General features: G+C 41.9%; 1 protein-coding gene across 1 annotated transcript; it reads right to left on the bottom strand.

Moving 5' to 3' along the window:
- Positions 1-15,754: 15,754 nt before the first annotated feature.
- LOC102683218 (cytosolic phospholipase A2 gamma-like) lies at positions 15,755-48,340 on the bottom strand. Its single transcript, XM_069180566.1, has 17 exons — positions 48,217-48,340; positions 47,279-47,336; positions 38,568-38,593; positions 38,055-38,169; positions 36,271-36,413; positions 35,870-36,068; positions 33,036-33,144; positions 31,433-31,573; positions 29,811-29,864; positions 26,316-26,393; positions 24,620-24,739; positions 24,353-24,472; positions 21,296-21,334; positions 20,394-20,516; positions 19,381-19,535; positions 17,617-17,785; positions 15,755-16,107 (listed from the first exon to the last, which is right to left on the bottom strand). Exons 1-17 carry the CDS (start codon positions 48,270-48,272, stop codon positions 15,920-15,922), a joined length of 1,893 nt encoding a protein of 630 aa, XP_069036667.1. The 5' UTR covers positions 48,273-48,340; the 3' UTR covers positions 15,755-15,919.
- Positions 48,341-61,505: the final 13,165 nt, after the last annotated feature.

The following is a 61,505-nucleotide window of genomic DNA, read 5'->3' as shown; positions in this document are numbered from 1 at the left end:
TGTGGTTTTATATTGCCTTAGCTATGTAGTTTGTCACTTTATATTTTAATCATGGAGTGAATGACTACAGTATATTGATCCTATTGTTGAAACCTGATCAGTAACTACTTACTGATTTCTACCCTGGTCTTTCTTGCAGAAATTGTGAAAATGCCAGATGCATCTGAATAGTACTTTTATTTTGCACACTGTTTGAAACAGTACAGTTGGGGTTTAGACAGAAACTCTACTGATATCACCTCTTGATAGGATATCCAGAAAGCCTCTCTCTCTAGAAAAAAATATTGTGAATGTTACTAAGTGTTCTGGAAATGTACACCTTTTCAATGCACACATATCTGATTGTATGATTCGCTCCATCAAAACACACTGTTATTCTGAGATCTATTAGAGCTTCAATGTTGAGATACAGGATTTGTTTAAGTTGATAAAAAAGTTACTGCCTGACCAAGGAATCTCACAGATACAGGAGTGTCTATTGAAATCAAGTGAAGCAATATTAAAACACACACTTAATTGTATTGCAACAAAAGAGAATTTGAATATTTATTAAATCAGGAATTTTCCCCTTTTCTTTCCTATTATTACTTCTTTCTTCTTATTTTATGTTTTGAATGTATGGAGTAAGTAGTTTGTACCATATAACAGATATTTATTACTACTTCAAAGTGATATGACTGCAAGCTTTAAACTAACAAAATGTAAAAAATTGTGGGAGTGTAAGAATACTTTTTCAACTATTGCCTTGAGTTGCAATTAAACCCAGAGCACAGAGCTCCACTGCTTCAAGTCTTAAGAATGCATCTGTATAATAAAAGAATAGCCAGCAGCCTACAACTTACAACTGATAACCTACTGAAACTAAGTGGGTGCGAGCCTGTTCAGTACCTGAATCCTAATGCCCCAGTGTAGTGTCAGGGACACTTTACTGTAAAAATAGGCACTGTCCTTTGGAGGTGACATTAAACTGAGGTCCTGATTCTCTGTGGTCATTAAAAATCCCAGGGCATTTCTCAAAAAGAGTAGAGGTGTTACCCCAGCATCCTGGCTAATATTTCCCACTGGTCTTTACCAATCATTGCCTCTCCCAAAAAATCCCCATCTATGAACTGGCTTCATCACTCTGTGCTCCTCCCCACTGATAGCTGGTGTGTGGTGAGTGTACTGGTGCATTTTGACTGCCGTCACATCATTAAGGTGGGCTTGAACAATGGTGGTGGTGGGGAGTCCCCATTACCTGTAAAGCGCTTTGAGTGGAGTGGAGTACTCAGAAAAGTGCTATATAAGTGTAAGGAATTATTATTATTATTTGTGACAGGCCTCTATTACAAGCATGCTTGTGTTCCAACAGCTCCTGCTATTGTCTTAATCTGGGCCAGTCTTGTCAACTCTAGTGATGAAGTGCCTGATACTCAGTGCTTCCTTGCAACCCCACAGGTTGCTAGCGAGAAATCCCTCCTTGCCCTTCTGCATCCAGCATGAGGCTTAAGCTGCCTTCTTTATCTTTTTCCCAACACCAGCATTACGATTCTGGAGTCCAGCCAAAGAGAGAAAATGCAATGCCACCCTGATAAACCAAGCCAATCATTTCACTCTCGGCACAGGACTTTCAACTTCACACACTGGCCTCGCTAAGGGTAGCTTAGATGAGAATAAAATTTATGTTCACAACATAACCCTCGAGAGTTAGACTGCTTGTCCAATCTTGTTTTACAAAGGTTAGTTTGTGACAGTAAGTAACAGTATTGGGTTCTGAGAATATCGATTCTGACGTATTATGAGGCTTAATAATCAAATGAATTATATGAATTAATCACATTTAGTCACATTAATAAAATGAAATTTAGTTTACAAATTAAACCATATCAAATGTTATATTCAGGGGTATGCTAAACCCTCATGTTGTTAATCTCTTTTTCAATTCCTGAGTGAAGGATTAGCCATTAGACTCAAGGCAGGATGATTCATGTACAGTAAATACTGTATCATTACTAGTGTTAACTTCCTATGCATGTTTTGTTATTATAGTAATTAAATTGTATTTTATATACAATATATCCATGCACAGATATTGCTTGTTGTGTTGTCTGACTCTCCAATTGTAGCTACAAAAGTATACTTGTAATTTACTACCATGACCACTGGTTAAGATGGCTATATTCCTGAAACAATGTCATTTTTACTAATTATTTCTTTTTAAAGTATGGTGTGTGGTGGAAAACACTAATAGTACTATAGTGGATTATAATTCATTGATTTCTCATGATGCAACCCCTCTGTCTTGCAGTCAATCCATTACTGCTCCCAGTGGTCTGGTAAATACTGTAGGATGTATAGGAACTGAAATGTCTATGTTTTCTTGCCAGAGTTGAACCGCTTTATCTTTCCTCTCAAACTTTGTGCTTGGAGACTCTTCCCAGTGTCATGCCTCCTCATGAGCAAACAGAACCAGCAGCTCCACACAAGGCAAGAAGTCAGAACTCATCCCACATGTTTCATTACTGCAGCAGTGTGTTAGATAAACAGAGTTATAGTTATCACACGCCATGTAAAAATTGATCTTCTAGGCCTTTTCATTTTTCACATAGTTTCTCTTCATCTTGCCTTGCATATTTAACAACAACAACTTGCAAAGAATCATGAGAATTTTTATGAAATTGTAAAGAACAGTGTAAAGTCACCGTTTTTCTCTCATGCTTTGTGGTCCTTTAAACTTCTTCCAATCATCTTTTACTATGTTTTTTACTAAGTACTATATTTTTCTCAAGGTCTGCATTTAAAATTATTTTGGAACCTTGGGCTGGTTTAAGGAGTTTTTAATAAAATGGCAAAATGAAATTGCAGTTAGATGCCACTTCATTGTGTCGATTACAGGATGTACAGATGTACATTTCTCTTTTTCTTGCATGACTATTGAAATTATGGACATTTATGCAGTAGTTGTAGCTGAATTATAATATATGGAGAAGGTATTGTCCCCTGCTGGATTTTTCCACATTTTGTTGTGTTACAACCAGAAAACTTGACAGATGTACGTATCCTTTCCCCTTTTGATCCATACAACTTCCACTACGGTATCAATGTGTTTGGAGCTAAAAAATAGTTAGATAAAATAAAAACAATAAAACTCTTCATGGGAAAATAATTCACCCATTTGGCACTCCTTAATAATCTCTGCCTCAACCAATTGCCTTCAATATGTTGTTTGGAATCCATCTGTGTGAAATAAAACTGGTTAATCATTCAGATTGAGCACACTTCTCTATGTAAGGTTAAACTGGAACTTACAAAGAAAGCAATATAAAGACCAACCAGCATCTTCAACAACTAAGGAACTAAGGAATTGTGGACAAACAGAAGGTGAGCGATACCAAAGACTTCCTCCAGGTGCTCCATCTTCCAAAGTTCAAAGACAGATTGGAGTTGTTATCAGTGTGTGTGTATTTGTCTGTGTGTGCCCTGTGATGGACTGAAGTCTCGTTCTGGGTGTACCCTGTACTGGATAAAGCAGTTTAGAAGATGGATGATATGTTCACACACTGTTCACAGTGTAACTCTTAAAGCATGCAAATCAGACTACACAGTATTTACAGAAGTATGGTCTGATCCACAGTATCAAGTGCCTTAGAAAAAAAGTATAAAGACAGTGGCATGATGATATTTATGAATACTTATTACATTATCGAATTTCAAGGGTGTTGTGTCACATATATGCATGGAACATAAATCAGATTGTAATAAAATGCAGCTGTTGTCCTAATCTTACAAAGTCAAGATAAATAATATTTTTCAGTACCAGTCAGGGTCTGTCTCATCAGCAGCCTGTTTGCAAAGTGGAAGAAAAACATCAAGAAGTCCAGTCTACTTTTTAAAAGAGACTTCGAAGCAGTGGCTCAGTAGAGCAAATCTGTATATGATCAGCAGGAAGTTTAAGAATAACCAGCAGACACATTCCTGTCAATTAAAAATATCCTCCAATTGAACTGAATTCCAAAATGCTTAGGGATTAGTTTAGAGAATTGAGGGATGGTCAGATAGTATACTCTCCCGTGAAGTGTGTTAAATTGATAGTCTGAGTGTCATCTCTGATGAAAAGTTCATACTCTAAGGAGTGCATGAGGACAGATTGGCACTCTCCTTTGCAAAGTGTGGACACTCAGTTGGGAGGTGTGTAAAACTGCGGGTAGGACAGGCATTCTGTCTTGAAGAATATATTGTAGACTCATTGGCAGAGATGTGTAAAGTCAATGGTCAGACTCTTTGTCTAAATAATGTTCTCTGGTGGAGTGTGTCTGAGACTGAAAGTGAAACTATTGTACTCTGTAAAAAAGTATAGGGGGAGGGGGTGTACCTTGGTTGAGATGCTTAAAGGAAGGTTCATTCCTTTTACAGGAATTCTCAAGAATGTCAATGAACAGAAATGTTCATACACAGATTCTTCTCAAAACCTTTCAAGTCTGCTGGAGATGTACAGTATGCGGCAGACAGTCAGCTCTCATAGACGCTGAGACACACCTATGGCTTTTGTGAGGCCTGCACACATGGAAAATCACGATAGACCAAGAAAATATATATTTTTTAATTTATTTAATAACAAAGAATTACTCTGGAAAAAACACACTTTAAGCCAAAGAGTGGTTCGTATTGGTGCTCACATTTACCAACTCTCTTTAGTCCACTGTCGGTAACCATTTAATAATCTTTTTCCTGGTGTGCACATAGCGTAATTGATGTAGTAATTAAAGAATACTGAGATCTTAATAAAGCATATGTTGCATTATACAGTATATTACTATTTGAAGTAGAATAAATGTCTTCCTGGATATAGGGTGTAAGAGGACCCAGGGAAGGGTCATTTCTAACCAGTATTTCCAGAACGAAACACTGAAAATACTCTATATAGACCTGGGCAAGATGCCCGCCAAGGATAACCAGCTGACCCGCTGTTGGAAAAGGCCTATGCAGCGAAACAAGGAAACACAGCTAAACGACATCAGTAAACAGAATATAAATGTCCTAGAAGTGGTGAGCCGGCGCAAAAGCCAATAAGGTTAATGCGTTTTGGAGGAAGGAGAGGAATAGGATTGTGCTTGATAGGAATAAGGAATAAGGAATAAGGAAGAAGGAATAAGGAATAAGGAAGAAGGAAGAAGGAAGAAGGAAGAACGGACTACGGTTTACGACTAAGATTTACAGATTTGGTTACGATACGGATTGGTGTGGACTTACGGACTTTGGATTTTGGATTGTTTAAGGAAACTGGAATCGGATTACGGACCAGAATTGAGAAACGTACGGGCAAAGAACGGAGAAGATCAGTCTGGTGTGAGTAACATCCCTTTTACACCTGCTTTTCCCCCAGCGACACCACAAGGGATACAAAAAACCTTCTTTTAATTTCCTGCAACTTTTGTAGAAAACCCCCCAAAAGTCATTTGGAACAGTTATAACCAGCAAACTACTGCAGCAGAATTGCTGTAGAGTACTTGCTTTCTGGTTCTTATAAACATTTTTTGTTCAACCCAACTTCTGTCTATCTAAATAAATCTAGGGAATGAAAACAATACATTGGGTATACTGATTATATTACTATGGTTTTTATATGCTTCCAGTTTCTCTGACCTCTCTGGTTAGAGGTTTGATACTCAGGAATTTAAGTACTTGTGATATTTTCTTTAAATACTCTGGTAAACACTGTAAATATTCAGTTTTTTGAAAGATGAATATAGCTATAGAGATATAGTTAAAGATAACTATGAGATGTTTTCCCAAACTTGAATTCTACCATACTGTTTTTGAAATTTCCTTTACTGTTTACACATTCTGTGCTGATCATTGTATTTTGGTAAATTCACAAACGGGACTATTTTCAACTATAATTGAATTTAAATCAATGCTAAAAATTAGGAGACCAATGGTCCTAACCCAGATCCCTGTGGTACCCCACTATTTACACCTTAATTTAAGCATTTGAGCATCCTTATTTGTAATGGTCTTTTAATGCAAGAAGTTGTACATACTAACTTTAAAACACATAATGTAGCTCCAAAGAGGGATTGAAACTTTAAATGTCCTTTGATTTGACTATTTATTTTTTAAAAAAATACTGTTAGTGTGGATTTTAATGAATGCGATGAGATCCACATATAACAGCAAGCGAGTGTGTATTATGCCAGAAATAGGGCATACTTTCATACAATTGAGGCACAGAGGAAGAGCAAGATCTTATGCCATATAATTTTCTTCTCTAACTTCACTGGAAAACCAAATGATACAAAACAGACTCTACACTACAATGTAAAATAGTGTAACCAAATTCAACAGAACATGCAATTAACTTTACTAAATAAGTACCTGCTATAACTAACTACTACTAACTACCTGCTATAATACAATGAGAAACTCCTTAGATTACTTCTTCATTTAAAAAAAATATTGACACAGCTAAGTATTGTGACATGCTAGTTAAAGCTCTTTTTTAAGGAAATGCAATTGTATGCTAATGTTCCTTTTTTTAGGCTAAATTTTTAACTCTTGTGATGACATTAAAATATCTGAGACATATTTAATTTTACTCTTTGCACAAATGCATGAAAAACCCTGGTATTCAAATGCAAAATTTCCACCACCACCCCTTTGGGTGGGCTGAGAAAGCAAAGTTATTGAAAATACATGATTACTACAAATACTATAAATACTTGTAGATGCTACTTTCAACAGCAAAAACTGGCACATTAATGAATAAGGTTGGTTTCACTGATTGTGCTGTTTGGGGGGGACCAACTTAACAGAGCTATTTTCCTGACATGAATCCAACTCTCTTGAAAATAAAGTAAAAAAAAAACAGTTTTATTCCAGTAAGCAATGCCTGAATCGGGCCATTAGTTTGCTTTTTGTAAATTTATTTTTGTGAATTGTTGAGTCCCAACCATTTTTAATGTTTCAGGCACATTTTAATCATGTCATATTTTGAACACATCTGATTATTATTTGTAATCTATTTAGTCCTGTTTGGAAAATTCTTAGATAGAGATAATTCCTCAATTCCTTAAGATTGTAAGATGGCGCCGACAGGGAAGGCTGCCGTCCTGCGAGCTCCCATTTGTCCTTGTCTATTTCTTTATTTTTTTTTGTTTTTCGTACTGCTAACTGCACATACTGCTTGCTCGGTGATTAGTTATGACCGACAAACACTTATGAACATAAGATCGAATATTGGCACAGTTAAATCTACACCAGTAATTACTGCCGACTATATGGACTGTGGTGTCTCACCTGTACCTGTATTGGGAAGAAGACGGCGTCGTAGGAAGAGGGGCAGGCGTTCTGGTAAGATTGAGGCAACGCAGCAATCGCACCCCGCTCCCGAGTATACTTCTTACTAATGTTCAGTCACTGGACAATAAACTGGATGAACTGAGAGCAAGGCTTGCTTTCCAACGGGACATCAAGAACTGCAACGTACTGGCATTCACTGAAACCTGGCTTGACCCATCTGTTCCGGACTCTGCTATTCTCCCGGGAGGATTTTCTATTCACCGTCAGGACAGAACAACGGATTCGGGTAAGAGCAAAGGCGGCGGGGTATGCTTCATGGTAAACAATTCCTGGTGTACAGACGTGGAGATTATTTCAACATCTTCCTCTACACATCTTGAACATTTGACAATAAAATGTCGCCCTTTCTACCTCCCGAGGGAGTTCACATCGGTAGTTCTCACAGTGGTGTATATTCCGCCGCAGGCAAATTACTCAAAGGCACTGGATGAACTACACTCTCACCTTAACAGACACGAGAATACACATCCTGAGGGGGCATTAATCATAGCGGGTGATTTCAACGGTGCGAACTTGAAAAAAACAATGCCTAATCTACATCAACACATCGACTGCCCGACGTGCAGAACAAACACATTGGACAATGTTTACACTCCCTTCCGGGATGGTTACAAAGCCCTCCCCCGACCTCCTTTCGGCAAATCTGATCACGCCTCCGTTCTGCTACTTCCCGTTTACAACCAGAAGCTTAAACAGGAGAGGCCAGCGTTAAGAACCATTCAATGTTGGTCGGATGAATCAGATTTTATACTAAATCACTGTTTTGCTACCACTGACTGGCAGATCTTCCGCGAAGCTGCCGAAAATAATATCAATCTGTATACGGACTATGTTACTGGCTACATCAGTAAATGTATTAAAGACATGGTTCCCAGGATTACTGTTCGCACATATCCAAATCGGAAACCGTGGATAAATGCTGAGATACGCGCCAAACTGAAAGCTAGGACAGCTGCTTTCAATTCTGGCGATATGGGTAAATACAAAAAATCCAGATACAACCTCAGGAAAGCCATCAAAAGAGCTAAATACAACTACAGAGTAAAACTAGAGTCATATTATCACGGCTGCAACACACGGACCATGTGGAGTGGTATACGCACCATTACAGACTACAAAACACAACCCAGCTATATCGCACAACAGTCTGCCTCTCTTCCTGATGAGCTAAATTCATTCTATGCTCGGTTTGAGGTCAGCAACGCAGATCCAGTCAGGAAGATTCCAGAAATCCAAGACAAAAACCCACTGATCATATCCAGAGCGGATGTGTGTAAAGTTTTTAAAAAGACCAATCCACGCAAGGCTCCTGGCCCTGATGCCATCCCTGGCCGCGTTCTGAAGGCATGTGCAGACCAGCTGGCAGATGTCTTCTCGGACATATTCAATCTCTCCCTAACTCAGTCTATAGTTCCTTCCTGCTTTAAGAAAACCACCATAGTCCCTGTTCCTAAAAAATCCAGAGTCAGCTGCCTAAATGACTGCCCTGTTGCACTCACATCAGTTATCATGAAGTGCTTCGAGCGGTTGGTCAAAGCATACATCACCTCCTCACTGCCTGACACCCTAGACCCACTGCAATTTGCATACCGCCAGAACAGGTCAACAGAAGATGCTATTGCCACTGCCCTCCATACTGCCCTCTGACACCTAGATAAGAAAGGAACATATGTGAGAATGCTGTTTGTTGATTACAGCTCAGCATTCAATACCATAGTGCCCTCAAAGCTCGTCATCAAGCTCCAGGACCTGGGACTGATCACCTCCCTCTGTAATTGGATCCTGGACTTCTTGACTTAAGTTCCTGGGAGCTAACATCTCAGAGGATTTAACCTGGACCCACCACACCAACACCGTGGTCAAGACAGCACGGCAGCGCTTGTTCTTTCTCCGCAGGCTAAAGAAGTTCGGCATGCCATCACATATCCAGGCCAACTTCTACAGGTGCACTATTGAGAGCATCCTGACTGGTTGCATCACTGCCTGGTATGGGAGCTGCTCCGCACGGGATCGCAAAGTATTGCAGAGGGTGGTGAAGTCAGCGCAGCTTATCACCAGCTGTGAGCTACCAAGCATCCAGGAGATCTACTCAGCTAGATGTCTGAAGAAGGCCAGGTCTATTCTCAAGGACCCCAGTCATCCCAGTCACAAACTGTTTTCCCTCCTACCGTCTGGTAAACGGTACCAAAGCATTCGGTCCAAGTCCAACAGACTACGGAACAGCTTCTACCTCCAGGCAATAAGACTGCTAAATAGCCAACCTGTAGCTCCTTAGCAAATCACCTGTAATGGCTACATGGAGACACAATGCTCACTATATTCAGCATAACTGCACTACATGTATATATTGCATACACCATGGACACATAACACCTCTACTCACATTGAGTTTTATTCAATTTAAAAAATGTAACCTCAATTTTGTGATTTTTGTGAATTTTTGTGATTTTTGTGATTCTTGTAATTTTTGTGAGCTCGCAGAAAAAGACTTTTCATTGCCAGCAACTACTGCTGCACGCCATATTGTTGTGCATTTGATAAATAAACTTTGATTTGATTTGAATTCAATCCACCCATCCATCTTCAAACCCCTTTATTCAGTACAGGGTTGCTGGAGAGCAACGGGCACAAGACAGGGAACACCATGGATGTGACACCTGTCCATCGCAGAGCACACAGATTCACAACAGGGCCATTTTATTTCCAGAAACCAAATTACCTACCAGAATGTTTTTGGACTGTGGGAAGAAAATGCAGCACCTAAAGGAAACCCACGTGAACAGGAGGGGAATATTTTGAAACTCTGTAACTATTCCAGAATCCATTTGACAAAACCCATTACAATTTTAGATTCCATTCAACATTCAGAGTTGAATGCCAGTTTCTATATACTGTATGCTGTACATACAAACGTAAGGTCAATTAGCTTGTTCTGAAGAACAAAAAATAGAAGATACCTTCGCCCATGATTGTTATAGCCTATTAATGTACAGTATTAGGAAATATACACTCTGGACATTGCAGGACACACACAAACACACTCATACTCACAGTATAGCCAATTTACAGTAAAAACAAGAAAACAATGAAGATGCAGATAAAATGTATATCCAAATACCCCACACACATTATACATTTTACAGACTGGTGAGATATCTATCACAAAAGGGCATAATAAAAATGAGATAACAATACATTTACCACAGATATTCTAGTTGTTCTGTTTACTTAGTGTCACGACTGCCAACCTGCCCAGACCAGCCCCCAAGAGAGCTAACCAGTGCCAGCAGCTGGGCAATAATTACAAGTGCCGCCGCACATGTTAACTCGGCACCAGACGCCCAACTGTGTGGCAGGCTGCAGTATTTAAGCCATTCAAACCTGCTTCTTGTTGCTCGGTATTGAGTCTACTCTTTGAGAGCTCTACCTGGCGTTTATTCTGTATTTCGCATTCTCCTGGATACTGGACTCCCTTTTTGCCTCTTGACCTTGGACCTTGCCTTTCGATTTGGATTGTTTGCCTCTATTTGTACTTCATGGATTTCAAACCACCTTTCTCCTTCTGACCACGATCCCGCCTGACATTCCAGCTTGTTTGCCTGCCTTGACATTACCTACTCCTGTGTCTGCACAGGATCCACATATCTCTTCATTGGGATCTCCTTACAGAATACTAAGCCTCAAGATGGATCCCGCAGACGCTCAAGCTTTTCGCTCCCTCCTCCATCATCACTTCCAAGCCCTCTCCCAGCTTCAATTGTCAGTACAGCACCTCACTAACCACGTCCCCTGGCTTTTGTCTCCTCCTGTATCCCCGGCTCCCATACCGACTCCTGCAATGTCTGTCTCCCAAGCCTCTGCCCTGCCCTCCACGGCCCCGCCCACCTCTCCCCCAACCTTACTGTTGGTTCTCCCCGAGAAATATGATGGTAATCCTACGGGCTGCAGAGGTTTTATTGCTCAGTGCTACCTGGCATTTCAGTTGCATCCTGAGCGTTTTCCTGCTCCTCGGGAGCAGATCAGATTGCTCATGGGCAAGGCATTGGATTGAGCAGCAGTCCTGCTTGCCAGAGGAGACTCTCAATTCTCAGAATTTCGTCTTTTTGCAGACCGGCTCCAGGCGAGCTTTTCGCAAAATAACCTGGACTTGACTCACCTTCAGCTGTCTGTGCTTCACCAGGGCAACAGACCACTACAAGATTACATGGTCGAATTTCAAACCCTTGCCGCTGAGCCTGCCTGGAACTCGGAGGCTCTGGTCTGCCTCTTCTGTAAGGGTCTGTTGGGGGACTTGAATGACCATCTGGTACTCACCCCTGTTGACACCCAGTCCCTGGAAGTGGCGAACGCTCAAGGTAGTCGAATTGGACACCCACATTAAGATTTGAAGAGCAGAGAGATACTTTGGAAGCAGACCTGTACGTCCTGAGGGATCTCTCCCTTCACTGCCTGCTCTGCCACATGCCCCTCTTTCCTCACAAGAAAAGGAAGGAGCCGTTGGGAGGGACGATGCCTTTATTGCGCTGCATCAGATCATCTACTCACTGCCTGTCCTTCAAGACCACCATATCCACCTCGATCACTCCCGCAGCCCACAGCTAATGTCAGTAGCGCCGTTTTTAATCAGGCCTCTTCTGGGTCTTTTTTCCCGGCGGAGCTGTCATGGTCGGATATTCGCCTACCTCTGTCTGTTTTTGTCGACTCAGGTGCTAAAAGGATGCCTCTTTTGCTAAAAAATTGAATATTCCTCTGGCGTCCGTGTCACCCCCAGTCAAGATTCAAGCATTGTACGGTTCTCCTCTCACTCCTGGTCAGATTATCTGGCAAACCATCCCCCTTTCTCTCATGGTCGGGGCCATGCATGCGGAGAATATTTCATTTTTACTCCTACCCTCTAATACTGGGCCTTCCCTGGCTCATAAAACATGATCCTCACATCTCCTGGGCCAGGAATGAGATAATTGCTTGGAGCCACACCTGCCATAACAATTGTTGTCACCCCCCTGTTAAGGTTTCTGGTGCAGTACTTCCCATGGAAGGGTAATCTACCATTCCGCCCCATTATGTGCACCTGAAACAGGCCTTTGATAAACAGAAGGCTCTTTCTCTCCCCCTCCCCTGACCTGTGATTGCTCAACAGAATTGTTGACAGGAACCCTCCCACCCAAGGGTCACATTTACCCTCTAACTCAGACAGAGAATCAGGCCATGCAAGACTATATTAAGGAAGCCCTGGACTCAGGCTTTATTCTCTCCTCCTCATCCCCAGCCTGTGCCGGGTTTTTTTTCACTGGGAAGAAGGATGGCTCCTTGCGGCCTTGTATTGACTACAGGGGGTTGAACTCCATTACGGTTAAACATCACTACCCCCTGCCTCTAATTCCATCGGCTTTGGAGTTCTTGCGGGGAGCCTCCATCTTTTTGAAACAAGATCTGTGGGGGCTTACAATCTAATCAGGATACGCGAAGGGGATGAGTGGAAGACGGCCTTTATGACCACGCATGGCCATCATGAATACCAAGTCATGCCCTTTGGCCTCGTTAATGCCCCAGCGGTCTTCCAGTCCTTCATGAATGACATTTTTAGGGACATTATTGGTAACTTTGTTTTGGTTTATCTGGACGACATTCTGATTTTTTCCACCAACCCTCAGGATCATGTCCGCCACGTCCAGGAGGTGTTGTCCAGACTGATTGACAATAAACTCTACGCTAAGCTTGAGAAGTGTGTTTTCATGTCTCGAAGATATGCTTCCTGGGCTACATTATTTCTCCCCTGGCAGTGGAGATGGACTCAACTAAGGTTGCGGCCATGAATGACTGGCCTGTCCCTTGGGATCTGAAACAGATCCAACACTTTCTGGGTTTTGCCAATTTTTACAGGCGCTTCATTATGAACTTTAGCTCCGTCATAGCACCCATCACAGCCTTGACCCATAACAGACCTGGCCTGGGTAAATGGAACCCGGAGGCTAACAAGGCATTCCTACGCCTGAAGTATATCTTTGGTTCAGCTCCACTCCTCCATCACCTGGATCCCTCCAGGCCTTTCGTGGTGGAGGTTAATGGCTCTGCCTATGGGGTTGGTGCGGTCCTCTCCCAGCGCCATGGAAAAGGGCACATTCTACATCCATATGCCTTTTTCTCTAAGAAGCTCTCTCCTGCCTAAATTAATTACGACATGGGTAATCGTGAACTTCTCGCTATCAAGCTTGCCCTCGAGAAATGGAGACATTGGTTGGAAGGGGCTCAACACCCCTTTGTTATTATCACGGACCACAAGAACCTGGCCTACATCCAATCTGCCAAATGCCTCAACTCGTAACAGGCTCGTCGGTCTCTTTTCTTTTCCCGTTTCTTTTTTGTTATCACCTCTTTGCCCGGATCCAAGAATGGAAGGGCTGACGCACTTTCCCGGCTCCATGACCCCCAGACCTGGACTACACACCGGAACCTATCGTCTCGCCCAACCATGTTGTTGCAGCGATTCGCTGCTTTATTGAAGCCCAAGTCAGACGTGCCCTGGACAGAACTACGGTTCCTCTCTGTTGTCCCTTGGATAAACTCTTTGTTGTGGATAATTTGCTTTCGGCAGTGTTGCAGTGGGGTCATGACTCCTGGTTCGCGGGCCACCCTGGTATCAGACATACTCTGGACCTCCTGACCACGGACTTCTGGTGGCCTACCATGAGAGCTGATTATATTCGGGCATGTCCGATCTGTGCCAGAACCAAGACCCTCGGGCCAGGAAAACTGGTCTCCTTCACCACCTTCCGGTCCCCTGCTGCCCTTGGTCTCATATCGCGGTGGACTTCATCACGGATCTCCCCAACAGTCAAGGCAATATGGTAATCATGGTGGTCTCCGAACGCTTTTCCAAATCTGCCCATTTTGTCCCCCTCCCAGCATTACCCACACCCCATGAAATGGCAGCATTGTTGGTTCAGCAGGTCTTTCAGATACACGGTTTACCCAGGGATGTGGTCTCCGACAGGGGCCGCCAATTTGTCTCTGTCTTTTGGAAAGCCTTCTGTCAAGCTCTGGGGGCTCATGTGTCTCTAACTTCTGGATATCACCCTGAAGCCAATGGGCAGGTAGAAAGAACTAACCAATGCCTCCTTTCCTTTCTAAGAGCCTTCACCTCCTCTTCATAGGATGACTGGTCGTCGCTGCTTCCCTGGACAGAGTATGCCCACAACTCCCTTACATCCTCCTCCACAGGACTCTCTCCCTTCCTATGTTCTTTAGGATATCAACCCTCTCTCATTCCCGACACCCCTCCGGTTGAGAGGGTAGTCAACCCAGCGCCAAGACACTTTCGCCAACCGGAATCGCAGACCAGCCCCTCATTTTCAGAGAGGACAGTTTGTCTGGTTAGCCACTAAGAACCTACCTCCACGCCTGTTCTCCAAGAAGCTAGGTCCTAGATACATCGGTCCTTTCTGGATCCTATCCAGGGTCACCTATCGTCTCGCACTTCCCCCCACCCTCAAAATCCATGTGTCCTTCCACGTCTCCCTCTTGAAACCGTTCCACCACTCGCCCCTCGTGGCTCCCCAACCTTGTCCACCACCCCTGCGTACTATTCAGGGGCGTCTGGTGTATGCAGTCCACAAGATCTTCGACTTAAGATGGCACCGTGGTACCCTCCAGTATCTTGTGGACTGGGAGGGTTATGGCCCAGAAGAGAGATCTTGGGTTCCGGAGAGGGATATTTTGGACCCGGCACTCATCAACGCCTTTCACAGTGACTTTCCCCAGCGGCCGTCTCGTGCGTCAGAAGCTGCCCATTGGGGGGGGGGGGGGTACTGTCACGACCGCCAACCTGCCCAGACCAGCCCCAATAGAGTTAACCAGTGCCAGGAGTGGGGCGATAATTACAAGTGTTGTCGCATGTGTTAACTCAGCACCAGATGCCCCACAGTGCGGCAGGCTGCAGTATTTAAACCATTCAAACCCGCTTCTTGTTGCTCGGTATTGAGTCTACTCTTTGAGAGCTCTACCTGGCGTTTATTCTGTATTTCGCATTCTCCTGGATACTGGACTCCTCTTTTGCCTCTCGACCTTGGACCTTGCCTTTCGATTCAGATTGTTTGCCTCTATTTGTACTTCCTGGATTTTGAACCACCTTTCTCCTTTTGACCACAATCTCGCCTGACATTCTGGATTGTTTGCGTTGACATTACCTACTCCTGTGTCTGCACAGGATCCACATATCTTTTCATTGGGATCTCCTTACACTTAGTTATTCCATCTCTGTGTGGCACCAGCTTGAGTGTCTCTTTCTCTACGACACGGTCCAGAAACCATTTCTGTTTTTTTATAATTTTTTGTGTGCAAAAAGGTTATTTTCTGGTATCTGTGTTCCTTGTCTTTTAAAAATCTTTTGAATATTCTCAGTACAGTAGTTGATTCATTATATTTTCCTATCTGCTGTGTTTTGCAGTGATGTCTTTATTGCTCGAAAAAATATCACAGTTTTAAAAAATAATGATTGAGTGACTGACATGTTATGATACCATACAGCATGTTGAACATCCCCCAGCACCCCAGCCTCTTCTAGACTACTGGTTCAAGTGAATCACTGAATCACTGGTTGTTTCTTTTTCCTTTCGGTATCCACAGCGTTTTGCATCTTGGCAGTGATCTTATCTCTGTTGATCCTGACATTCTCCTTAGCTGCTTTCAGGAGGTCCTGGAGCTCCTGTTTGCTGTAGGATGTATTGCTGGTTGTGTAGGTCTTCCTCATCTCTTTGACCTTTTCCTCACCTGTGAGAAGAATGTTGATGGTTAGAAGACTGAGGATCTTCTATCTTGACCCATAAGTTACACACAGACACCATTGCTCTGTAGTCTAATTTGACAGTCTGCACTGATTGTAGAAGCTTAGCAGATCATTAGTTAAGACAGGTCTTTTTTCCTGTTTCTTCAGGGCTGTGGACAAGTTTGGAAGGTAGTCTCAATAGAATGATAGAATGGTGTTGTCCTGTTTGCTGTCATTCAATATTTACGTGAAGGTGAAAGTCATACCTTAAGTGTATCAAGTCTTTGACACTGCTTTTATATATTTTAACCCATGGCAATCAATGGTGAATGAATGTCTATATATAATGGATTAAGTGTTTGTAGCATATTAATTTCCAAAACAAAAGCATGACCATTTCTTGGGAATATGGGTATATGTGTGTATTACTTTGTTGCACAATTTGTTATTGCAGTTATTGCACTCTGTGATAAGTGGACAAGTTTGGAGGATAGTCTGAGACTAAGAGCGCTTTGCTTTTTAATAACACCTATCTACTGAAGGAATGGACAGGAGGGCTGGTGATTGTGAGGATTACTGAAACAGCTGGAGACGGGATTGAAAGTTTGGAAGTTTGTGGAGCTGCGGTTTGTATCTCTGCTGTTTATAGATGTTGTTGCCTCCTCTGCTGGTCACAGGTGAGGGAAGAGGAGATTGTGAGTGGCTCACAAGTTAAGTGGCTGCAATAATGCAGTGGCAAAAAGAAGCCAAGGTTTTGCAGAAACCTGTCAGTTTTTCAGTCAATCTGGCCATGTCTTCATCTGTGGATGATCTTTGGGAATACAGTATATTGGAAGTGACCAGAAGAATAACATCATGGTTACAAGCAGCAGAAATGAGGTTTCTCTGTAGGGCTGTTGGACTTACTCTCTGTTACAGGGTGAGTAGTATCTAGTGAGGATGTTGTCCCCAGAGTACCTCCTGCTGGAGACATACCAAGCATGGTTCATTGGGATGAGACTCCAGGGCAGACCTCAGATACACAGGTGAGATTATATCTCTCAGAGGTCCTGGGAGCACCAGGAGGACCTGGAGACTGTTGCCGGGGAAAGGGAAGTCTGGTCTGCCCTGCTCAGCCTGTCACCACCACAACCCTCAGTTAGAAAATGAAATGAGAAAATGAGATGAGGTGGAGACTGGCTGAGAGTCTGCTGAGATTGACTCCTGATCCAATGATCTTGCAAAGGCTCTGAGTGTCAGTATCTAAGAGTTCTTCAGTCATTTCACAGAAATTTGGACAGCATTGCCGGTTCCTTACATCATGTAATTCCCAAAACATCTAAGCGAGTGCAGTCGGACTCCAGACTCAAGCTACTTTTCTTTGGTAGCTCTCAGTGCCCATCTTGAGTAGTCTAAATGAACCATATGTAAACCCACAGTACCACCTTGTCAGCGCCTTGCATTCTTCACCAACCAAAGGTGACATGAATCCTGTAGCTAAAATCTAAAATGCCTGCTGGCTGTGGTTCACTTGCCTCCACAGTTGTTCTTGTTGAAGAGAGGGAAGTGCATAACAGTGGGGGTGTTTTCACCCTGGAAGATGTAGCAGCTTGAGGGACAATTCTTCTCCTCCTTACTCACTGGTGGGATGGGTGGGAAGGGAATATTGTTCTTCTCACAGTACTCAGCTGTCTCAGTGACAGTCTGAGATGGGAGTGGAAAGGTGAAGAGAACAGAAAAAAATTAAAGTCCACCCTCATTGTCCTCAACCTATCACTCTACAGTATCTGTTTTTATCATTACATGCTAATAAAAATGAAAAAAAAAACAATTTCTCACTCATTATCCTGGCAAATAGTGGAAATGCTCCTGAAATAATATGAATGCAAAGACCCAATGCTAAGTTACCATAAGGAATGTACTGTACAGTATGTACTGCATTAACAAATATACAAATATATATGATATATACTCATGTTTATCAGAGATTGATGTTTAAATGTGTATCTGGCAAAAACTTAAAAGATGGGTGTTATTTTCACAGGGCGTGTTTCACCTAGAAGTCATATTGCATCTGGTGGTCTGGTTATGTAAGTCCTGCTTAGTTTCTGCTCAGAAATTCGGGACTGTGTCACTTACAAACCACCATAGTTCTCAGCAGAGTTCTTCTTGCTTTCTTCCTGTTCCTTTTCTGCCTGAATCCCTCATGTAGCCTGTTTGATACTGCTCCCCTGCCTGTCTGGATTTCCCGCTTTGCTTGCCTGCTTCCTGACCTGCCTGGATTGTACTGTCTGATGTTGTGCTCCCCTGATCTGATCCTGCCTGCTGAATGTAGAAGTGTTGTCATGTCTCAAGATGGTGGCGGCTCCACATTTCTCTGTGGGTTTGGTTTGGCGGCTGCCCGCAATTTACACTTCTGTCCCCTGACACACACTTCAGTTCCCCTGGTGTTGCATCAGACCCACAGTCCTGGTGTGATGCTGTTGTTGTCTGTGGGCCCGATAGCTGAGATATTCAGCCCTGCAAGCAGGATTACAGAACATCCTATGGTCCTGGTGATTCTTCATTCCTTCAGCCCTGTTTTCTGCCTGCATTTTAGCCCTTTTACCCACCAACCCACCAACCCGCTTACCACATGGACACTACCTTTTGGTCTCTGCCTCAGCCTGCCAGCCCCTCCATCTGTCTTTGTCCTAACCTGCCTTTGGAACTTTGCACTGATTCTAATCTTCAGTGTGCACACAGATTAGCCCAGTCCCAGGCACACTTTCTTCAGTCCTCCTTGATAGCATGCTCTTAGCACAGTCCTGATATCGCTTGCCCAGTTCAGCCTATTCCTGGTGCACCCAACCCAGTCTTGTCCCTGAATCTCCTCCCTGCACTCCTTCCAGCAACTCAGAGTCCCTTCTGGAGAATGCTGGCTACTACCCCTACATGGAATTGTGACGCTCTTGCTCTAGGGCCCGTATCTCCTCCTTGCCCGCCCTCACCATTCATGTGGGCAGCACAGTTTAGCAATAGGTACTTCAGTATCCCAGTTTTTTTTTTTATTCCTGTTTAAAGCAATGTGACATACAGATCTGGCATTGGCCCACTTCACTGAGGGAATAACTCTGTAGACCACAGGAGCTCCTACTAAGCAGTCTGAGCCTGACCCATGGGTGTGTGATCCCCTTTGAAGGAAGTTACTATAACACCAACCAAATGCTTGCATATGCAGGTAATAGTGCACAATTTAAATACATGCTAATATCATGCAATGCACTGGCTAGACTTCACCGTAGTTTTATGTACTTTACCAAGAATGGGTCTCTAGCGCTGAAATCAAAGGACAAAATGAGCTGCACTCCCCTGTCTCTTCTCAGGACCAGTGGGTAGGCGCTGTTGATGGACAGACCAGCATCTAGGAGGTAGATTGTGTCCTCACTGAGCAATTCACTGGGGAGGCCGTTATCTGGGGAATGTGTAAAGAAGAAAGTTTTCAGGAGATGGCAAGAAGGAATCACATGCTCTGTTATAATGACACAAGACGTTATTCAATTCAAAACCACACAGACAAAAAAAACAGATACAGAGTGAAGGATCTCACACTTTGAAAAACAGAAAAGGTTGCTATAAAGGCAATTTATTAAAAAAAACAGTTTAACACTATTCGGTATAATGTTGCAAGTTGGTCTGTTATTTTATTTGTGTTGAGTTCTCTTACTTTACCACCCTATGATGAACAACATTTCCCTGCTAAATTTTATAGTAACTGAATGACAGTTCTGGATAAATGCACCGTCATACTACATTTTCATATTCCACAATAATAATCATAATACTGTATCATATTATGGGGTGTTAAATATATATATTATTCAGCTCAGGGTTTCAGCCATCAGCTCCTCTCCAATGGGTTGAAAAAAGATCAATGGATAAGTTCCTCTAACATGTCCATCCCTTGGGGCCATTCACTAATTTTACTAGTTTTCCACAGTGCCTTACAGGAGTTTGAGCTGATGGGAGGAGAAGAGTTTCTCTGTGAGGTGCCTTGTAGGTCTTGAATAGCTGTTGAGCCAAAGACAAACGGAAACCCAATGGAAACCTAAACCAACTAGTCTAGCCAACTTCATGGGCCCCTTGAATTGAATTGGCCAGTTGTGTCCTGCTGTCACCGCTTCTCTAATCCTGAATCACTGGATCAAAGGGGACTGAGTGAACACTATTAAAGGTACAGAGCCTTAGGAGGCCAACAAGTTAACATCTACTTTATATTGGACTCTTACAGGTATTGCATCGTCTGTGCAGCTGCACTGTACTGGACTCTCACCTGTGTTGGGGTGCTTGTACAGGAAGTTGTACCTGGATCCCCAGGTCCAGGAAAAAGAGGCCTGTAAAAGTTTAGCATGTGCATTGAAATTGAAGGATGGGAGCACCATAGATTCAGGATTAGCTGGAAGAAGAGAAAAAATATGTGAGTGCCTTAATCCAGTACTCAATATTGTTGTGGTTACCAATTACTATTCCCAAAGGAATTCTTAATCTCTTGGTCTTTTTATCTTCTTAATGTCTGGTTTTGGCATTAAAGCCCTGGTTTCCTGTTACATGTAGGTGCAACCAATAATGACCTCTAACCTGCAGCCATATCTCTGTGAGTAAAATGCAGACTTCACACAAATTTCCCATTTGCCCTTACCAATCATGGCCTCCTAATAATCCCCATCTTAAATTGGCTTCATTACTCTGGTCTCCTCCCCACTGATAGCTGGTGTGCGGTGAGCATTCTGGCACACTATGGCTGCCGTTGCATCATCCAGGTGGGGCTGCACATTGGTGGTGGAGGGGATCCCCATTACCTGTAAAGCACTTTGAGTGGAGCGTCCAGAAAAGTGCTATATAAGTGTAAGCAATAATAATAATAACCTATAAGGGCAATTGGCATTGCAGCTAATAAAGTATATGACTGCCTCGCTGAAAATTGACCTTGAAATTAACTCATACAACACCTTTCCTGTCTTAACTGTGTTTCCTCATTGCATGATAGACATGTTGAAACTGTTTCTGTATGAAAACTCTTTGAGACACACGGCCATTTTGTCAAATAAACATCATCAGAGCCTCTTTCTCAGCCAGAATGTCCTGCACCTCAAACTTTACCGATGCAAGCTAAACCGAAATACTCCAGTCCATTTGGGAGTGTATACATGATAAACTCTCTGTGGAATGACTTACATTGCAGAGTTATTCCCTCCAAATGTGTATCAGCAGTTTCTTGAAAAAAGCAGAAAAAATATGTTGATTTTGATTCTGAAAATGGACTTTCTGCAACAGACCTCTGGAAACACCAAAGGGAAATATCAGTGTAATTTCAAAATCTAACTTTTTGAAAACAAAAAATTAACTGCTGTGCTACTTTTCATACAAACATATGATTGCGAACTGAAAGTTGTTTTTAACAGCAAAATGTACAGCAAAAAGTATACACTGCTGAAATGAAAACCTGAAAAATATTACATTCAATAATTGATAACAAAAACACAAAAAATCCTAAATAATGGCATTTTAATTATTGAAATTTGGAACCAACTGTATATACATAGTATATGTACTGTATTTACCTGTATACTGTATATGCATAAACGTGGCATTTTAACAAAGTGACTAAACATGTTGCTGCATATGTGTCCATGTGAGACTGAATTATTGATTTCCTGGAGCAGGGAGAGTGGAACACATTATGTGATGGAAACAGTCCAGAGAAGAGTAACCAGATGCAGGTCCAGACCTTAAAGGAATGACCTGTACAGGCGGGCTGAAGAATGTGGACCTCTTTAGTCTTGAGCACATGAGAATTTAAAGGGAACTTGGATCAAGTGTTCAGAATTTTTAAAGGGCAAAGTCAACTCATTGGATTTCTTCAGAATCAACAGTGACCAGGGGACACAAGTGGAACCAAATTGCTGAATCTGTACTAGGACCACTATTCTTCCTAATTCCTTTCAATGATATAGATACCAGCATATTTATCAAAGTGGTTAAGTTATTAAAATAAGAGGGTTAGCAAATGCTTTAGAAGAAATAAATGAAATGTCAAAATACTGTATGTAAATTAAACTCATGGGCAAACATGTTTAATGTAAAGAAATGCAGTTGGGATTATTCATGACTTGTTTTCTGATTTCTGAATGTCAGCTGTGTGCAAAATATCTATCTGTATAGATAATTGTATTTTAGCTGTTGAGGTTCAATTCTTCATATGTTAAAGTGTCTTTTGGTAGCTCCATGGAGATTTTCAAAGGTCATAAGATTTGTTTCTCCTGGGTGATCCAACTGTCTGCAATAGGAAATATTAAAATAATGAAATAAGAACTTGTTTCTCTTAATGTCTCTTCTCTTAGTTTTATCTGAAATCATAAGAGGGGTAAAACTATATATATCTGATGTATAAGGAAATGGAAGAGAATGTTTTTTTAATCTCTTTTGCACATTTGTGTGTTTTTTGGGACTTATGTGCTCAATGTGGCAAAGTATTGTACATGACATATTCTATTTTATAATGAATAACAAAAACTCAACCTGATTTCTCTGTGGGAGACTAGTTTCATGTGATCTCCACTAACACCAACTCAGAATATAGATGTGAAATACAGGTGTGAAAGGGTTATACAATGATTTACAGTGCTGAGAAAACGTTTGTGAACCCCAAAGATGAATATGTAAAATTGCCATAATAGCCTTCTTGAATTGAAATCCCCCACAGTCTTAAAATATCCAATATGGATTATATTAACCAGTTCTGTGCCTTTTGAAACAGAATGATGTATGACTTGAGCAAACAATAAATACATAAAGTACAGGGGATGTGAAAAAGTAAGTGAACTCCTATTTTCAGTAGCTGAATTAAGAGAATTATAGAATCAGGTGCCTGTATACAGACCTACAGTATATAATTCGATCTTGGGGACTGAGTCTCGAAGATTCCAACTTAAGTAAAATTCAGAAAAGTTATGAGTTTGGTCTTCACCATACACCAATCTAAGCAAATCTCTGAGAACCTCACAAAAAGAGTTGTTGATGCTCATCGGCCTGGAAAAGAGTTATAAAACCATTTCAAAGGATTTGCGTCTCCACTCATCCAATGTCAAGCAGATACTCTATAAATGGAGAAAGACCAAAGGCGGTGCGGTGGCTCTTTGGCTAACAATCTGTGCCAGTGGCTGGAAGGTTTCTGGTTCATATCCCCTTGGCCTACTCCGTTGGAACCCTGAGCAAAGCCCTTAACCCCAACTGCTTCAGGGGCACCGTATAAATGACTGACCCTGCACTCTGACCCGAAGCTTCTCTCCCTGTCTGTGTGTCTCATGGAGAGCAAGCTGGGGTATGTGAAATGACAAATTTCTAATACAAGAAATTGTATATGGCCAATAAAGTGATCTTATCTTAAGACCATCATCACCCTACCCATCCTTTCAAATCTCTTCAAGAACAAACCAGAAAATCAACAAGGAAGTCACAAAGAACCCCAGAGTAACAACAAAGAAACTGCAGGCCATTTACAGCTGGAGAAAACCACCAGCTCTCCAAAAAGAACACTGTTGTCCAAGTTCATCAAAGATTATATAGACCCAAGGCATCTGAAACAATGTTCTCCAGACAAACGAGTCAAAGATAGAACATTTTGGCCTTAAAGAGAAATATTAGTTTCTGCAGAAGAAGAAATTCCACTTTGTGTCAGAATCTGAAATTATCTGTCTATGCAAGGCAACCCTCAAATGTAACAGAATTAAAGGAGTTCGGTAAGGAGGAATGGGACAAATTCTGATGTGAGAGACTGAACTACATTTACAGGAAAAAAATAGACACAGTCATTGCTGCTCAAGAGGGTGCCACCAGTTACTGAATCTAAAGGTTCACATCCTTTATTGGGTATTGAATGTTACATACTGTAGTTTGAGAAATAAGAAAGAATATCTTATTTTGCATCATTTGTTTCATCAGGTTAACTTTATCTGTTACTTAGATTCAGAGACCTAATAACACTAAGCGCTTTCAAATACGTGAAATACATGAAAATACCCTCCATGGGTTTGCTTGTGTCATTTAGAAATGACAGAAGCAAAAGTGCACTTTAAAGAAAAAAAAAACACATTCAAATAATTACTCTCATAGAGGGTTAAGGAATTTACATGCGTTTACTCAGCACTGTACCTTCTAAAAAACATTTTGTGATTCAGAACTCTGACAGTGTTACAGAAACTGGAATCTGTATTTCCAGTGAGATCGAATTACCTTGGAAAAGTTGAAGGATAATATCTGAAAGAGCTGAAATCTTCATCTCCTGGACATCCTTTTCGTCAGTGTCCCATGTATCGTACAACTGCGAGATCAACTCGTATACCACCTTTTCATCTAGGAGGCAGAGAAATCAAGATGAAACAAGAGGTAAGAGCCAAGCATACTGTAAGAGTCAGATGGAGGAAAAGACTCCCTTCGATTTGTAATCCTCCTTATATTCTGAAGTTGCAGTATTTCACATGTACGAATGGCTTATTGTACCTTTAAAAATGATCTTCAGAGAGTTGAGAATGGGTTTGCAGTCTTTGTCACAGTAGAGGTTTTCATGGAGGTCTAGCAGGCAAAGCAGGGTACTGCACCTTTTACAATTACACTGTTCACCTGTGAATGAGACCCACCGTCCAGGACAAAAAGCTACAATTTTAGAATGGAAACAGAAAAGGTCACATTTTGTGTACTTTCCTGGAGAGCAAAAAAGTGACTAGTTAAAAAAGAAATGTCAGTGTTCTGCCTACCTACGCATAGGCCTGACAATTTCAAAGCTAATAATGTAATTTTGAAATGTGCAAGCAATTGCAAATTATCACAATTTAAATTAAATCTGTCAGTTCATTACTTATGTTTAGAAATTTGGTTATAAGAAGCAGCAAATGCATTAATTCCCTATGGAGTTGCATTAGAGTGTCTTCTATCTCTTACTGCTGACTTCATTGCTTGACTACTGTCACTCTCGCTGTTTCCAACATGTTACACATTACCAGAGAGCTATTGGGCATGTACTGAGGAGGTAGCTGAGGTGGCTAAAAAGATTGCAATTGTTTAGGGTAAGCAGAACAAAATATTATTTGCAAGGGAAATACAGTATTACTAGGGAGATTGAGTTTAAGTTACAGTTATATTAGATACAGCAGACCTATTCTCAAATAAATTAGCCTTTAAGTGGTAAAAAAAACCCAGAAAGATTTGGGAACAGGTTAGGGCCTGCAAATTATGAAGTACAGATCTGTCCCAGAGAAAACACAATATTAATGGGGTGTTTGGAGAAGACCAGGCATCTGTGAACCCTGATAGTGGCTTCTTCTCTTGTAGGTTGATTTCTAAACAAATTCCAGCAAAACAACTGTGGTGTTCTGGAATTTTGTGGATTGTTGGACAGTGAAAGTTACTTAAGCTTCTTCGGTGAATTATCATTTTTGTCCCAGTTGGTCAATGGAAATAAAAAAACAGCAAATTATTTTAAAAACCTTACATTATACCCACATCACATCACCAAATGCATTTCTTCACTCCTGGACTGGGAAAGAAACAGGGGAGTCCCAATATTCTAAAAATACTGTTCAGAATAGCTTTAATAGCACTGTAGCCTCACTGGCATTCTTTCTTGTTCCACAGAACATCATTACAGGGCCCTTAGGATTCTAGGTAACCTAGAAACTCCAGTCTTCAAAGCAGCAGAATTGATCAGTAGCTGATCCAGGTGTGAAGACTTCAGTGCAGGAGACCAGGAATAGGAACCACTGAGCCAACATGTAGATCTCAGGATTCAGGGACAGGTTGAGCAATCAGAATCCAGAAGAATATACTTTTAATTTAGGATTGTTTGGGCCTGGCAGTGGGTGGATTTACATTTTGTAAGGATATTAGGTCACACCTTGTACCAGTCTAGATTCTGTCTTTATTGGCTAGTATTGACCCTGCTGGACAGACAAGAGTGGGAGCCACTGCTAAGGAGTCTTGTCTTGAATGAGAGAGGCTTGGTGAAGGATTGCTCAGGATTATCTGAAGACCTTCCCCTAAACAACCACACCTACATTAAGCCCCCTTTACCTGGAGCACGGTCATCCTCATTTCCCTCCACATCACTGAATACCTACTGTAACTCCAACACCTGCTGCAATATGTAAAGGCTATCAGGCCACTGATTGTGGAAAAGAAACAGAAAATAAGAGCATCTCACCTGCAGGAATCTCTGTGTTTCTTGTACGTGCCATCACCCTGGTTTCAGAATGGAAGGATAAGATACTGAATATTGTATCTGGAACAAAAAGAGCTTCTGATTAGAGTTTAAGGTCTGATCCAGTGTTCAAGATGTTTCCAGTTTCCACCAGGTCTGTGTCGTCTGCCACGTATGACCAGGACTTCCTTGAGCTTTACTGGAAAATCAAATCAGATACTTGAAGGACTAAGTGAATTTACTAGGTTAGCCTCAGCTTGCTCTATTTTATAATAATAATAATTGCTTACACTTATATAGCACTTTTCTGGATGCTCCACTCAAAGCGCTTTACAAATAACGGGGACTCCCCTCCACCACCAATCTGCAGCCCCACCTGGGTGATGTAACTGCAGCCATAGTGCGCCAGAACGCTCACCACACATCAGCTATTAGTGGAGAGGAGAACAGAGTAATAAAGCCAATTCATAGATGGGGATTATTAAGAGGCCATGATTGGTAAGGGCCAATGGGAAATTTGGCCAGGACGCCAGGGTAACACCCCTACTCTTTTTGAGAAATGCCCTGGGATTTTTAATGACCACAGAGAGTCAGGACCTCGGTTTTACATTTCAGCCACAGGTCGGCACATATTTTTTTACAGTACAGTGTCCCCATCACTATAATGGGGCATTAGGACCCACATACAGATGCAGGCGATACCGCATTATTTTGCAGTGCGCTTTATGCAGTCTACCGCGAGTTACCGTAAATTCTTGTATAGTACCTAATGTAAAATAATAGTATCCGGAATTTCCGCAAGGTGGAGCTAATAAAGCTCAACCTCTCATGTTTGAGCTGTCGCCATCAAAGTCTTTAACGAAGATATTACTAATAGTATTAATAATGAATGACCTTGGATAAGCTGTAAACTCAAAGTATTGCCCTGGTCCACATTCTTTTTTTCATTGACCATCTTTGCAAAAGTAACACCACAGCATTTCGCAATCACGCATTTGTTTCCAATCATGCAAAGTACGGTCATATTTGGGAATCCCCGATTCACCATGCCTTTCACATGCTTATAAAAGAGATTGATTTAGGAACATAAACATATTACTGTATGCAAACTGTACTGTATACAGTATGCATATTTAATGTCTTTACTGTGCCCGTTTTAGTATTGAAAATTTATATGGAATTTTACCACTGAAGGGAAATCTTAGCAGCCAAGCATAAAAAGAATAGGAGCATACTGTAACGCGTGTGAAGGCCATAAACGATATTAATTTTGAAACATAAACATACAGTATATGGCTGGTCTCGGTACTTTTAAGAAAAAATACACACCAGTATTCCATTTCTCCCTAAACATTTTAAGCATCGAAGTCTTTAACTAACGTGATACCGGAGTCAACAAGCATACGTTTAGAATTTGATTAAAAGGGAATATAATATGGAATCGCGTATCTAAAGAAATGAATAACAATATAATTATATTCAAGCACCGCAACACAAGAATAGTTCATGCTGTACAATGTCTGCTGATACTGTTTCTCTAGGGCTTTTTCAACAGTCCTTATATGACCTTGCCAGTGGTGCTGTGGGTTAGGTTCCTGACTCACATATCATACGTTGGGTGTTTGAATCCAGCCAGAGCTGTGACTTCTTTTTAACAAACATTTCTTTGAAAAAATAAAACTTTTCCCTAGGTCAAAGATTAAATAAAACTTCACTCACACCAAACAAATGTATATTTCTAAATATTACAACATGATCGAATTTAAGTCATTTTAATAACAATGAATAGTCACCTATGCGTTACAATATAAACACTTATATTGATTTAAATCGGGTTTTGATTTAAATCACAAACGCGTGTTTAAATATATGTGTTTTTTGATTCACAATCAGACAAATGCAACATAAATTGATATCTTTGTCTTCTAAGTATCTTAATAAACTTTCAGCATAGCTTTCTCCCCGTTTAGATTTATGTTTCTTGGGATCTTGGGATCAAACGTGGAAAGATTAGATTGTAATCGTTTTTATTTTTTAAATACATTTTAGAAAAGTGTAATCTATACTAAAAAGCTGTACACCACCTATAAAGATACATATTGAAATACTTTCGGGTTCGGATAGGACGGACACAAGAACTCAGACGAATTTAATGACTTAAATTCGATCATGTTGTGATATTTAGAAATATACATTTGTTTGGTGCGAGTGAAGTTTTATTTAATCTCTGACCCAGGGAAAAGTTTTATTTTTTCAAAGAAATGTTTGTAAAAAAAAAATCATGGCTCCGGCTGGATTCAAACACCCAACGTGTGATGTGGAAGTCGGGAACCTAACCCACAGCGGCACTGGCAAGGTCACATGAGGAGTGTTGAAAAAGCCCTAGAGAAACAGTTGACTCAAAACAGTTGCTTGTTGACTCCTGTATCACGTTAGTTAAAGACTTCAATGCTTAAAATGTTTAGGGAGAAATGGAATACTGGTGTGTATTTTTTCTTTAAAGTACCGAGACCAGCCATATACTGTATGTTTATGTTCCAAAATTAATATCATTGATGGCCTTCACACACGTTACAGTATGCTCCTATTCTTTTTATGCTCAGCTACTAAGATTTCCCTTCAGTGGTAAAATTCCATATAAATATTCAATACTAAAACAGGCACAGTAAAGACATTTAAATCTTTCTACAACTGACCAACACACCACAAGTGCCCCTGTCAGTCAACCACTCATGTACCACAGTATTTTGCATCACAATGCATGAGGCCATAGCCAATTACCCACAGTACATGTCTGTGTTACATACTTTGAATGGCTGCATCTCTAGGCAGCAGGGAGAGCCCCTGCTGGCCCCACTAACACCTCTTCCAGCAGCAACCTTAGGTTTTCCTAGGAGGACTCCCATCCTGGTACTGACCAGGCTCACACATGCTTCACTTCAGTGGGTTGCCAGTTGTAAGTTGCAAGATGATATAGCAGAGTACTAAAATTTGCCTAGTATCTGAAAGTTTGCAGTGTTCTGTTCTAAATGATTCAGCGTTCTCATCCAGCTGTTTCCTTAGGGAATCTGGGGTACAGGCCTCCACAACATTGCTATTCAGGAAGTATGGAGTGAGGTATCAGCCATGGTGTTGAAGCTGATACCCTGTCTTTTTTCAAGAAAAACTGGATGAGATTCCTGGATTATATACTATACTGTAGCTACTAACTGCCAAATAGGCTAGAGGGGCCAAGTTGCCTCTACTGTAGCTGTTTTTGTGCTCTTAATTGAGAGCATCACCACCGCTCCTGTCACACCCTGTGCATCACTGTGGAGTGGAGTGGACACTGGGGTGTGTAATACATGTATGTCCTCACAGTGGGGCCCACTGTCCCTCTTTCTGCTGTGCTGCTAACAGGGATTTAGAAGCCTGACTAACATGTGAAAATTACAAATTGGGTGGTCATTAAACAAACCATGGATTTTTGCTTAATAAAATGCACAAAAATGAAAATACCTTTAACAAACTTTATGTTCTTCTCCATATCGCCTATTGCACTGCCACACAATCCTGAAAAAAACAGAGAACAGTATGAACTGAGCGACAAAGATGGTTTGGAGTTGAACTAACTTCGACTTCCTCACCCCACATGAATGCTAGCAATCCGTGACGGTCAGCAGTGACTTGTTTTGAAGCTGTCACTCAATTACACCTGTAAAGTCCTTCCTAAAGAAATACTTGGATTTGTTCACATCCTTTTTCACACTTTTCAGTTTTATTAGCTATATCATTTCATAGGTTGAGAAATGTGTCACTTACTGTATATTTACTGATATATTACTATTTATAAAGCAGTAAACACCTCTATATTCTAATCTTCCTTACACATCAGGCCACTTTACATACATAATGAGGAAATGTATTTAACCACCAATCAATAAATCCCAGGATTTCCATTTGATGCAGCAAATGAAAAGGTCCAGAACAGATTTCAAATATAGAAAAACTCTTTAAATTATTCATTCTTATTGTGTGTATCTGTCACATTTTTAAATAATAGTGTTAGTATCAGCTTTTAATATAAAAATATGTATAATAACTATAAATATGCATCATATAGATGTCATTATACCTGGCATCCTATACAAAAAAACATTCTGAAAATAGGTCACATAAATAATGTAAGATAAGATCACTTTATTGGCTATATACAATTTCTTGCATTAGGAATTTGTCTCTTCACATACCCCAATCTGCTCTCCATGAGACACACAGAGAAGCTTGGGGTTAGAGCACAGGGTCAGGCATTTATACGTCGCACAGGATATGAACCGGCAACCTTCCAGCCACAGGCGCAGATCCTTAGCTACAGAGCCGCCCAAAAGCAACTATTCTGGCCCGTACGGGGATCGAACCCACAACGTTGGCATTACTAGCACCATGCTCTAACCAACGTAGATAACCAATAAGAGAGAGAGAGAGAGATGAATATGTACAGTATTAAAGTATAATACTGGTGTGACACATCTAACTAAGGGAATGGCAGTCTGTCTGGGGGCTGGATAGGTTACCCAAACCCCCTCACTATTCCAGAGAGCTAAGGAGTTTACTGCAAGGGTGTAAGATAAGATAAGATAATTCTTGCATTAGGAATTTGTCCTTTTGCATACCCCAGCCCACTCTCCATGAGACACAGACAGGGAGAGAAGCTTTGGGGTCAGAGCGCAGGGTCAGCCATTGTACAGCGCCCCTGGAACAGTTGGGGTTAAGGGCCTTGCTCAGGGGTTTCCTCTGCCAGCCATGGTATATGAACCAGCAACCTTCCAGCCACAGCAGCAGATCCTTAGCCACAGAGCTGCCGCTTCAATATAATCCTCTCTACACACACACCAGAAGCACTTTCCTGACAGACGGAACATGCCCTGTAAACCATGATATTGAAACGGAACAGCAGTCTCGAAGGTGGAGATTCTCTCTAGAGCCCTAAAGTGAAACACAGTTTACATCTGTTTGGCATGACACTGCTCTGTCTAAACCTTTCTCAGAATCAGCTGCCCGACAGTAAGATCTCTGTCCCTAAATCTCACAGATGAACTGTTTGAGAGGACACAGTGTTTCAAGAAGGAAGAGACAGAGACCTTGCAAGTATAGAATGTCCATCTCATCTTTGTGCTTTATCTTGTTTCCTCCACTGAACTGACTCCCAAGGACACTGGTGTCCACGAAGGCTCCATACTCAGGGTACCCTGCTTCATGACGGGTTATTTCAAACCAAATCCCTGCAAAGGGAAGAGACAGGGAGGAAAGGAAGACAGAGAAACAGAATTAGAGAAACTCCTTAGAATTGTTATGACCAAGCACCCCCCCCAGGAAACGAGGGATGATGCGGAGGTGTAATGGACTCAAGAGCAAGGGCATCACAGTTCAGGGGGAGTGGCCGGTCACTGCTCCTTGGGTGGTAGACAGGCTCACGCAGAGCAGTGACAGTCTGATGTGGATCTGTTGCTAGCGACCAGGCTCCAGGAGCAGGGACCACCCGACTCATCAGAGACTCTACACTGTCCGGATTCCTAACAGCTAGGCTCCAGGAGCAGGGATTGCTCGGATATCGAATAGTCCATTGGGACTGCCCAGGAAGTGGGATGAAACTTGACGTAGGACAGGAGTGTAGGGAAAGCAGGTGCAGGAAGGCCACCAGATCCTGGAACTGTTCTTTGTTCCAGGGCACAATGCAGATCTAAGGGGTCCAACCCTTGGGCTGGGTAGGATATTCCCAGTCAGGGAGGACACAAGGCTGATTGCTGGGCTGACCAGGACACACACACTCTTTCGGGCTCTTCTCCAGAGTCCAGGCCAGCGCATGCTGTCAAGCTGGGCCAAGGGTCACCTGCTGAGGTCCAGTACAAAGCTGGGTCAAGACCACTGTTCCACAGTCAGCAGCCAGGAGGAGCCCTGGACAGGATAGCTGTGAGCAGAGCTCCCAAGCAGAGCCCAAGAGAATTGGAAATTATGAACAGGAAGGGCTCCAACTGGGAAGCTGGAAGATAACTCAGGAGTGAACTGTTGAAAAGGTCAGTGCTGATTGCCAAGGAGAGACAGAAAAGGTTGTAATGGCTCAGAGCACCTGGTACCATGTGACTTCTCACTGCAGCTTGGTGCTCTGCACTATCCTGTCTCTTCAGCATTCCAGGCAGAGCGGAGATGTGGCTACAAAATGCCCTGCTGTATTGCAGTGGGTCAGACGAAACTAGAATAGTTCTAAAGGTAGACATCACCAGTCCACTGCAATCTTCTCACTCTGTGTAAAGTTACACCACTTCCTCTAATCCAAAAAATCTGTTGGCTGTTTTGTAGTGAATTCAAAACTATCCACCTTCTTGCCCAAACACAAAAACAGCTTATTTCACTGCTGCTGCTTCTGAAGCACTGGCTACTAACACTTCTATAAGCACTACCAGGGAAGCGTAGTTTAGTGCTCTCGAATTCTCTCAGGGAGACTGGGAGTTCAGATCCTAGCTGAGTCACTGCAGCTGTGTCTTTAATAAGATAGTTTACTCAGGTTTCTTCAGTGCCCTGCTGTATTAGCACAAAATGTTATGGAAAACAATTTACTATTGATTTTATGTCTCGCTACTGCTATTGTCGCTTCTAATTTACAACTTAGATTAATCCTAATACAATATCATAATTCTATAAAATATACAGTATTACAGAATTATGGCCTCTAGAACAAATATGTGCCTTTGTTGTGTTTTTCCTTTTTCATTTGTGACTTGTCCACAGCTGCGTAGATGGGGTAGGGGTTGGTCATGTCCACATCTTCTTCCTTTGAAAGTTTGCGGTCATCCATCTGGGAAGAGACGAGCATGTGTGAATAAACATTGAAGTCCATAGATGAGCCACAAGACATGTCCCAGGTCTGAAGATCAGTTATGATAAAAGCCTGAAGGAGCTACAGAGGACTAACACTACAAATATGTAGCATACGCTTTCTGAGAAATTAGATTTTAATGGTGGTATGGAGACATAAACACACAAATGCCAATGAAGGTGGAGACCAATATGCTCAGTGTGAGCTGGGTGACGTGGTTTATCAGCTGGCTATCACACCTCTCTAATAAAACACAAACACCAGCTACACTATCAAAACAAGAGTCTCAAAAGGCTTACATCCTATAGACCCAGAAACACATTCCAAATGTTGCTGACAATGGGTGATAAAAATCTGGATTTAACCGCCTGTAAGGGTGCTGTCTGTCCTGGAGAACTAGAATCAACTTTGCAACAAGGTGCCACGTGACCTGACTGGGATTAGGAGACAATGTGTTTTGAAACTCCTAGAGATGAAGACCGCTGTACAGTGAAAGGAGACTGATGTAAAAACACACCAGGCCTTTCTCCTTTTTGCTCCTCTCAGGAGCTCCAAGTAACACTACTTCCTCATCACCATACTCATTGTTTCAGACAAGTCAGAGTAACATTCCCTTCCTCTTGCAGATAGCACCCCAGGTCCAGAACTGAACCCAGCACCCCAGCATTGCAAAACTGCAAAACACCATGTCATTATATTAGGTTTGTCGCTCTTTTAATTGTAATAATAATAATAATAATAATAATAATAATAATAATAAAATTGCCTGTTACTGTATTGTGTTTTGGTTCCTGACAGTGACAGGTACTTCAAAATGATGGCTGCTTGGGTTGGTTTTGGCACAATATTAATAATTCTCAAAACATCTCACAGTTCACAGTTTGAGTAGTATTTTTCTCAAACTACACAAGGCATGTGTGATCCTAAAACACAGAAGAAGTTGCAAGCATCCCAGCATTAAACTATATGTTATGTAATGGTTATATATGCACATTGCATTCTTTTTTTACCGTTTTTTCTAAAACTTTGGAAAACTTAAAGACCGCTGAAGATAGTTATTAACGAAACAATGTGTTAATAGAAAGCTTTGTTCTTAAAATAACATCAAAGTAAATGTCATTTTACAGTATTTGTGTGTCTTGGTCTCATTCTGTCCTCAAGAATATACGGAAGGGATAAAAGGTTGTCCTGTCCAATTTTGTTTTTCCTGTTGCTATAGCTTAGTGCAGCTGCTTCCTATCTGTGTTGTCTACACGCTCAGAACAGAAAGACGGTACCCGACACTGGCTGTGTGCCCAGGGACATGACTGGGTCACTGTGCCTTGTACTCATCCTCCTAGCTAACCGAAGGAACTTTAGCATAAAGGCAGCTTGTCATCAATTACATGGGAGGTGTACTGAATATCCCGCATTACAGAACTTTGCATAGAAGCTTCACACAATAAGACCTTACATAGCCATACTTTAAGTAGTAGGAGTGCCTTTTAACTTGTTTTGATTACACTGTATAAAAGATCACCTTTGTGCTGTTTTTCTTTGAGTCTGGCTTGCAAGAGCTTGGCTCCCATATGTTTATGTAACAAAGAAGACTTCTGCTACATGGACACCCGAATTGCTGTCATTTTGTTTGGCACGACAACACTGTAACTGCATTTAAACCAGATGAAGTTCTCAAAGCACAATGCTGCAGGTGTTGGCCTGGCTTGGGCACACATTCAAGGAGGTGAACAGCGATGACAGTGAGATTGAAGAGAATCTTAACTCATTAATTAAGTGCAAGAAATGCAACTCAAATTTAGCATCCATCCAATGAATGGATGTTACAGCTTTAAAATGTGTGAGCTGTGATTGTTAATACAATAATAGCAATTGTACACTAGCAGTTTCCTGAACAATAACTTTCTCTAACAGAAAATGAGTTTTGTATTTTTTTCTTAGTTGTTGATCTGCATTAACGGGAATATATATTTTTACCAGTATTTCCAGTTGTGTATTTTGCAATCAGTGTCTATTGTAAAAGTAAAGCAGATATGAGCATTTTCATGACAAGATGCATATGAAAAACCTAATGTTATTGCTGTAGACGATTTCTGGTATCTGTAGGGTAGCTGGGATTCTCACACTTCAAATTCAGCTGAAGAGATCCCCTTTTGCTAGATTACAGGTAGGTCATCTGTTTAAGGTGTAAATGAGGGATACAAAACTGCAATTTTTCAATCCAGCTTCCCTGCAAGCCAAATCTCTCTTGAATGATTAACTCTCTAGAATCTCATCTACACAGAACTGTCTCATGCTAACAACTAGTGACTATTCTGGTTTACTGCACTAAACACCCTTTCCCTCATTGTCCAAATGTCTTACTTTGCTGCAGTGTTTTATAGAATCATCATGTTTTCATTGTTATTTTATCATTAATTATATTTTATTTAGTTCATTTTATCTCCAAACACATGAAATTGAATACTTAATCAATCCCTTCCCCTCACAGACAAATTTGTGAATTATGGCTCTTGTTTAAGGAAAAAGAAGTATTGATGAAGTAGAGATAGGCAATAGACTCCTACAACAAGTTGTATTACCTAAGGACTTCTGTAAAACCAGTTCACAAACACAAACAGCCAGATACAAAGAGACACTGAGGAATGAGAAAAGAAAGAGAGCTGGACTCACATACAGACCGATACACACAAGAAGCAATGCTGACCTCTTTCACAATTTTGTAAACAACACCTGCAGCCCATACATCTGTTAAGGAAAACTTCTCATCCTCTGTTGATTCGTTGATTTTTTGCCTCATTTTTAAAAAGCTGAAATTGTCCATGTTGAGTGTTTCCACCATCTTTGTCTCTGCCTCCTCCACGTGAGAGGACCACTGTGGGTCATGGTACAGAGAGGACATACACCTGCAGAGTTAAACACACAAGGACACAGATCAGGAAAGAAACTGAAAACATTTCACCAAGGTATCCACTCTGTGCAGCTAATTCTATGGTTCTCTTTAAACATTCTGGATTACCTTCTGAATATCCAGGGTTACATTACACTAAATCTGAGCTGAATTCACAGGCTCACAGCTGATCTCGCAGCCCAGTGTCTCAGACTCACCAGGTGGATCCTGACACTCCACACAGGTACATGATGGTGTCCAGCAGGTTCTGAGCCCCCAGCTCAGTTAAAGTGCCCATGAGAGCCACCATGGCACGCAGACCCCCCCCAGAGCCCAGCACGGCGATGGGGGGGACACGGTCCTGATTGAGGAAGAGAGGAGAAGACAGAATCTAACACGGGGGAGTCATGTGGACCAGGATAGTGACTGCTCTTTTGCTAGTTACTCGCTCTTTCAGTTTGAGGTTTTCAGATATAGCAGCCCATTGTGATTCTTACAGATGCTTTGTGTTAAAATACTGATAATTAAAAATATATATTGTAAACCTTAAAATCTGATTTCTCTTTATCTTTTTTTTTTCTCCAGAAAACACTTCTACTGGGAGAAACTCTGGTTATTTCTGAAGTCTTATTGTTCTGCTTCAGTGTGCCACTATATCCCGCACAGGCAGTGTGCAGCAGTAAAGTCTCTGGTCTTGCAAACAGAGGGTTGTGTGATCACTGCCCCATTACTGCACTGTCCTGCTGCTATGTGTGAACAGGGCACTTCACCTGTACTGCTCCAGTCCTCCCAGCTGTATAAATGGGTGCAGCATTGCTGAGGGTGACCCTTCGGCAGACTGGCCTCCAGTCCAGGAGGAAAACCTTCAGACCTTCTATCAGTCTGGATACCAGGGGGAGTTTGAGGCTGAGCAGGTGTTAGACTAATGTGGGGACTTTATCTCACTGCATACAGTTTAGGGTGGTGTAGCGTAGAGGGTAAGCCCCTTAGATTGATTACTGACAGGTTGTGGGTTTGAATCCTCTATGCAGACACTGCTGTTGTACAGTACATTCACTCTGAGCACTGAACTGCTGTGGGTAACATCCCACAGCTGACCCTCCCTGTAGGGGAGTCATGTAGTTTCTAGTCCACATGATGCTATAGAAAGCAGGATGAGAACTGGTCCAGTGAGCTGCTGTGGCTCTGGGATGGACTGTCTCTTTTACATTTATTCAGTTAACACACAGAGTGCTTACATTGTCTAAAGACAGAATTTGTACATTCTGGAGTGAATAAAGAAGCAAATATTGTAAAATGATGTTTAGAGATGCAGCGAGGTGCATCCTTATATTCTTAAACTGCTCATTTGACTACTTTGAGCATATTTAAGGCAGTATTCTATTTGGGCTGATATGACTGAAGTTCAGGTTGTATCCTGTTTGGAGTAATGTGTAAAGTTTTGTAGTATCATTGTGGTTTGTAATGTAGCTGTACCATATTGCAGATTATAATTAATAAAGGGCCTCAGTATCTTTATTATTAATATATACGTATATATTTGTTGGTATTTTTCAACAGCATTCTCATAAATCATTTATTTCAAATGCCAAAAAAAACAATTGATTAGGAGTTCAAATTAATCAGCTACATGTATCTGTATGTTACTTGTACAGTATGTTGACAGTAATTCCTGTACATTCTTCTTTAGCTTCTATACCAGCCTGACTCCCACAATACCCATCTATGACATTTCGTGACAATGAACTCAATTAGAATCTGTCAAGTCATCTTAATTGAAATATTATTAGAATTTTAATACTGTATAGGAATAAATATACAGTAGGTTAATTCCATATTGAAAAAACATACCATTCCTGCTTTTGCACTTCAAGATATTGTGAGACTAATAACTATATATGAGATTATGTCAAGTCATTACACATCTCAATTTAAATCATTGTACAACAGAAGTACTGTACAATACAGATAAAAATCACAATGGAATATCAGAACTCCTTACCCCATCACAAGTAATCTGTAGGCTGCTCAAGGCTTTCTGAATTTTGAGTTTTCTCTTTTCAATGGCTTTGCTCTCCCCCTCACAGAGAGTGTGAGCAACTCGGATGTAAGAAGCACTGAAAGAATGAGTGAAGTGACAGTGAGAAGATACTGTGGAAACATGACTGTCACATTTGTGACACACAAACCCCCCTTTCACCTCACTGTTGATATACTGTAATGGACACAATGACATCTCTGTGATATACTGTACAGCACTACACACACACTGTCATTACAGTTATATACAACACTGAACATAAACACAGTGACATCACTGTGATAGACTACACACACAGGGACATTGCACTGATACACTGCACACACACAGTGACATTACTGTGATAGCCTGCACACACACAGTGACATCACTGTGATAGTCTCCACACACACACAGTGACCAAATTGATACATATAAGTGCCCTACTGCCAGGTAACAGTTTCCCATATTTTAGCTAAATTTAAAGAAACTTACTTTTCAATAGGTGTGGTTTCCATTGCCTGTAATGGTACACAAATAAAGAAGCAGATCTTATTATTCCATATTATTATTCCCAGATTGGGGCGGTGCGGTGTCTCTGTGGCTAAGGATCTGCACCTGTGGCTGGGAAGTTGCTGGTTCATATCCTGTGGGCGGCAGAGGAATCCTACTCTGTTGGACCCCTGACCCTGTCTGTGTGTCTCATGGAGAGTAAGTTGAGGTATGTGAAAAGACAATTTCCTAATAGAAGAACTTGTATATGGGTGTAGAGAAAACCGGTTCAGGGACGCCAAATATGTAATCATAGTGGCTCTCTGAAGGCACCAGTTCTGTAGGGTTTGGGCATTTACTGAGACAATTTTTAATTGTAGCAGTAAATCACAAAGTTGATTCTTTTGATGGCTTTAGAGTCCAACCATGCGACATAACTCAAACAACGCGCACACACAGGTACTAATACACGAGGATACATTTATTAATACATAGAATATGCATATAAACCTAACAGATCTTATCGAGAGGGTTATCAGAATACAAAAGATATATATTCAATCAGTTACAAAGTGTTACACATCAAGAGGACATACGTTCAGTATATCATTCATTAAGACCGTTTCGTAAAGTGAACTTGGTTACAACTTCTACATTAGATACTCAAACAAGTACATAACTCTTAGGAATTAAATTGATATCAACTGGTTGGGATAACAATTGAATTCTCGAGCTGTAATGCATTGAAGTTGAAGTTGAAGTACTCATCCAATCTTTGGGGATTCAGATCTCCTGCGGGCACAAAGAAACAGTTGCAGGCTGTTGCTGTCCAATCCGCGCTCTCTGGCTCCGTGCCAGGTTGTGCTGTGCGGCTTGCGACGGTGCGCTGCTGATGCTCATTGTTGGCTTTAACTAGCAAAGTTTGTGCACAGGAGAAAAGATGACTGTGGGTCCCAGCAAGTCAGGAAGAGGACCGGTTCGTTCCTGATGAAGAGCTAGTTCTGAATAGTGATTCAGCTGTCCACAGTTCCGACCTGTTCACGAGGCCTGCTGCTGGTTACTCCCTGGCAACCTCAACTCTAGACTCTTAGAACAAAGGAAAGTTCTGGCACTCGGACACACTGGCCGTTCCGTGGTTGTCCGGGCTGAGTCTCAGGATGGTCAGGAGGCGCGCTGTGAGAATGTCCTGCCCTTGGGAGCCTTCTGCTCCTGGACCGTCCTGCCCTGGAATTCTCCTGTTGAATCTTGTTCTGAATCTGAAAACTCTCAGGCTCTCTGTGTTGCCTGTTTTTACCTGGAGGAACTTCAGCTCATTTATTGGCTGAAAGTTCCATGGGCATCAGAGTCCCACGTGGGTTACTCGGCCCTACCGGTCCCTGATTGGTTGATCAAGGTGAGATATGAGTCACTTAGTCCTGACACTTAGGAATGCAATCCAGATGTCCAACTCGCACTCCCTAGACAGATAGGCACCAATGGATGACCATTGATCATGATAGCCAGGCTTAGCTAAGTGCACCCCCCTTTGGGAGCTGTCCTTGGACCTTAAATCACCTTGCATGAATGGTTTCTCTGTGGCTGCACCACAGAGATGAACAGAGAAATGAGGCCTAATTTGGGAAAGCTCAGAAACACTTAATTCTGCCTTATTATTAAGCCTCGCCGCTACATATCCCCCCTTTTTGAAGGTCACGAGGTCCTGAGGCGTTGTTGCCTTCAAAACAAAACAGAGTTAAGTGATGTCCCTTGTCATTAGAACATTAATCTTAAATGTCTACATTACTCCTCGAGAATTCATACTGGAACCAGCATTGGGTACAAACAGGATGAATAACATCTGGTCGCAAAAGAAAGTCACTTCCTTTCTTTTGACATGCTACCTTTGACTCATTCGTGCTACCCAGAGTACATCTTGATGTGAGAGTACAGCATTCAGAGTACACTGTCAGTCATGATCCAGCTTCCCGGCAGTAGTGTTACAATAACAACAGTTCCTGTTCCCAGCCCCCCGATAAACCACAACACCTGTGTTGGGTATCTGCTAGGGTGATTTGGAGGTTTGTTCCATTAAAGCAAACTTACTACCTGTACCTCTTCAGGGCATACTGTTTCTTGGATTTCTTGGATTTCTATCCAATTGAATAGTGTGGCACCTGAGGGCATCCACGACCTCAAGTTTGGTCTTATATTGTCTGGTTCCAGACCGTACAGTGTTAAGTTACCATGCTGTACTATGGCCTCCTCGGGAAAACTATTGGTTAGGTAGCTGCATTGTGGTAGCTGTATCATGCCCGTCACAAGTCATAGTGTCAGTTAAATGTGGTGTGCTGACCAGCCATTTACTTCCCACCTGCTCTTCATGGGGTTCATTAACCTCCCTCTGCTCGTTAGTAGCTTTACACCCTTCATTGGTGAATCATTTAGACACAGCCAATGGATAGCTTTGGTAGCCATACCCATCTCAAGGTTTGGAACCAAATTCAATCTTGGATTGCCTTCTGGGTGAGCTATGAGCGATGGGGTTAATGTCACATACTCCTCTACTGAGAAGAGTGGAATCAAGTGGGTTGGGATTTGTGTCATGGCTAGACTGGCTACAGTGGCACCAAACTCCCTTAACAGGTCTTGTGTCAACATTCTGGCCTGTTGCACACAAGCATAAACCCACTGTATAACACCAACAATCATGTCCACTGGTTGGGGAATAAGGTTTAACCCTGTTGCATAGGAAGTTGCCTTTAGGGTTTTCCCTAAGCTTTCCAACTTTTGCTGCTGTTGATACAGTCTGTCACTACCCTCTGGCATCTCTGACCCCTGCCTTCTTGGGGCAGTCAGGGTGAGAGTGCCAGTAGCACACAAACCTACCAGAAATAGCAAATGCACAACAGTGGTGGCAGCAATCAGTCCTCCCAAAAGTCTTTTCGGGTGGTTGATCCCAGTCATCTCCTTCTGAGTGACTGTTGCCTTTCTAAGCTGGCGCAGCATGTACATGGTGTCTTTCTCAGTATGCCATGTGGCATCTTGGGCACCAACATCCTGGAAATCTGGGGAGATCTGACGCAGCGGCTGATGCTGCTCCTCCTTTTCCAGGGCATCTGCTTTTTCGATTTGTTCATGCCTGTGCTCTAGGAACCCTGCAGGGGGCGGTGCAGCGGTGGAGCATGCCTGACCCTCGGCTGAGTGGTCATCTGGAGCACCTGAGTGATCTGGGATTGTTATCCTATTCTCACTGTTCAGGTCCACCCTGCACACTTCCTGATTGAGGAATCCCTCTATCGGCATGTTTACAATCGTTCGCTGGGGGTAGGTGTAGGACACCTGCTCGCTCCCCCCTTCCCTCGCTAGGGGTTCAGGGAGCTGCCCCAGCACTGGGATAGCTAGTTCACTGTCTTTGAACTCACTATCACTCACCAGGCCCATGTCAGTGCAGGCGGGGATTCTGACACCTCTCTTTGTGATGTCCTGCACTGGCAGGCGGGTGACTTTACCATCCAGCTCCAGTCTGGCTGAACCACTGTTGGTCAGACTCAGACTGACAGACTGAGCTGGTGGCTGTAAGAAAACCGGCTCGGCTTTCATTCCCTGTCCCTTCTGGGGGACTGGGTGTGTTGGCAACCCTGCCGTTGAGGCAGGAACAATCAGGTCAGTCTCACTCACTACCTGGTAGTTGTGAGAAATAATGTTACCTGACTGCAGGTTCCCTGGGTCAAAGCAGAGGGAATCGGCATCTGGGATCAGGTGTGTCCACAGCGCAGTAGTCTCAGCGTCGAGCTGGACCTCCTGTCTAACCTGTGAATGTTGCACCAGGGGCACCTGGCGGTGGCCCTGTGACAGCTGCTCAAGCAGATCCTCACTAATAGAGGACCTCTCAGCGCTAAGGGTGAGGGCTTCATCACCAACCTGCTCTCCTGCCATCTGGATCCCTTCCACCACTGCAGGGTGGTGGTCCTGACCCCTCTTGGGTGCCAGGGTGTACAGGGAAAGCTCCTTTTCATCGCCAGGTGGGGAGATCTGCTCCTCTTTAGGGATGTAAAAGGTGTGTGCTTTACCTGGTGGATCAGGCGGCTGCTCGGAGCAGCGCTCCTGTGGCAGGGAGGCTGTTGTGACCTCAGCCGGGACACAACTTCCCTGTATATACGGGGAACAAGAAAATATTTTTATTTCTTGTCCAGAGGGAACAGAAGGAATCTCCGCATAGGCTTCTGTGTTCGGTGGGCACTGTGTGAGCACAGTCTGCCTCTTGGCCCCCCTTTCCTTCTGTACAGAAGGCTTAGGAGCCTTGACCTGTTTCCACACCTTGCCTTTCTGGTGATTCACCAAAGGTTCCTCTCTGAGTTGCATGCCCTTTTCCTTTTCTACCCGTTTGAGCTTGCCGTGTGACATCAAACACCTCTCAACCTCAGTGTCAATCAGTGTCTCACTGGGTAAGACATCACCCATGGCAGCCTTGAGGTAAAAGCTTCCTGCTTTTCCTCTCTGTTTTACTGCCTGCTCTGTGACTTCAGGGGTGGAGTCAGCACTCGCTTGGGAGTGGCTGACCTCATCCAGGCAGGAACTATTCCGCTCAATCAGATAGACTGAGGGAGGGAGAGGGGGCGGGTCTCCGCCTCCTCCATTGGAGAGTATCAGCTCATTCACGCTTCCGGCAGCCTTGGGGAGCGGTTGTCCCTGTCCTAATAAAGGTTGTTCAAGCCTGGCTAGGCGGGCGGCTACTGAATCCTTTTGTTCAGCTTTTTCTAGCCCTTTCCCTCCCCCGGTGTTCTCATGTGTGAGTGCTTTGGAACGGGGCTTAGCCAGCTCAGGAGCCTGTGCTCCTTCGAGCAGGGGGGAATTAACCCTGCTGGCTCTGAAGGCGAACGCAGTCGCTTTAGCAACGTTTTGCTCAGAGCGACTTTGGACATCATACTCCCAGGCTTTCTGCACGAATCTCTTGATATCAGTCATTTTCATGGTCTGTGCATCTGTATGCATTAAGATCATCTTTCTGACTGACGGGTGGAGATTCGCAATGAATAAACCCTTGAAATGTGTGTTCTCTTCGCAACCCTCATCATTTCGCCCTCCAAAATAAGTTCGTCTAAGTCTCTCGTAATATTTGCGAGGGGACTCTGCTCTCTCGTGCTTAATGTTAAGAGCGGCGGCTATCGCAGCGGTCGGGTCAATAAACGCACTGTATTCTTCGATAAGTGCTTGACATAGCTGCTCAAAGTCATTACAGACTTCTTTCATCTGCCTAGCCATCCACTCATGTACAGCTCTGCTGGTAGTTTTCCTGACCAGAAACACTTTCTCCTGTTCTGTGGCGTTTGGCAGGTACTGCAGGTTATACCTGAGGTCTTGAATATAACTCTCGATATTATTCTCTGACACTGCGGGGTCAAATCTCTCTATGTCCTTCGCTAGCTCTCTCAGAGAATGGAGGTTTATTCTCCTAGCTTCTCCGCTGACGGAGATATGGAAGAGATCGTGGTCAGACCTGTCGCTGCTAGAGAGAGTGCTTAATAGCGACTCGAATTCAGACCTTTTAGCAACCATCGTTAAACTTAAAGAGTATTACTTTTAAGTACGAAATCACAGTTTTACCACAGAAAACCACAAGATCAAGTATGCAATCAACCCGGTAGATCGCAAAAGATCACAAAACAATCAAGCACTGCTTAAAGAGCAAGGGGAACTTTTTCTTTCGGCTTTCAGCACACTGTATTGTCGTGTATGAAACGCGCGGCGTTTTATATTGAATTATTCCGCTTGGTTGACTCATTTCAGTCTTGCCACGCCCGTGCCAGGGACGCCAAATAAATGTAGAGAAAACCGGTTCAGGGACGCCAAATATGTAATCATAGTGGCTCTCTGAATGCACCAGTTCTGTAGGGTTTGGGCATTTACTGAGACAATTTTTAATTGTAGCAGTAAATCACAAAGTTGATTCTTTTGATTGCTTTAGAGTCCAACCATGCGACATAACTCAAACAACGCGCACACACAGGTACTAATACACGAGGATACATTTATTAATACATAGAATATGCATATAAACCTAACAGATCTTATCGAGAGGGTTATCAGAATACAAAAGATATATATTCAATCAGTTACAAAGTGTTACACATCAAGAGGACATACGTTCAGTATATCATTCATTAAGACCGTTTCGTAAAGTGAACTTGGTTACAACTTCTACATTAGATACTCAAACAAGTACATAACTCTTAGGAATTAAATTGATATCAACTGGTTGGGATAACAATTGAATTCTCGAGCTGTAATGCATTGAAGTTGAATACTCATCCAATCTTTGGGGATTCAGATCTCCTGCGGGCACAAAGAAACAGTTGCAGGCTGTTGCTGTCCAATCCGCGCTCTCTGGCTCCGTGCCAGGTTGTGCTGTGCGGCTTGCGACGGTGCGCTGCTGATGCTCATTGTTGGCTTTAACTAGCAAAGTTTGTGCACAGGAGAAAAGATGACTGTGGGTCCCAGCAAGTCAGGAAGAGGACCGGTTCGTTCCTGATGAAGAGCTAGTTCTGAATAGTGATTCAGCTGTCCACAGTTCCGACCTGTTCACGAGGCCTGCTGCTGGTTACTCCCTGGCAACCTCAACTCTAGACTCTTAGAACAAAGGAAAGTTCTGGCACTCGGACACACTGGCCGTTCCGTGGTTGTCCGGGCTGAGTCTCAGGATGGTCAGGAGGCGCGCTGTGAGAATGTCCTGCCCTTGGGAGCCTTCTGCTCCTGGACCGTCCTGCCCTGGAATTCTCCTGTTGAATCTTGTTCTGAATCTGAAAACTCTCAGGCTCTCTGTGTTGCCTGTTTTTACCTGGAGGAACTTCAGCTCATTGATTGGCTGAAAGTTCCATGGGCATCAGAGTCCCACGTGGGTTACTCGGCCCTACCGGTCCCTGATTGGTTGATCAAGGTGAGATATGAGTCACTTAGTCCTGACACTTAGGAATGCAATCCAGATGTCCAACTCGCACTCCCTAGACAGATAGGCACCAATGGATGACCATTGATCATGATAGCCAGGCTTAGCTAAGTGCACCCCCCTTTGGGAGCTGTCCTTGGACCTTAAATCACCTTGCATGAATGGTTTCTCTGTGGCTGCACCACAGAGATGAACAGAGAAATGAGGCCTAATTTGGGAAAGCTCAGAAACACTTAATTCTGCCTTATTATTAAGCCTCGCCGCTACATGGGCAATAAAGTGATCTTATCTTATTATTACAGTTCTTAATCTTATTTCCAGACCTCAGTGGAGAGTTAAGGTGTTCTACTTTCTGCAGTTTCTATATTTATTAAATATTCTTTTTTTGGGAAAAAAAATGTATTTGGTTATGTATATTTTTATTTTTTCTCCCCCTCCTGTGTTGATTGACAGTTACGTCTGACTTTCGTGATTCAACCTCTGTTTCACACTGGGAAAATGAGAACCTGCAGACTCACTGTTCTGACTTGTCCACTTGTCAGAGGTATTTCACACCCTGCTTACAGGTAGGGTGTCAAAAAGATTTGACAATCACAGGTTAGTACCAGTTATAAGAGCAGAGAGTCTTTTATTGACACAAGATAAGGTTAGAAATCAGAGGAGTCAAGCCCATCTACCATGTCTTAGTCAGTAGTTCTTTGATTGGGGGATCTTATTCTGCCGTTTCTCAAATGAAGTCAGACTATTGGCCTCAAATACATGGATCTGTAGTTAGTCCCATACTCACTTTGTGTACAGAAGTGACTCCTGTTCTCAATTTTAAATGTATATAATTCTGTGTAGTTTTCACTTATGACTGACTATAACAAACTAAATTCAGAGAGCAAAACATACAGTTGTGTGTGTGGAATCTTAATTGTGCCTGTGTATTAAAAGGATAGGAGAGAAATGAGTGCATAACATTGCATAGTTTTTATTTCCACAAAAAAAACAGCTTTTCTGCAGTCCTGTTGTTCTGCTGATTGAGTGTGGATGGATATACTGTACATCCACACTCAATCAGTGGAGTGGAGTGTTCATGGATATGCTGTACATTTACTTTATATCCTGCATCCGATGCCATTTTTCATTGCTTTTGGTTTTCCTTTTTGATATGTGATCCTTATACTGCAGTGAATTTTTAAAAGTTAACTTAAAAAAATAAAACTCTTTTAAGGCAGGTTGGATGCAGGGAGTTCAGCACTGCTAGGTCAGAGGGAGAGTTGTGGTTAATTTTGTGTGTCTTTCACTGTGTGTTTGTACTGTACACATTACCAGACCCTATTGTTATTATTATTATTATTATTATTATTATTATTATTATTATTATTATTATTATTATTATTATTATTATTATTAGACCCTGTTATCACAGTGTCTGAGTGGCTCTGGAAGGTGCCAGTGCTTTTCAGAATCGCTGGTTTTTGTTTGCTTTCATCGGACTGTCCAAGAAAACAAAATAACCCCAAACACATTACCAAGACACTCTTATCAGCCTTCAAGTTTGAGTTGTATCATGTTACTCATTTTTCAAAAGCAAATAACATCCTTGCTTGTGTGCAAAGCCTAATTAAAGGGCACTTCTGGGAATTTCTAAAAAAGCAAAAGTACATACCAGTGTAGAAGGCTGAGGCATCAGGTAATAATTTTAATATCACATTCTAAGCCTTAAAAGTAAGTTGATCCCTTGCTTTTTTGCTAGATCTTTTCCAATATTAACTTTTAGTAATTAAGATGATAAATACTAATGTACCGTGAGGACTTCCATATTGTTCTTGAAGAAAGTGTGCTGTTTGATTGCTTCACTGGATCTGCCAAAGAAAAAATTCAACTTGTCAGGAGACGACTCTGTACATCTAGAGGACACTGGGATACAAGTACCCAAGAACAGGCTGGTTTAGACCAGAATAAAGAGAGGCATAGGCTTCCTGACACTGATTTTCAACCACATACAGTACTTCCCAGTGCCTCATAATTAAAAGATGAGCCTTCATGTCATATTCTTTCGCTTTCAGTCTGGACTGAACATGGTGCAGGAAAAGTGTCTCCTGGCAATTTGATTTCTTTTCACAAAAAAATGATGTTTTGATTTACATCTCTGAAGTGTAATGCAGTTTATCAATGAATGATATTAACGATAAACCAGTAACTTCAATCACCAGATGCATTCATTTCTGAAATTTACTCCCTAGTTCTCTGTGTCAGTTTTTAAAAAGATCATTTTCTCATTATAAATATTTAAAAAAATATTGCTTGACAACAAAAGAAATGCCATCTTGCAATTTCAGAAGTATTTAATAATTGCATTTATTTAAATTTATATTTGGTATATTTACATTGTTACTGTGAATTACATTTAAAGACACATTAGAATGTCACTTCTGAATCAGTTTCCCTAAAACCCTGTGCAATATTTTTAATATATTCCACTAAGATATCTAACATGAATTATTGCACATTGGAAAAATGATCTTGAACCAGACAGTATTTAACACCCAACTTTTACCTGAACATTATTGCTTTTAATTTCCAAGAGGATTCATCAGTAAGTTAAAGACCTAGAACTATAGAAATTACATACAGAGTATAGTAGTACAGTCATAGACAATCTCAGAAATGTTGCTCCAGTAGGTTCATATGTGATCAGTTTTACAGTAGCAGGTTATAATAATGTGTCCAGTACATACTCACCTGTCTCTGATGTACCTGAGGAGCGAGATGTAGTCCAGCTGTTCCACACAGATCATTTATACTCATCTGGAGGCTGAAACATTCCCAGCTGTGGCGTCAATGTGTCACGAGATACAAGGCTGAAGTCCTGAGCTGGAAGCCAGTTTATGATTTGCACCATAACCTTTAAATCTTTATTTAATCACAATGTGTGACAAATAAGGCAAGCCCAGACAGAAAAGTAGTTTCTGGTTTCATCCCTGAACACACCTTGGTCTCACCCTTTCTTTTAATCTTTTTCTTAGCTTTGTTCTAACCTGAGTAGTCAATTCAAAACGTATTATTATTTTATCATTTAGGTACAAATATATTTTTGAGGTCAGGCACAGTTGATTCTTCAAAATCTTAGCATTAAAGATAGTTGTCACAGTTCCTAGTTGGAGGTATTACAATCATACTGTTAATGAAACAATTAGATCAATTATGCAACTCAGAGCTCAGTAGGCAAAATGTAGGACTTGGTAGGTAATACATATTAATTCTTACAATTTCTTATTTCTGGAAAATGGCAAGTGAAGTGAACAAAGTGCTGAATGCTCCCATCAAGGGAGGTTGAATTTTTTGTTCATGATGCCTGGAGATGAAAGTAATTATGGTTGATGTGATTCTTCATACTGACGTTCGCTGTTTTGGCAGGATTCTGTGATTTGATTAAAAAAATACAATTCTTCCATAATGAGTTGTAAATATATATATCTAACACCACGCTCATTCGGGGCCCCTCAGGGCAATTCCAGATCACCCAGAAGGCATCCTGTACCTCCAGCAACCTCATTAATGTATCTCTTGCAATAAATGCCTATCTACGCCTATCTAAAAAGCTATCTATGTTGGGGAACCTAGAAGGAGACTAGGAGACTGCTTCAGAGAACATGTAAGGGCTGTGAAGATTAAAAATTTCTCCAAGCCCATAGTTTCTCATTTCACCTCAGATAGCCATGATCACACTGATCCCTCTGTCTGTTCTCAAAGAAGAGTTTCTCAACTCCCACAGCAGAAAGACAACAGAAACTAAACTCATCCTGAAACTAGGTTCACATCTTCCCCATTCTCTCAATGAAAGACTTATTTTCGTGTAATCTCCTCTATTCTCATGTAGGTTTTGACTTCACACCTTTCTTCACCCTTCTCCACTTTGCACTTCCTGAGTGACCTCTCTGCCTCTCCCCTCTCCCTCCACTTTTCCAGCTTTTGTTCTCCTGTGCTATTTAATCTTTGCCAACTACCCTGTCTTTCTCACACCTGAAGAAACCTCCACAGCCGAAACGTTGTGTTTCCTTTCTTTTCAGTATACAAAAAAACTTTTACCTGTTCCTTTGCAGCCTACACATGCTGACGCAGCTACCTACTTGAACTATGTAGCAGCAATGCTTGTTAATAAGACAGAATTAAGCGTTGCTGTGCTTTCCTAAATGAGGCGCCATCTCTCTCTCTTCATCTCTGTGGTGCAGCCACAGAGAAGCTATTCATGCAGTCTGATTTAAGGTGTTTTCTTTCTGATAAGGAGCAGCTCCCAAATGGGGATGCACTTAGCTATGCCTGGCCATCATGACCAATGGTCATCCCTAGGGACATCTGGATTGCTGTCCTAGGTGTTAGGGGTCATTGACTCATCTCTCACCTTTGTCAACCAATCAGGGACTTGCAGGGTGTGGTAACCCCACGTAGGTCTCCAATTTCCACTAAACTCTAAACCAATAGCACATCTGTGTTTGGTTAAAACACTGGCACAAGCTCAGGTCTTTGTTCTCCTCGGCCATTTTTGCGTAATCTCAGGGACAATCACGTGACAACCGGTGTTGTCTGCTCTGGGACTTGGACTTTGTTCTAAGTGCGAGGCCAAGAATTCTGCAACGACCAACGTGAATGCTCCCCTTGATCAACCACAGCCTACAATTGGACGCTCGTCGACAACCTGAATAGTTTATTCAGAAGCAGTGCTGGACCGGGAACAAACCAGTTTTCTTCCCGTGTAAAAGAGTGACTAGCGAGGACCCGCAAGTCTCTGCATAGAGACTTTCTACTAGTCAGCCGGAGAAACGACTAGTAGACCCCTGTGAGAAACGACTGCACTACGTACCGCAGTTAGATTCCTCCGTCCGTCCTACTCTGAGCTGCACCTCGACTGGTCGACCAGTTGCCAGAGGACGCCGGGACGACGCCTATTGGACGACCGCTGGGACAGAGTTTGCAACAGAGCCTGTCAGCTGGTTTTGGTGCTCATGCTGGGAAATCCAAACCCATACACAGTGGATAAGTAAACCCCATGTTCTACATTGCGTCTCGAGAGTTTAATTGTTACCTCAACACAAGTTGTTATCAATTTAATCCATGAGTCATGTATTTACCTCCGAGTCTAGTGTAACAGTGGGTAATGACACCGATCTTTGAGATTATATACCTTATATTTTTGATAACCCTCACCTGTATCCAGGCATACTGATATACTGTATGTTTGGTGCACAATTTATGTTTAAAAAATGTATCTCGTGTATTGAATCCGTGTGTGTGTGCATGCTAGTTGTTCTGACGATTAATTGTCTAAAAGCCATAACGAATCACCTCATGATTACTGATACAATTAATAATTGTCTCAGTAAATTCACAAAACTCCTACAGCTACTTCAACCAAATATTATTAAGTAATAATAATAGTAATTCCTTACACTTATTTAGCGCTTTCCTGGACACTCCACTCAAAACGTTGGATGATGCTACAGCAGCAATAGTGCATACAGCACACTCAATACACACCAGCTATCAGTGAGGAGGAGAACAGAGTGATGAAGGCAGTTAAGAGATGAGGATTATCAGGAGGCCATGATTGGAAAAAGCCAAAATATGGCCAGGATATCAGGGTAACACCCCTACTCTTTTCAAGAAACACCCTGGTCTTCGGAATGACCACAGAGAGTCAGGACCTCGGTTTTACATCTCATCTGAAAGCGGTGACTTTTTTCAGAATAGTGTATAGGGCATTAGGGCCGACACAGACTGCAGGGTGAGCACCCCCTACTGGCCCCACAAACTCCTCTTCCAGTAGCAACCTTAGTTTTTCCCCAGGAGGTCTCCTATCCAGGTACTGACCAGGCTCACACCTGCTTAGCTGCAGTGGGGTGCCAGTTGTTAGTTGCAGGGTGATATAGCTGCTGGCAATTATGCAACTGAGAGCTAAGGTGGCAAAAAAGTAGGACATGTTAGGTCTTACAGGAATTGAGTCTGAGACTCCTGACTTTGGCCATACATATCCACCACAGGACAGATGGCCATCTTATCTGCCCATATTTGTTAATCAGCACTTATAACTTGACTGTAATAGTACTCCACTCATGAAATGTAAGATTAAACAATTCCCCTCCCTCTGGTGATCACCTGGGTGGGGACTCTTCAGGGCTCATAGTGCAAAAACAAGCAGATGGGTCCCACAGTGCATTGTTCTTCATAGCAGTGGCAGCTTCATTGAAAATTAGTGGATGAGTAGAAAAATAATAATTACCAGTCACGGACACAAATTCTATGTATAATCAAAACTGGTTTAACCTGATTTCAGTGAAAGTGCACCTGTCAAGTTTCCCACAGATTTATATCATAGATCGTAGATCATAGATCATAGCAGTGGCTTTGTGAAATGCAAATTGCTTGAAGTAATAAAAGAAAAAAAATAGTGTAGCTGAAGCATTTCATTTTTTTCTCAGATAAACAGAGAGAAGGAATGTGGAAACACGAACATAACGCTAAAGGAGAAGGAAGACATCTAAAGCCGCAGGATACCCACTGACTAAACCGGAGACAGGACACTGGACAGACCTGTGGGTGAGGAGATGGCATTGAGCTGGGGGGAAGACCCGGGGAAGAACTGGAAGCTGGTATAGTGTAATCAAAGGATGGGATGAGGTAGGATGGGATGCTGAACAGACATGGGGCCAAGAAGACAGCATCAGGGGTAAAAGGGCCAGGAGGGGGAATCCTGAGGCTTAGATGGACACTGTGGAACAGACGCAGAAGAGAGCAACAACCGACATTTTAAGTATGAAAAAGCAAGGCGAATGTGAAACAAAACATTTTTTTGTCTCTTTACTGTTTGAAGCACATATAGAAAGCAAAAAAGGTGCCAGGAATGCAAAAAACAAATGCAAAAAAATGGTTTTACTGTGCTTTAGCTTCCCAGCTTGTTTGGAACAAAGTCCACCTATAGCAGCAAGGTGATAAAAAGTGAGGTGATAAGAATCACTTCTGAGCCAAACTGATTTATCTGCTAAAACTGCTTTCACTCTCTAGTTTTGATTGCATGGTGGAGGGGAATGGGGTGCAATAAAAAGCAATGTATTCGAAACTTTCCATTTGAGCTTGCAAGTGCAGAATATATTAAATAAATATTTTAAAAATACTTATTTCAAAAAATGCCCTGAACCCACCTCCAGTGCCTTTACAGAACATTATCCTAGAGGTTTTCTGATTTCTTTTTGTTCCTTATAGTACACTCTTTATTTTGAGACACACAACCTAGCAGAGGAGACCTAGAAGATTATTTTATTCTGAAATCTTCAGAATCACTACAGTTGGGCTCTGGTAGAGCAAGTTGGAACAAGCTATGCATTGTCTGACTCTTACACACCTGTTATTTTGCAATAGGAAACAGTGTTAAATTATGTCTTAAATTTGCCTTTCTGGTGGGTTGGTACTCTTTTGGTGTCACTGTCCACTTTCTGGCTACTTTCCATCCATGGGTTTTGAATAATAATATTCTAAAATTCTCTCTAATATACTTAAGAGGGCTGTGGAGTTCCCCGTCTGCTCCTCACTGCTGAGGTTGAAAATGCATGTATTGTAAATCTCCCCCCTTTCAGTTCAGGTGCAATTCTGATTCTGAGGGAAAAGTATATTCCTAACACATAACATAAAAAGTGAATACATAAAGTAAGTGACATGTCTAGACAGATATGCTTCATACTTGTGGATAGTAGTTCAGGTGGGTAGCTGCGTCAGCATGCGTAGGCTGCAAAGGAACAAGTAATAGGTTTATTCCATGCTGAAAAAAAGAAGAAAGAGAACACAACGTTTCGGCCGTGGAGCCTTCTTCAGGTGTGAGAGAGACAGGGCAGTAGGCAAAGGTAAAGTAGCGGGAGAACAAAGGTTGAGAGGGAGGAGGAGTGAGAGGCGGGAGCAGGGGACAGAAAGAAAGGCCAATCAAGAGGTGTGAAGTCAGAATGGGTGCAGAGAGGTGTGAAATGAAACTTCCAATGAATGGAGAAAATTTAAAAGAACAGTAATCTGTCGTTAAGGGAAGGGAGAATGTGTGATCCTAGCTGCAGAATAATTTTAGTTTCGGTGGTCTTTCTGATGTATGAGTTCGGAAAACCGTCTTTGAGAACACAGACGGAGAGATTAGAGTGGTCGTGGCCGTCAGAGGTGAAATGAGAAACAATGGGCTTGGAGAGATCTTTAATCTTCACAGCCCTGACGTGTTCTCTGAAGCGGTCTCCGAGTCTCCTTCCTGTTTCCCCAATGTAGATGGCTGGGCATTTACTGCAAGAGATACAGTAAATAAGGTTGCTGGAGGTACAAGATGCTGTCTGGGTGATCCGGAATTGTCCTGAGGGGCCTTGAATGAGTGTGGTGGTGGCTGTGTACTTGCAGGTGATACAGCGAGCTCTTTTGCAAGGGAAAGTGCCTGGTGTGGATGGTTGCTGAGGGCGGTCAAGGGAGCTGTGGACAAGGAGGTTACGCAGATTAGGTGGTCGGCGATATGAGATGATAGGGCGATCAGAAAAGAGGGCCCCAATGGAGGGATCATCCTGTAGGATGGAAAAGTTCTGGTTAATGGTCCTGGGGATAGGAAGTGTGTTAGGGTGGTAAGGAAGCACCAAAGGAATGCGGTTGTTACGGCGGGAGTTCCTGATCGGGTTGATGGTCCGGGGGGGTGTTTTTGGCTCGGGCAAGGGCCCTGTCAATCACACTGCTGGGGTATCCTCTGTTGATAAAAAATGAGTACATTTCGAGGGCTTGGTTTTCGAAGTCGATGTCGTCGCTGCATAATCGTCGTAACCTAAGGAACTGTGAAAAAGGAAGAGAGTTTTTAGTGTGGTTGGGGTGAAATGAGCTGTACAGGAGGTAGCTGTGTGAATCCGTGGGTTTGTAATAAACTGAAGTGGACAGTCGGGGGTAGTTGATAGACAAGTGGATGTCTAGAAACGGAAGAGTGGTGGAAGAAATGTTAACCGTATATTTGAGGGACGGGTGGAAGTTGGTGAAATGGTGCAGGAAGAATTCAAGCTGATCGTTGGAGCATGTGGCGGCACCGACGCAGTCATCAATATATCGTTTGTAGAGGTCAGGGACATAGCCAGTGTAGGAAGCAAAGAAGCGTTCTTCTACCCAGCCTACAAAAATGTTGGCATAGCTGGGTCCCATTCTGGTGCCCATGGCAACTCCACTGACCTGTTGGTAAAAAACCTGTTGACCTGTTGATCTCCCGCCGTAACAACAGCATTCCTTTGGTGCTTCCTTACCACCCTAACACACTTCCTATCCCCAGGACCATTAACCAGAACTTTTCCATCCTACAGGATGATCCCTCCATTGGGGCCCTCTTTTCTGATCGCCCTATCATCTCATATCGCCGACCACCTAATCTGCGTAACCTCCTTGTCCACAGCTCCCTTGACCGCCCTCAGCAACCATCCACACCAGGCACTTTCCCTTGCAAAAGAGCTCGCTGTATCACCTGCAAGTACACAGCCACCACCACACTCATTCAAGGCCCCTCAGGACAATTCCGGATCACCCAGACAGCATCTTGTACCTCCAGCAACCTTATTTACTGTATCTCTTGCAGTAAATGCCCAGCCATCTACATTGGGGAAACAGGAAGGAGACTCGGAGACCGCTTCAGAGAACACGTCAGGGCTGTGAAGATTAAAGATCTCTCCAAGCCCATTGTTTCTCATTTCACCTCTGACGGCCACGACCACTCTAATCTCTCCGTCTGTGTTCTCAAAGACGGTTTTCCGAACTCATACATCAGAAAGACCACCGAAACTAAAATTATTCTGCAGCTAGGATCACACATTCTCCCTTCCCTTAACGACAGATTACTGTTCTTTTAAATTTTCTCCATTCATTGGAAGTTTCATTTCACACCTCTCTGCACCCATTCTGACTTCACACCTCTTGATTGGCCTCTCTTTCTGTCCCCTGCTCCCGCCTCTCACTCCTCCTCCCTCTCAACCTTTGTTCTCCCGCTACTTTACCTTTGCCTACTGCCCTGTCTCTCTCACACCTGAAGAAGGCTCCACGGCCGAAACGTTGTGTTCTCTTTCTTCTTTCTTTCAGCATGGAATAAACCTATTACTTGTTCCTTTGCATACTTGTGGATATATCATATTTAAAACTTAAGGATTTTTGTTAGTCATCAAATGTATGTTTAATGAGCCTAACTGCCAAATACATTTATTTTCTGAGTGAAAAAGACACGGCTTACAACCTGCATTCTTTCACCCATACACATTTGTTTCCAGAAGCTATACCACAATCTTCCATCTTTAACTACTGTACCTGTCCCTCTGGGAGGGTTAGACTCTTCCACACTTCCAACACTCAGTCAGCCTGACCTACACCCCCTCAGAGTCTGCTTCTGTCTGATCCCACACTCTCCCAGTCTTTCCATTTAGTTTTAATTCTCTTCTTTCCAGCTCCCCTTTGCATCTGTTTTTGGAGATCTGGCTGCTCTCCATCCACCTCTTTAGATCAGAACTTGTCTTCCTTTGTCTAATCGAATAGAAGGCTGTGAAATTGATTTTATTTGGCCACAATTATTCTCAGATTATCTTTACTGCCAAGCTTGTAAGTGAATGTCTTAGGGGACTGGTTTTCCATTTGAATATTTTTTTTATCTAGATGAATTTATATTGTGAGGGAAAGTGTTCATATGATACAGAGCTGTGTGTGTTTAATATACCTCCTCAAGTCAAAGCAGTGAGTTGAGCCAAGTTGAGGACTGCAGTGGCATGTTCTGCCTATTCTACACTGTACCCGTATATGTTTTCTTCAAATCTAATTTATAAGTTGATAACAAACACACAAGGCGAATGTTAGAAAGAGGAACAGAATCACCACTGAATGAAAAGACAGAGAGTGTTTGGAATAATCAGTCAACTCTAAAAACAAGTGATCATTCATTGTCCCTGTGAAGTCAGGCATGTTGAGTCATGACTTGTTTGTTTCTCTGGCAAAGGTTAAAATGCAGGTTCTGAAAGATATTTCCTCAGGAGCACAGGGTGTATCATAGAAAAAATTACAGATTAGCATTCTTTTACATGATAATATTCTGTTACAGTACATCTGGGTTGAATATCTTAATCTTGGGGTTGAATATCTGGTAAAGATTAAGGTCTCATTTTTCTGATTGAAGGGGACAGATTCCAGCCTGGAACGAGGCTGGACAATATCATCAAAGTTTAATCCATATTGCCGTGCAGCTCAAACTTGTACAAAGTACTGTACATTGTCTACAAATATACCTAAATAATTACTAAACAGTCCTGGGTTATCTACTCCTTGACAGTGTAAAAGAACTAAGGTGAAATAGAGCAGATTTGTAATTATTTCATTTCAAAGGTCCTACTGCAGAAGGGAAATGTACAATGAAATGAGACTAATATTCTAAAGTTAAGCTCTTAATTATGAAAGACTCCCTACAGGTAGAGTTTTCATCTCCTATAAACCAATATGGGACCAATATACGTGATATTAAGCTCTGATCACTAGTGGATCATTTTAAGTTTACGGCTTTTTAATACAGAGTCTGTCTGCAGTCTGACTCTAATCCTCTTCCCTTTGGCTGTATGTATCAAAGTGAGGGACAGAGGGCAGATAGTATATTTCATTTTAACTTAAGTAAGAAAATTAGTGTACCCTGGTCCAGGATTTAATAACTCCACTGTGTTGGCACACTTGCACACTAGCGGACAGAGCTAAAAGAACTAAATTGTCACACCTTCATCCCACCACATTCTCACACGGAAGCACACTCGCACTAATCACACCCAAGCCCTGAGAACTTCTGCTAAACGACACCACTACTGCTAATCAGCCAACCACGACACTCCATCAATCAGCGCACCTCCTCCCTCGCACAACACTTAAACCCTCCAGAAGCCCCTGTTCATTGCTGGGTATTGGTTGTTTGTTCACCTACAGATACAGCCATTCAAAATGTGCGGGCGATACCGCATTATTTTGTGGTACGCTGTACGCAGTCTACTGCAAGCTACCGGTAAATACCGTGAGTTACCGTAAATTCTCCTATAATACGACAAGCAAAATAATAGTATCTGGAATTTCCGCAAGGTGGAGCTAATAAAGCTCAACCTCTCATGTTTGAGCTGTGGCCATCAAAGTCTTTAACGAAGATATTACTAATAGTATTAATAATGAATGACCTTGGACAAGCTGTAAGAGTAAACTCAAAGTATTGCCCTGGTCAACATTCTTTTTTTCATTGACCGTCTTTGTAAAAGTAACACCACAGCATTTCGCAATCACGCATTTCTTTCCAATCATGCAAAGTACAGTAATTTTTGAGAACTCCGATTCACCATGCCTTTCACATGCTCATAAAAGAGATTGATTTAGGAACATAAACATATTACTGTATGCAAACTGTACTGTATACAGTATGTATATGTATATTTAATGTCTTTACTGTGCCCGTTTAAGTATTGAAGATTTATATGGAATTTTACCACTGAAGGGAAATCTTAGTAGCTGAGCATAAAAAGAATAGGAGCATACTGCAACGCGTGTGAAGGCCATAAACGATATTAATTTTGGAACATAAACATACAGTATATGGCTGGTCTCAGTACTTTAAAGAAAACATACACGAAACATGGTTTCATTATGACCAGAATCAGTCTTGAGATATTTTTAACTTGATTTACAGTATTTGAGAGGTATGTCTTAACACCGATACTACAGTGCTTAAGAACTGCTCACGTATATGTTTCTAGGTTTATATTTTGCATTTCATACGGTCAAATTACTTGCGTTTTAGTTTCGTTTTGTGCTGGGACCCGTGGATTGATTAGAGATATCAAGTACATACAAGTCATTTTTTAAATGTTGTAGTTCGTCTTGAAAAAATGTACGAGTACATCATCTATCAACAATTACACAGGTTCTGTTTCCATATTGCGGATTTTGGTTACGTAATATTATTTTCTAGATTTCGCGTTGTGAATATATGATTTGGGCAAACAGAGCCGCAAAGAAGTACATTATGGGTTGTTGTTTTTTTTTTGCAGTTTTATCTAGAACAAGCGATGCTTAAACCTTTGTCTGATTCTTGTGAAACTATCCACACGACAGTTACAGTACCTAGGAGTTGACTTCAGTGATGTCAGTGATGGGATGTTTCTAAAAATCCATCCTCTGTAAAACGTCTTCTCTAGTTGTCCTGCATATGTATTCGCTAATGAAGCTGTGTGTTCTGAGCCTGGATCTCTACATTTCTGTATGAACCAGCTTAGAGGGCTAAAGACAGCTTGTGTTTAAATTGAGTGTAAGGCAATTTATGCTTCTAAAGTCATGGTCAGCATTTATTATTGTACTGTGCTGTAAACTTGTTCTGTGCCAAGTCACATTATTTTATAGCGTTTTTATAGCGTTATCAAATCCCGTGGCGCTGTGTGTTAGTTTCCTGACTCCCATGTCACATGGTCTGTGATTGAAACCTGTGAAACCGGTTTAATTCGTCACAGCCAGCACTCCGGTTGTAAAGTAGAAGCAGGCGAGATTTCCAGCGAAAGACACCTCCCCTTTCTTCAGGTGTGAGGGTCTTCTGCTCAGAATGAAACGCTAAAATGTAATGTAGGCTCTGAATGGGTTCAATTATGATTTGGGCTTGATTAAGGTCGCTGCCTTTCATCTAAAACCCTACTTGAATCCTTCTAAACTAAAAATCAGTGTTAGTGAGTTCTAAATAAAGAGGTATCCAGGTAACAGTGAAACGGGCGGACAGTCTGGGGAGATCGCCCGTTTTCCATGTAAATAGTTCCCTGGTTCCGCACCCCTTGGTGTTTCTCTCGCTCTCTCTCGGGTCACCTGATCATTAGCTCGAAAGATTTGAGTGCTTTGTGTATATTCTAATGGTAGTGGGGGCAGGGTGTGTGGGAACAGGTTTGGTTGAAATTGCATTGGAGATCTATGTTCTTCACACCTGAAACATTTTCTCTGAAAGCATTTTCTTCGCAGTTTAACCAATCTTGCTACAGCATGTTACAGTTTACTATTATTAACCATATTAATTTTAAGTGCTTAATGTAAAATCTTGTAAAAATATATTTTCATTGTTCAAATATACATTAAGTCTGACTATCATATAATAAGTTAAATACAAAACTAAAGAAAAAATAGGGTTAAATATAATTCAAAATATTTTGCTAACAATGTTAACTGTTTATGAATAATAAAATGTATTAACTAAGGAGTAGGATGGCACAGTTGTTAGTATGTTTTTTGTTAAGTTTCTTTTTCATAAATACAACAGTAGTACCTGATGTCTCAGTGGCTTTCAAAATTAAATTATGCATGCAAACCTGTGAACTAGAAAGATAACTAAGATATCCATCCATTTATAATGGTGGCGAAGTGGTTAGCATTCCTATCTTGCAGCACTGGGGTCCTACGTTCAATTCCTGCCATCCTGTGTGTGTGGGGTTTGCATGTTCTCTCTGGGTTACATGGTTTTTCTCCATATGTGTGATATGACTCCCTCTCGCACTCCAAAACATACTGGTAAGTTAATTGGTTTATGGGAAAACTGGCCCTGGTGTGTGTGTGTTTGTGTCTGTCTGTCCTGTGATGGACTGGCGCTATGTCCAGGGTGTATTCTGCCTTGTGTCCGTTGGTTACTGGGATAGGCTCCAAATCCTCTGTACTGGATAAAGAGATTAGAAATGGAAGTAAAGGCACTGTGTGGATGGAACTATACACAGTGTTAGAAACCCACTATGAAATGGCAGCATCTCACTGAGAATAAAATATTTTATAGTGCTGGCTTAAGGAAACAGCCTTTCCACCTCTCTTGCACATCAGTATCCATACCTAGTTATTTAAACAAATTGCCTCTAATTATAAACATCTTAATATGCTGGCTCTGTGGATCCGCATCAGCTATGTTTGCCCATTCCTTCAATTCATGTGCATCCAACACACAGTTCAATGCCAGCAACTACACATAATCTAAAATACAATCCTTATTTCAGTATCTATGTAAACATATAGTCTGTTAACTTCATCGTCTTCATCAAAAGTATGCCTAACCCCATTAGGAAGTGTTCTTGTTATAAGTGTATTCCTCAGCTTTCCCCAAATTATCTTCTTCTTGCCAACATCTCTAGTCTTTTATCCTGCAATAACTCAGCCAACACTTAAATCTCCAAAAGCTGCTTGTGTTAATTTCTTTAAATCACAAATATCATGTGTAAATACTGGCCATGTAATACTCTGCATTGTGGAATAATAGTTTATTTTAAAGGGAACTAGAGAAACTAAGAACTAGAGAAATCAAGAAAGGCTTTTTTTCTAGAATTAATAAATGCACATCCTGTTCACTGGGGAAATTAAATCCACACTGAGCAATCTTCAATATGTTCAGAATATGACAGCAAGAATCCTATCAGGGATGCATTACACCTGTTTTCAAGTCCTTGCACTGGTTACCTATCAGATTTCGAGTCAACTTCAAAATCCTTATCCTCCTTATATACTGTCCTACAACTGTTATTATTGATCACCGAATTATTGTACTTGACATGACTTCATTCAGCCTTTCCTGAACGTCTATGACAGGCAGAGAGAGTGCTGTTTCTGGTGCGATCTTTTGCAGCTGACATTTCACCGTTTTAAACGAACAAGAAATTAGATTGCTCATAAATCACTTATTCTATATAAACACAGCATAATTGCCCTCCGAAAATCCTCTTTTTCTTGTTCGTTTTAGAGACCTTGATCGAAACTGATTTTAGATGTCAGAAAGGATTTATTTTCTCTGTATTTCCTACATTGCTTTGTCGAGATTTTAACTTTATATCTAACTTTATATCTAGGCTCAGATTTCAACTATAAATCGTACAGTAATTAATAGCAGTAAATACTGATGTTTTGCGCCCTCCTACCACAAAAATATATGTTTAAAAAAATGTCATGTTCCCATAAAAAAGTCATGCCTTGGAGTATAGACCCCCAAA

Source organism: Lepisosteus oculatus, chromosome 18, assembly GCF_040954835.1.
Source record: "Lepisosteus oculatus isolate fLepOcu1 chromosome 18, fLepOcu1.hap2, whole genome shotgun sequence".
Classification (NCBI taxonomy): domain Eukaryota; kingdom Metazoa; phylum Chordata; class Actinopteri; order Semionotiformes; family Lepisosteidae; genus Lepisosteus; species Lepisosteus oculatus.
This window is presented reverse-complemented; position numbering and strand designations above follow the sequence as displayed.

Bases quoted from the DNA above. Each gene is read 5' to 3' on its own strand.
- LOC102683218 (XM_069180566.1), bottom strand. From the start codon at position 48,272: ATGATCTGTGTGGAACAGCTGGACTACATCTCGCTCCTCAGGTACATC. The intron at 38,594-47,278 runs GTACATTAGTAT...GTACCATTACAG, and splicing joins ACAATATGGAAGTCCTCACG to GCAATGGAAACCACACCTAT. The intron at 31,574-33,035 runs GCACATATTTGT...TTCCCTTTGCAG, and splicing joins AAAGGAAAAACACAACAAAG to GGATTTGGTTTGAAATAACC.